The sequence below is a fragment of the Aulonocara stuartgranti genome (genome assembly GCF_965226115.1).
Source record: "Aulonocara stuartgranti genome assembly, chromosome: 16".
In the NCBI taxonomy this organism is placed as follows: domain Eukaryota; kingdom Metazoa; phylum Chordata; class Actinopteri; order Cichliformes; family Cichlidae; genus Aulonocara; species Aulonocara stuartgranti.
Window position 1 is genome coordinate 10,516,760 of NC_138952.1, and position 72,089 is coordinate 10,588,848.

Sequence of the window (72,089 nt, forward strand, 5' to 3'; positions counted from 1 at the left end):
GCTATGTGCGTTGATAGGAGCAGACAAAATCCGCACTACACCTTATCATCCTCGCGGAAACCCGGTGGAAAGGTTTAACCGGATGCTTCTTGATATGTTGGGTACGTTGGAAGAGGAAGACAAATCTCACTGGAGGGACTTTGTTAAACCCTTAGTTCATGCGTATAACTGCACGAGGAACGACACAACTGGTTTCTCTCCTTATGAACTGATGTTTGGCAGACAACCCCGACTACCCATTGATTTAGTCTTAGGTATCCAACCTGAAAATGCCAACCATAAGTCTCATTCAGAGTATGTGAACAACCTTCGTCAACGTCTGGAGGAGAGCTACACCCTAGCTGCAAAAAACTCCCAGAAGATCGGAGAAAGGAATAAAGTTAGGTTTGACAAGAGGATTAGAGTGGCCGAGCTCTGTGCAGGTGACAGGGTTTTGGTTAGAAACATGAGTGTCAGAGGTAAACACAAAATCTCAGACAGGTGGGAACAGAAAGTACATGTTGTGGTTAAACGAATCAATGATGGCCCTGTCTATGTTGTGGAACCCGAGTTGGGAGACGGACCAAAACGCACCTTACACAGGGATCTCCTTCTACCGTGTGGGTTCTTACCTGTGGAAGAAATGGCAGGGAGCAGATCTCATGGGCCCTCTAAAGGGAAGAAACCAAGGAACAAAGCCGAAAGAGAAGTACAATCTTCTGATAACCCTGATGGTCAGGAAGATGAGGTATACAGTGATGAGGACGAAGTGTATCCAGCTTTTGCGGTTCCAGAAATAATAACCAGAGGTCCTTTTATCCAGACTGAAAGGCAGGTTATCACACCTCAGCTGTCCACTGGGGATGTGCATTCTAGGTTGCCCCGTGCAGAGCCACAAGACGAGTCACACGCACGAGAAACACCCAGTCATGTTTCTGAACCTGAGCCTTTGTTACACTCAGAAAGCAATGAGGTGACCACATCTCCCATTCCATCTGATGAAGGTCCAGGTTGGGTTGTTATTGACATTCCTGAACAAACAGAACCTGTTGAAATGAATCAAGAAAGCAGCGACACTGCTGAGCAGAGTTCAGAGCCAGAGACAGTAGAGTTGCGGCGTTCTGGGAGAGAGAGACGCCAACCTCGTAAACTAACTTATGATGAGTTAGGTGAGCCTTTAATTTTGGCTCTCAGTTCCTTTTTGTCAGAGTTTCGCAATTGTAGTCTCTCAGAGCACTTTCCTTCACACACCTGTTAAGTCAAGTGTGCATGCAGAGACTCATGCACTTTAGAGGGGGAGAGTGTAACCCAGATCATTGGTTGAGTATGGGATTTCTGATTATTTGTGGTCGCTGAACGCACCACTGTGCCGTGCGCATAGCCACTCTCTAGTCCAGCTACAGAGTTTTTCCTTCCGTTCGTCCGATGAGGCGCATGCTGCTCTCGTGCCCTCTACGAGCTGGAAATTCGGGAAAAAGTCTTGTAGCGGTTACAAACGTGAAGCGGAGCTGAGTCCGACAGCATTCGCCATTACACGAACTCCTCTGGCTGGTTTGTTTGCCCTTTTGGTGCCCTGGATCCTACTGGATGAACTGCCTTGTGGAAGTCCTCATCTGATGACTCTGCCGAACCGTCCTGGCAAATAGATGGTCGTTGCTGCTTGCTGGATGCTATTATTGGATGCTACACCGTTCCAACAGAGCGGTAGGAACAATTCAAAGGGCCCCAACGATGCGCTTTATTTTTCCCTGAGCTCAGGTGATTTTCTTTTGGCCAAAGGACCTTAAAGGATACATATTTGTTTTTATTTATTTATTTTATTTTTCTTATGACACTGAGTGGAAAGACACTACAAAAAAAGGGGTTTATTATTTAAAATTGTGTCTAATAAATGTGTTTATGTTAAGTAAGTGTGGTGTCCATTGTGTGCTGGAAGCCTTATTGTTCCTGTGGTGGAGCAGCTACTACCAATCTCCTTTACGAAACTAGCTTCTGACAGGATACAGGTATTTGGGATACATTTGATTTCTTGTAACCTATTTTTAGAGAAACTGTGATTCTGGGTTAAACATCGGGGTGAAATTGATGACACTGACACCTAGTGAACTGCCCAAGGTCAACAGTCCTGATTTCCACGCATTAAAGGTTTGGCGTAAGTACAGATTGCGTTACAATAGCATAATAGCATTTTTACTGTAAAGATATACATCAGGAATTAATTATCCTAACAGGACTTACACTATCTTAAACTGATTGCAACTTGGTATACTGAGTCCCACCCAATACTTCCACCAGTTGCATCATCTAGGCCAGGAGTCTCAAACTCCAGTCCTCAAGGGCCGGTGTCCTGGAACTTTTCCATGTGTCCCTGTTGAAGCTCTCCTGAATAAAATTAATAGGTCATTAGCAAGAGTATAGAACTTGACTGCATGCTGAAGTGGCAACCCCTAACCCTACTCAGGTAATTTTAAGTAAATGTAAGTGTTTGGAAAAATGTACTTCTAAAAGTACTTTTATTGCATCATGTTCATTCACTCATGAGCTGCTGTAACATGAATCAAATGGCTGAATTGCCACCTCAGCATGCAGTCAAGTTCTATAGTCTTGCTAATGACCCACTAATTTTATTCAGGTGTGTTGCAACAGAGAAACATGGAAAAGTTGCAGGACACCGGCCCTCGAGGACTGGAGTTTGAGACCCCTGATCTAGGCCTTCCTCACACCAAGACTAACCAAAGAGCCTCTGCCTTGTCAAGTCCGGGAGCAAAGTCAGAATCTTGGCCATTTCTATGGGACCTGTAACACCACAGGTAATGTTGCCAGTCACATGTAGAGTTCAGAACAAACTGACTTTTAGACAGTGGAGGCAGAAGCAATCAGCTGGATATACAGTATACAGTAATGAGGAGCTGAACTAGTGGTTTTGAATCTGTAAAATATCGATTTAAGCTCACTGAAGAGCTGTTTGTGGTGTCCACAAGTGAGCAGATGGCCACTGCCACTTTCTGCTGCTTAAAGCAGGTTTTTCCTTACAATGCTTTCTAAATAAGGCTGTCTTTATTTAATATTGATTTTTTTCCTGTTAGTTTGCTATCATGTTAAAATCACTATGTTCTGATGACGGTATATTGTTAGACAATGGCCACAGGTGTGTGTATTTACATGCACATGCATTGCTTAGACTGGGCATAGTTAAGACTTAATTGATCTTGATGGAGTCAGTGTAACATCCATTATAAAGACAGATCTTAACAAAGACTGATTTAGCAGTTAGGACCAGGCTTAGTAAAGGCCAAATGGTACCAGACAAGCTAATTTAATGAATTTATACAATATTGTGCATGACCACAAAGATTTCCTGTAGTTCAATTGATTTAAAAACTGAGTGTTTTTTATTTTATTTAGTCTTTTTGGACCTTCAGGAAGACTTTATTTCTTTTCTGTGTGCACATCTGCATGTGCTGTCTCTAACCAGCGTTTGCATCCTTGTGTTTATCTTGTTTCAGTGCTCTTGAAACTATTACAGTTTCCCAACACAACATTAACTCTGCAATTGGCCTGTAACTATATTGGTAATTTGCATGACTTGGATAACTGTTTTTGTGTTACACAGCTCATTGGATGTTGTTATTTAGTTGTTTTTTTGTTTTTTTTTTAGGGGGGGGGGGGGGGGGGTAGACGCATGTTCTCAAAAGCACAAACTATCCTGCATCCACTGCTCTTCAGTGTATAATTAGATTGAAATTCTGTTCTCTGATCGTTGACAACACATTATCCTCTATGTCAGTCCCAAAAGCACCATTAGGGCGAGTGGCCCTGCTTCATTTGCTTTTCTTTTTTTCCCCTTCGTCTTTAGCTGTGACCCCAAAGCTGTTTGCTAAGCAGAGGAATCGAGAAAGGATTTACTTAGATGAAATGACAAGCTAATAGTGTTTAATGAGCTGTTTTGGCATGATGTCGTCCTCCCGAGCTTGTTTGCAGAGCAAGGCTATCTGACACTGCCCATCTGCAACCTCCAACTGTGTTTATGTGTACTACTAGTATGCTTATATGGCTGTGTGTGTTTGTGTGTGTGTGTGTTACCGTGATCAGACAGAGACAGGCTGACACAACTAATGGAGAGAGATGTACAGTTGGAGGACCTGGCAGCACACAAGAGGCTTTCAGCTCCTTAGCCTTGATTCAGGAACTCAGGAAGAGTAATGGTCTGCGAAGACCCCGGCTATGCTAAAATCACAGACAGGATAAGAGCTCTAAATGTGTTTCCAAGAGGGAAGACATGATTTGAGTGAGATCTTTATTAAGTAAGATGAGAAAAGACCTCCCACGCACCTAGCCAGCAAGACCGTAGAGGTCTCTAAACTTGGAAACGCATATAAGTACATCAGAAAGATTCCCTTTTTAGCTTTTTAGCTTTAGGGGTGATCATTTTTCATAAAGGCACAACTACTGCGCACTTCCATTTGCATTTTCTATTCTAGACTGACATTTGGATGACAAATCACCAACTTGCTGAACACTTGTCATGAGAGAAAATGAATCATGACTTTTTCACTCAGATGACTAGGGTACATGTCCCATGGGTGGAATTCTTCGTGTTTTTGTTTACATTTTTAGTCACGCTTTAGTTAGATTTAAGCAATGAAAGTACATGAGTAAGTTTCAGAAAAGATTATGATTTGGATTAAATTATCTTTCACATCAACTAAATGTGAGGAAGTTCTCCTCGAGTATCTTGGTTATAGCAGGGTGACGTGTTCTGCACAGATCACACTGCCGCTTCTGTGGAGGTGTCATTTCTCTGGTCTTAGTGATATAGTTATATTTCTCTGTTGTTATAGTTTAAGAGGCAAGACAGAAGCTAGATTTCCATAAAATGTTGTATACTTGATACTCGATCCTATTCTTGTTGCACAAGCTGGTTTCTTTTTACCCTTTTAGGTTTTGACTGAAACACAATGAAAAGTGATGTCTTCTTGCTCTCCCTGCTTAGCTTTGCTTTTAGCAGTAGCGTCACATTTTTAAATTTAAAAAGTTCTGTTACTCTGTAAAGATTGTGGTTTAGCATTTTCAAATGGGTGGATATGACCACTCTTATGTTTGGCAGGGCGTTTCCACTGTGGCATTTCAGGAGTTATAATAACAGGCTTGCTTACCAATTATTCAGTCATGTGTCCTTTTTCATGAAACAAATAATTGCACCTGTCCAAAGCAGTGTGCAATAATTGTCAATTATAGACTTTACCAAAGAAAGCCTTTGTGAATGAAGTTTCTGATCTTTATTTTCTAAAGTGAAAAAGGTTAAATAGTAAATTGAGTGAACAGTAAATGAAACGGAAAGTTTTGGGGTTTATTAGACCGGTTCAGTGGCAAATTTTAATCCTTCAAGTCCACACTGAAAGCATTTTAAAGAAAATATAGAGAATCATTGTACCTTTCATTGTACGAGACCATATTACACAGGATATTGCCATTTCAGGGTGATTTAATGCTTAATCCCGACAATAAAAAATATTTTTAGCAAACTGACTGTCTCATTTATAACAATCATGTGGACATTACTTGCAACATTCATCAGCCACCCTGAAAATGACAGCGCTGCAGTTTTATATTAGCTTATCCACTGGGCTAATTCTGTTTGTCGTGCAATTAAGGAAGTCTGGCAAACGTAAATGTTACAAAAAGCTATGCTCCATACCTGAAATTAATTTCCACAACCACAGTGAACTTTGAATTTTAATAAGCTATTATCTCATAATCTGCATTATAGTTAAATGGTATAACTACTACACACGCACACTCACAAAAAGAAAAGCCTAATGAGGTTTGCATGACTTATTGTCGGTCTTGCAGTCAGCTTCATTTATAGCCATGCTAAACTGATTTGGAAAATATTATTAAACCTACTGAACCATCCTTTCTCTAATAATTAGAGAGCAACCTCAACATTTTTATTACTATATATATACATATACACACACATACACACATTGATGCTTTTTCATTCTGCAACCCAAACTAAACCTTTTGAGCCTCTCTCTCATCTCTGTGCTGCTGCATGCCCAGAATGTTAAACTGCTAAAGAATAGAGCCTATTTCTAAGGCTTCCTTCGCCTTCCCTTGTGTTTAAACTGGAAAATCACCCTACATCCACCTTTGGCTGATGTTAAACTCTGCGTTGAGCAGCAAAAAGGATAAAGCCCAAACAGCTTTGACATCCAGAGGCGATATTGATATATTTCAGACCTTTCTGCTTTTGAAATACTGCGTGACACTTTACTGCATAAATATTGTTTGTTTTCGCATTTCTCTTTCTCCAAAACAGCCCACCAGCCAAAGAGTTTCACTGGTAGTATTGGTGCTGCCGATTTTCACGCCATGGTTGTGCACTTAAGTCTCAACTCTCTGAGAATACCTTAATCTCTGCCACAAGCCGGGGCTGACGAAATAGGTCATATTGTATCGAAACATTAAAATAAAATGTTGTTAATTAACAAAATAATTAAAAATAGAGCATAACAATCATTGTGTGTTTTCAGTCACTGAAACTATTCAGGAGGCTGTTTCAGGTCATTAATCTGACCCTGAAGGTTTTTCTTCTTCTAGTTGTAAAACTTCAAAGGCTGGAATAGTAATAATGTGAATGTTATGCATGTTATTATAACACCAACATTTTATCTGCCATTTCAGGATTCAGTGGAGTAACAGTGTCTCCCTGTGTGCGCTACACTGTTCATTGTTTTTGCCAGTCAGCTGCGTATGTTTGTGCTGGCCGTCCCTTTACTTATAAAGAGACAATAGTGAAGTTGCAGAATGTAGTCCAGAGCGTTCTCTAACAAAGCCAAAAACCAATGTGTGTATGATATTGTGCGCTTCCAAATTTATCATTTTAGCTCAGAGTGAGATTCCCTTCGACTGTTTTGCTGCTTTCATCTGGCCTCTGTTTGAGTGTGTGCATGTCTGCTCTGTACTCCTCAGTGTCATACACACACGAGTAAAATATTTCGAGTTGCCTACAATGGACATGCCAAGTTGCCAACAGTGCACCAAAACATCTTTTATACCACAACTGGGGTATTGTGCTATCCATTTTAGCTGAAAGCAGTTTTTCTTTTCGACAATTTCCTGCATGCACCTGCACTATTATTAGTTGTGTATGAGCTGGGACCTCTTGTCAGCTCTCCATCAATCACTTTTCAAAATAATCACCTATAGACAGCTTCTTTAAAACACGATAACAGCTAAATGGATTCTTTAGTCCATCACTGTCCAATGAATGACATATTACACATAGTTGTAGAATGAGGTTAGCTGCACATGAAATAATTCAATTCAGTTTGACTGGATTTATACAGCTCCAAATCACAAGAACAGTCACCTCAACACACTTCATGTTGTAAAGTAAAGAGAGAAAACCCAGCAACCGTGATTAGCAAGCTCTTGGCAACAGTGGGAAGGAAAAACTCCTTTTTCACGGACCTGCCTTTTAAAAGTGTCGTGGATAAATACAACAAAAGAAGACCCAGGGAAATGGAGTTAATGATAAAAATGATTTAAAAAAATAACGCTAAAAACCCTGAAAACCATGAATTTCACACCTGAGCCTCAACTCTCGCTGCCTGGTACCAAACGATTCATGGATCGGTACGGGGCTGTGACCCGGGGGTTGGGGACCGCTGGTCTAGAGCCATGCTATAACTTTTTTGAAGCTTACTGTTATTACATTATGTGTGCAACAACAAACCTACCCAGATATATTAGATAAGTCTGCAGTTGTTTAACGTATCTCTGCTGCTCTGTCAAAACAGTTGAACTCCACTTTGTGACTGCAGGGGTGGTAAATCCTCATGCGTTAGTACCATGGTATCAGATTACACTCTTGACTTGATGATAGGCCTCTTGTATTCTCTTGCTTTAGTTGAACTAGATTTTGTGTGGTCATGGAGTGTTGATAATTGCGGATAAGGCACAGGTTGGCTGTGTAATTCAAGGGGATGAACATTAATTTACACTGAAAGACACTAGCTGTGATTTGTTCCTCTTATCTATATGGATCTCTGTCTGCATCGTGTGCACTATAACTGGCGCTGCTGCCATCATTATGCTGCTATGGAGACAGGAGGGCGGACAAGGTCTCATCCAAATCCATCAGCAAGTCTGAGTTATTCAGCCCTGCCCTGCTCTGGACAGGCTCAACCGTAGAGTTCGTACCAAGGGAGGGGTGTGGGGGCTGCTAAATCATTCTGCATCAAATGGCAGCTTTAGAAAATCAATGCTTCTCCGTTTTTTTTTTCTTTCTGCAGACAGAAGTGCATGGGGTGAGCAGAGGAGGATGTAGAGTGATGGAGGAATACTGTCTGTCTATAAAGAGAGAATATCATCTTCATGTTAATGAAGATGAAAGGGTCATAGAGGCAGGGGCAGCAAGCAGGAGCCAATTAGAGGTAACCAGACTTCATCAGCAGGGGCTACTATATAGAAATGGTATACAACATTATCGCAAAGGGTGGCCATCACATTGAGTAACACGCTTCATAAAGCAAACCTAGTGCACTTACATGAGTGGGGGTCATGCTGAGCTTAGACTGAACTATGACCTTGAAACACAGGCTGTTGTGTGGCTAAAAAAACCCACCTGGCCTCGTCTAGTAACCAGCTAAATGCATGAAATGGAACCCAGGGAGAGGTTTCCTATTTTCTGACTTCCATTTGTCTATAAAATCCAACAGCAGAAAAAGGATCTCCTGCATAAGGCTGAGCTGAGGAGAGATTCCGAAATGTCTCAGTCCCATGTGCAAAATGAAAACTAAAACATTAAACCAAATGATTAATTTTTCTTGTAATTGTTTGTTAAAGGAATTTTCAATAGTAAAGCGTGGGCCATGCCCCCCCGATTAGAATATTAATGTGGTACATGTGGGCCTTGAGATTTCATTTCTATTAGTACGTTCCTGAAAAAGCCATCTGTTTCAAACCATGTGGTGTTCATTTATCCCACCGGTTTTTGATCCATCACTATTTTGTTGCTCTGGATTGTAGGAATTGTAATTAAGAGAATACCTCATTAGTAGTCAAGAAATTCAGCAGTGAAGCTCAGGTGGTGAAAGAAAAGCTACAGATTGAGAATCAACACCAACAACTGAATCGTCAGAAGAGTAAGAAACTGTTTGGAATAACAAAAATAAGTACACGCAGAAAGCACTCAAGTGAAAATAGGAGCTATTTCTGAGACTTAAAGCATGCGATCAGAAGACATTATACTTGTGTGTTGATTAGAGATGTAATTAAAAGTTTGTGTGAGCTAAAGAAGAAATTCCAAAGTGGTCTGCGGCATTAATAAGTGTTGGGCTGCCTGCATAGCAACAACTTCACTAGCCTCGGCTGTCTCATCCTTGAGGAATAACTGTGTTTTTAAAATTCCCGAATTTTCTTCGTCATCTGAAATACCTCCGCCCCCTATTTCTATTAAACTGACACTAATATTGAGGCGATGCCTTGTAGTGCAATGTGCCTCTTTCTCTACCAGAGGCCAGCTGGAGGATAAGGCAGCAGAGTTCAGTGAGCTGTGAAAAGAACCAATTGTGGTTTAGATTTTTTTTTTAAATTAGTAATAAGGGAAATGGAAAATTCTTCTTCACCTGTATCGTGATATTTTCAGTTAAATCCCATTGATAAGCGTCGACATTAGACACATTGCTGGTGGCGCAATCACCAGCAGCTCAGGGTTTATTTCCTTACCCACACTATGTGGGAGTTGGTCCCCAGAGTGCCATCCATTTAAGTGCATTGGTAGAACTTTAAAAGAAGTGATATAGTGTGAGTTAACACAAGAAACCATGAAACATCTGTCAGCTGTCAGGAATAGCAGGGCCATGGGAGGGGACAGGCAGTTCCCAAAACAACTGAAATGGAAGAGCGCATTTTGTTTTGTAATTGGAGACAGGGTCCTGTCACAGGACAGTGAACTTTTAGAAGAAAAGCATCCCGCTGTCACCTTACGCTTAGGCATCATTATCAGGTGCGCATGAAACAGTTCACCTTGTCGCTCACCTTGCCTGCCATATTATTTGTGCAATTTGCTCTGAAGTCAATCAGTCAATCAAGCTTTGTTTGTACCTTTCACAAAGACCTTTCACAGAGGTTAGTGCGGTTCAAAGTGCTTCACAGGCATAACAAGAAGAAAAAAGAGAAATCATATGCAACAACAAAAAAAACTTTAAATGACCAAAAAAAACCCTCCCAAAATATTAAAATAAAATAAAAAATCATAAAAACTTACCTATAATAACAACTAGTATGTTATAGTGTATTATTTTCTGACATTTAGAAAAAATAACATATATAAGTAATGTGTGTGCTGAACTAAATAACATTTTTAAATAAATAAACACATAAATATATATAATTTATGCATGTGTCTGTTTATTTGGTAAAAGTGGATTGATGGTAAATCAAAGTCAAATCACAGCATGAAAATATTTTAAAATTGTTCACAAAGCTTGGACCCTGAGAAGGGAAGCCGCTGTATTTGTCTGATTTAAATACACAGAAATAACAAAACTGCAAAATAAATCACAGCAAAATGTAATATTTGCTTAAGACCGACCTAACGATTCAACGATTTCATTCCTTATGCCGCAAAATGCGCCATCCATCCCACCATTAACAGTGGAAGTTTCCAGAACTGTGCTGAACAGTGCAATTTTGTGCTGGGTTGATGTCTTCCAAAAAGAGGAGACAAGACAGATGAAGCCCAACTAAAGCCCAACAACCTTTCCAACATTACCTCTTCTCTCAGCCCCTTTGTGTTATTAGTATCACATCGCTCACCTTGTCTGCCATGGCTCAGAAGTAGATTTATATCCTTGGTTTGGCGCTCAGGCCTTCTCAGGTGAGTGAAGGTGGAGACTGTAGTCTTAGTAGTAAGGAAGAGAAATAATAGACCCGAAATGGTTTTCTGCATCAGATCATGAGTGATGGCACTTCCTCACTGGTGAGACAGGTCTCTGTAGTGGCTTTCATACTAACATGCTTTTCTTTTTTTTTTCTCTCTCTTTCTTTGTAAGTTGAAACCTAAGAAAAGTTGAAGACTTAAACAACAAAACTATCATTCTAAATTTATTTTGTGATCTACAGGGGTGCTTCTGTGCAGATCTGTTTAACTGCTTCTTTTAAAAGATGCCAGCTGATCGCTGAGAAACTGAAATGTACAGTGTTTCTGTGCATATTGTCATAAATACAGAAGTAAACAGACATCTTCTGTGCCTTCTGTCCCCCATGGGAGTCATGCACGCTTCATTTTAACAGACGAACCAGATGGATGAACAGTTTTTTTTTTTTTTTTGTTTTGTTTTTTCAGCAAGTACTGAATTTTAAAAATGGAAAATATCACACTGTCTGAAAAGTCAAACTAATGCTACTGTCAGTTTCTCAGTCTGATACCCATATGGAAAATATATATATAAATCTTATAAAGTTTGTATCTGTCTTATATGAAACTTGTATGAAAAGCATACAAAGGTGAAAACAGATATAAGATCCCTTGAAAAATTATATAAATGAAACTTGTATGTTTTGGATACTTACTAAAACAATATATGAAAGTGGCCACTTTCATGAGTAAATCATATAAGCCTTATACCGGTATGCTTCACTACATGAAGTAGGCCACATCTGATGCAAGTCTTTTATACATTTTTTCTATTTCTTTTCCATATGGGTACTTAATCTGTGATTAAACAGTATAACAAATGTGTTAACTTTAGCTACAAAAGAGTTGATTTGTGTAAAAAAACAAAAAAAACAACAACAAAAAAACTAAGTCATTATCATTTTCATCAGGATCAGTTTGTTTCCTGACTGATTCTTTAGACAACTGCAAATGTGAATCCTCTGCAGTAGAGATTTAAGTGTATGTTACAAAAGTATTCATAGTGTTCTTCATGGTATTTTGCTTTCATATACTGAAAGCAAAATACCAGTTATTATAAGCAACAGATCCTTACACACTAAAAGTACTTATAATCGAACAGTACAGAATCTGAATATAATACGGTGCAAAAATAATCTCTCAATCACTGAAAGAAATATTAAAGCAGCTGCACTAAATATTAGATCTCTATCAGGGAAGTCTCTCCTAATCAATGATTACATCATTTCACATGATATACATGTTCTCTTTCTTTCAGAAACTTGGTTAGATGGAAATTCAGAACAAGCTGTATTAATAGAGACTTGCCCAACTGATTATCACTTCATTAGTGAGACCAGAAGGCAATAGGTGAGTTCAGCACCTTTGAATATTTAGCTACTGAAATAAATGAACCAAACAAAGTTTTATTTCTAAACATATATAGACCACCAAAATCTAATACAAACGTTTTTAATGATTTCAATGACCTTTGCTCTGCAATATGTCTAGACTATGACCAGATAGCAATTGTGGGAGATTTTAACATAATAGCGGAACAAAAGCATTAAATGATGTCCTCCATAACTTTGATCTAATCCAGCACATTAGTGAGCCAACGCATAATCGAAGACACACTCCGGACCTACTTATTAGCAAAGATCTAAATATCTCTAACATTGCCGTTACTGATATTGCATTATCTGATCATTTCTGCATTTTATTTGATAGCAACATCTTAGCCAATATACCTAATCAGAGTAAGATCACTGTTAAAAAATGCTTCCTTAAAGAAAACTCAGCTGAATATTTTAAACTGATGTACACTTCCACCTTGTTTAAATCACCAACATCCACCAACACACATTCAGTAAACAAACTGACAGATGATTTTCTATCCAAAATCTTAGACATGATGGATAAGATTGCACCATTCAAGGTTAAAACTGTCTCTAGTAAAAAGAAGTCTCTGTGGAGAAGTGATCCACTGGTATGTAATGAAAAAAGAGAGTGCTGGCGTGCTGAGAGAAAATGGCGGAAAACTCGACTCCAGGTTCACTGCGAGATATATAAAGAGAGGCTGAATAAGTATCAACTAGCCCTGAAGGATGCAAGGGAGTCATTTTTCTCTGAGATTATTCATAGAAACAACAATAATGCTAGGACATTATTTGCTACAGTGGAGAGATTAACTACTCCTCCAGTGGCAATAGCCCCTGAACTAAGCTCCACCAGGGCCTGCAATGAATTTGCCAGCTTCTTTATTGAAAAGATCTTGAAAATCAGAAGATCGATTGGCACATTAGTTTCAACCCCCAATACCGACGTTAAGCCCAATTAGCACTTATGCAAAGAAAATGACTCACTTTCAAACAATAAATCAATCAAGCCTCGATAAAATTATTGAGAATCTAAGCTCTGTCATATTACAGACAGGTTTTCTTAAAAAGGTCCTCAGGGAGGATCTGATCCAAATAGTTAACGCATCCCTCCTATCAGGTGTCTTTCCCAAAGCCTTAAAAACAGCAGTTATCAAACCAATATTAAAGAAAAAGAACGTAGACAGCACATTAGTGCAAAACTACAGACCAATCTCTAATCTTCCATTTATCGGTAAAATTATTGAAAAAGCTGTTTTCCAGCAGTTAAACAGCTTTCTCATAATGAACAACCGCTTTGATATTTATCAGTCTGGTTTTCGTAGGCACCACAGCACCGAGACAGCCCTTGTCAAAGTGTTTAATGATATCCGTATGACCGTGGGAAATCCACAGTATTGGTACTCCTGGACCTTAGTGCGGCGTTTGACACCGTTGATCATGATATATTACTGGAACGTCTAGAGAGCTGGGCCGGACTCTCTGGTACAGCACTCGACTGGTTCAAGTCCTACCTTAAGAACAGGAACTTCTATGTGTCAATTAGCCAATTTTCATCACAAAATCTAGAAATCACATGCGGGGTCCCCCAGGGTTCCATCCTAGGGCCCCTCTTATTTAGCATTTACATGCTCCTGTTAAGCCAGATTATAACCATCAATAATATTAACTACCACAATTATGACGATACTCAACTTTATATCTCAGTGTCACCAGGTGATATTGAACCTATCCAAATTAATAATTGGATGTCTCATAATTTCCTTCAGCTGAACAATAACAAAACTGAAGTACTTATCTTTGGACCCAAAAAAGATCTATTAAATATCAGTAATCAGCTCAAACTGGTCCAACTAGAAACTATCGATCAGGCCAGAAATTTAGGTGTAATAATGGACTCAGACCTGAACCTCCAGGGCCCGTTAAACGTTATGACAAAGTCAGCCTTCTATCACCTGAGGAACATTTCTAGGATTAAAGGACTGATGACACAAGGAGACCTAGAAAAACTCATCCATGCATGTATCTCTAGCCGCCTTGATTACTGTAACAGTATCTTCACGGGTTTACCCAAAAAATCTATTAGACAAGTGCAGCTGATTCAGAACGCTGCTGCTCGTGTTCTCACTAGAACCAAGAAAATAGAGCACATTACTCCAGTTCTAAAGTCATTACACTGGCTCCCTGTAGCTCAGAGAATAGACTTTAAAGTGCTTTTTGTATCTTTAATCACTAATGTTTTATTATCGGCTCCGTCTCTGATTATAAGTTGTATTGTTGTTTATAATTTGAATGGGTTAGCACCAGAGTACATTAGGGATCTGCTATCATGGTACAAACCATCTAGATCAGTCAGGTCCTCCAGCTCTCGTTTATTGACCGTCCCTAGAACCAGAACTAAACATGGAGAAGCAGCTTTTAGTTTCTATGCTCCTCACATCTGGAACACACTATTGGGAGAATGCAAAGCTGCAGAGACACTGAACTCTTAAGTCTAAAATTAAAACTTACTTATTTAGACTTGCTTATGAGTAACTGATCCTATTATGGCTCTCTACCTGTTTGTTTTATTTTTTTCATATAAATTATTGTCTTGATTACTGTTTTATTGTAAATGCTTTCTTGTAAATGTTTTCTTGTATTTTACTTTTATAGTGTTTTATGTTTTATTTTTTGTGTTTTATTTTAATCATGTAAAGCACCTTGAATTGCCTTGTGCTGAAAGTGTGCTAAACAAATAAAATTGCCTTGCCTTGCCTTCTTGTCCAGTCACCTGCCTAACAGCCCATTCCAGCACTTGACTGTACTTACCTCAACAAGATTAGTTTGTTTTGTCTCTAAATTTTGTAGTAAATTAGCAGCAATGTGTAAACTTCAGTGAAGCTCTCAAGCGGCTAAATAACAAAAGTGAGTGGACCGCTGAGTGCTGTAAGCATATGGGCGACTGTTTTACAGCAGGCTTTTTGGGCTTTGCAACACAGAAATTGCTGTAGGTGACCTATCTGAACTAAGTCTCAAAGGCCATTATTGTACAGTAAGAGAGATAGCTAACAAGCATGTGGTTAGAGCAAAAACGAAGGTCCCCCCTGGTGTGAGGTGCAGACAAAGTGTCAGTTCGGGTCACAATCTGTCTTTTTATAAATATATCTGGACACAAACTTGCAACTTTCATGTAGCAGAATTTTAAAATATGAAAAAAAAAACACCCAAAACATTCTCAAGTGGGAACAAGCCTTTAAAAATAGAGTTGGACATTGGCTGTTTCCAGCTATAAATCATACACTGATGAGCCAAAACATAATGACCTCAACTGCTTAATATTTGATGGCAAAACAACAAATTACTGAGGCACGGGCTCTACAACACCTCTTAAGGTGCCCTGATTGATCTGGCATGAAGATGTTTGCAGCAGTTCCTTTAAGTTCAGTAGTGCATAAAACCTTACAACATGTCTCCCTGGATGACTATAAGGAGGACTCACCAGTGCTGACTGGAAGCATCCCACAAGCCCTGCCATTTTTGGAGATGCACTGACCCAGTCTTCAGTCGAGAACAAATAGCTGTTGTCAAAGTTGCACAGGTCTGTTAGTTACACATTTTTCCACCTGTTTTCAACATAACTTTGAAAACTCCAAATCTAAAATATCCCCAAACTTTGAATGCTCAATTGTTACAAAACAATTGGTGTCATTGAAGACCCGACAGCAGGGATGGACTGGCCATCTGGAGTAATAAGATTTCCTCTCTATTGTTTAAAGCAATCCCCTCTCATCTAATAACACTCACTGTTTTAATCATCATTTTCAATAGTGGAGTATATATATCAGATATGTGAGGTGAACAAATGAGAGATGTGATTAAAATGTCCAATTCTGCAGTAGACATGGTGCTAACCCCCAGTTTCTTTGTTGGGAATAGCACTATTTAGTGAAGTAATAACATTTATAAGTAGCCACATTTATATAAGAGAATTGAATGAAAGCTATAGCTTAACCACATACATTGTATTTGACTAGACGTCCTGAAATAACTCTAATGATTGGTGTTTAGGCAAACGTTAATGGATTGTTAAAAAAATTCCACTCCTTTCTGTTTCTGCTCTTTTCTCTTTAATGATAGCTTGGCTTTGCACAGGGAGCCTCTAATTGCATTGAACAGTAATGACGGTAGCCACTTACGAAACCCTCCACTAAAGTTCAAGTAGCCTGAGACTTTTTCTAGTCCCAACAACCCTGACAGAGCGAAACATTTTTTCTCTCGGCTACAGCTGTGTTTTGATCTTGCAAACAGCAAAGTGTGTCAAAGAATCAGCCGGGGTGATTGTACAAATTAAATAAATAAATAAATAAAATAATTTAACATCAGAAATTCAAGACTTGTTAGCTTAAAAAACCCAAACCAAACAAAACCCAGAATGTTTCTTTCTATAATTTAAAGTACATGAGGTGGACCAATAGGACAGTTTAATTTGGGGTGTTATATGCTATCATTTTCTGCAAAGCAAATTTACCTACGGGTGTAAAATAATGTAACCTTGAACCTTGTTATATTACACATGTTTACAGAGCTGCTTACATAGATTAGCTTACATGTGAACAGTGCATTTATCTACATTTTGATGCAAATTTGACAGCCGATATCACACATAGAATAACAAAAACTTGATTGAGCTGATGTTAAAGTTTCCCATAAGTTCCAGCTTCGGCGCTCCAAAAAAAGCAAGCAACAGAATTTGCTAAATTATTCTCCCTGCAGTCATTATTATGAGAACATTATTATAGCCAAATTCACCCCAAACCTTAACCTCTGTCACTTTGACATGTGTTTACACAAGTCAAATGTGAGGAAGTAAAGTGGGCCAGGAATCCGCCTGTCAACATGCACCTCCCGTGATTAAAGCCTTATTTACAGTCATCTCCCACAGCTCTTGATTGATGGTAGCCATCTCATTAACGACAAAGCAGTCCAAGGCCTCCTAACATGTCCAATAGACACATTTTCCCTCACTCAGGCAGTTGCACTGCAATTAGAAGTCCCCTAGAAGCCAACTGTACTCCAGAAAAAGAGAAATGGCTAGCTCTTTTGCAGCTTTCATATTGTTTCAGAGGGCAGTGAAGAAAATGTAAAGAAGCGAGTGGGAATGAGGCATAGAATTGAGGTTGGAAATAAGGTGGTGGTATCATGTGAATGATTTATTAATGTAGCTGGACACTTAATAATTACTTAACACACACACGCATAGATCACCTTTACAGTATTTCTGTCAGGCAAAGGCGCAAGAATGGAAATGATATGTGATTGATGCCAGGAAGCATAGGCACAGCCCAGGGGGAAAGCAGTGCAAGGTCTTACTTATAAAAACATCAATCAAGGAGCACGGTCTGTGAAGCCATGGGCTGTGAAACACCAGAGGTCCCCCACCCCCACTCTTCACACTGTGAACAAGACTTGCCTCAAAGGGAAGTAGGATTCCTTTGCTCGGTTAATGAAGACATTGACGCCATGCGTGGCTGCTACATAGAAAGGAAACATATCACAGTGAGGATGACTGCAGTGTTGCACGTTGCACAAACCACAACTCAGTGTTGATGGTTTACCGCCCCTCCAAAGAAGCACACACCACGCCATGAAATGGGCCGTATTATAGCCACAGTGCTATTTCTAAAATTGAAGATTAATGCTAGTATATGACAAAACATGTGCAAGCTGAAATAAAGTAATAATGTAGTGTCCATTGGTGTCCTCACTTCTTCTTCTCCGCTGCACCAAAACACACTTTATCACAAACGTAGGAGGGGTGACAGTTCATTATGTTGTTTTCAAATAGGACCAGATTACAGTAAACCAACCTGCTATGGAAACCTGAACCCCACTGCAGGGATAAGATTAAATTTTATTCAGGTAGCATATATGCATAGTTAATTTACAAAAGGCAGGTCCACAAGGTAATTACTTTAAAAAGCTTTTAATGTTCAACTCTTAGATATGGGGAAGTGAAAGGGCATCTTTATGGCTCTGTTGTCAATTCTTTTAGCTATAAATACAAAAAACCCATCCTCATTGTTGTGTAGAAGTGGGAGGTTTTTTTTTGTTTGTTTGTTTTTTTTTTTAAATGACATCAGAAACAGCAGTATGCGACATTACGTGATGGCAGAGCTTCAGTTCATCCTTTGTCATTTTTTTTTTTTTTTTTTTTTTTTTTAATAAATAGGACAGGGGGAATGAATGAGAGAAAGAGGGGGAGAGAAAGAAAGAAAACCAAAGGGGAGAAGAGACGGTGAGAAGGGGGGGGAAGAGAGAGAAAAAAAAAAAAGAACTCCTGGGTCACCTGTATGGAGAAAAAAAAACAAACAAACAAAAAAAACAAACAGAGACAGCAAACAACAAAGAGCAACATAATAATAGAGAAAACAAAGCACCATCACAATAAACTAGCTAGTCATAGATATCAATATTTACTAAATAATAAACGATATTGTGCAGCACGCAAGATAGACAGCGCACAGTGTGCTTTGAGGCAGCAGCCAAGAAAGCTTTAGTCCGCGTCTGTGAATACCCATGTGTGCATACCTGTGTGGATCAGCATGCTCGCATTCCAAAGGTTTCTCCATGTAATGATCTGCTAGGGAGTGTGGGGGGGCCACAGCCCCGTCCTCCAGGGTGTGAAGCGGGTATGGAGGAGATCAAAACTCCAGACATCCAGAGGCCCCCAGAACACAAGAGACCATGGAAGACCAACAGAGGGGCAGCCGCGCCACTGTTCCAGTAAGAGCTGAGGAGAGTCCCAGATGAGGGCTTGCCCAGCAGCCACGGAGCAGAAGTCAGGGGGAGTTGCAGTGACACGCCCGTGAGCTCCGCCGGCCCCCAGCTGTGCCTGAGTGACCGAGCCCCAGGCCGAGAGGCCGGGGGCACCCCACCTCCAAAGGGGCCCGAGCGAGCCCCAGGCCCCGACAAGCGGCCGCCAAGGAGTGAGCCGGTGTGTACCCGGACGCCCACCCCCAGACACAAAGAACCACCAACACACCGACACCTGAGGGAGTCCGCCACCGGCAGGGGAAGTGGTGGTGGGTGGAGATAGGCCTCCAAACCTTGGAGGGCCTGAGGTGTCCCCAGAGAGGTGGCGTCTGATACCCAACCTGACATATAGACACAGACATACAGGCACACACAGACACAAACATCCATTCCCACCCTCATGCTCTCATATGCACTCACTCCACACTCAACCAACGTGGAGACAGACATAAAGAGACGCTGTACACACAATCACACTCCCCAAGCGTACTCTACAAACCGGGTCTAGGTACCCTTGCCCCTGGAGGGGGGAATTGCACCCAGACCCAGGTGGTGTTACCCTTTTCCCTGCGGTGGGGAGAGGCAGACCACCCCGACTCCGCAGCAGCAGGGAAGCCCCACACCCCAGACCGCAGTCGGACGGCCAACTCCTCCTACTAGCCCCCCCGCTCCAGCAGGCCGCAGAGAATGGGGGTGGGAGAAGACTCCAAACCTCCCTCCACCCGCTCATTGTAGTGTTGATGCATATGTGTTCTAAGGTGCAATTAAAACCCAGGAGGGCATGGAGCTACCTGCCAAGGAGCAGCAGGTAAGCGCATAGTCCCTCCTGCTAGCCCTCAATGACTAAGTGTATTTAAAATTGAGAGGTGGGCAACGACGTCAGGGGTGAGGTATACACCCTGATGGTGATTTGGACTCCGTGATTGTGCCCACCCCCAAGATCCTATATGTATGTGTAATGAGAGTGTGAATAATGTGAATGTCTAAGTTGTGGGATAAAATTGAGGCAGAGGCAGCCAGAAGGGGACAGGGGGGGGGGGGGTAGCCTCCTCTGCACCCTGGTGACATACCCCCACTCCAAGGCCCTGCATGTGTGGGTGGTTGTGGAGGAGCGGGAAGAGGGAGGCAGCTGGAGATGGGGAGGGAAGGAAGGGAGGGGCAGGTAACCCCTCCCTGGGGCCAGCTCCCCCGCTGACCCCAGTAGGCACTCCCACCCTCCGCGACCCGCCAGGGAAGGGGGGCCCAGGCCCATCAGACCGGGGCCCAGTGCAGTAGCGCCCCCCGGCTCCACAGAGCCCTGGACAGTCCACCCAACCCCACCACAGAGAAAACTGCACCCACCCCACCATCCACACATCTTCCAGACTACATAAGACGGTAAACGCCCAGGCTGAGATCTTCCTCCACCTCTCCTGTATCTCCCCCTCCTGCAGAGAGTTCCTGAAGAGAAGAAAGCTCCTGCAAGATGTGTCCTCACTTCTTCTTCTCCGCTGCACCAAAACACACTTTATCACAAACGTAGGAGGGGTGACAGTTCATTATGTTGTTTTCAAATAGGACCAGATTACAGTAAACCAACCTGCTATGGAAACCTGAACCCCACTGCAGGGATAAGATTAAATTTTATTCAGGTAGCATATATGCATAGTTAATTTACAAAAGGCAGGTCCACAAGGTAATTACTTTAAAAAGCTTTTAATGTTCAACTCTTAGATATGGGGAAGTGAAAGGGCATCTTTATGGCTCTGTTGTCAATTCTTTTAGCTATAAATACAAAAAACCCATCCTCATTGTTGTGTAGAAGTGGGAGGTTTTTTAACACTAGCAAAGAGGGATGTTATAAAATGCATCAATAGATTGTCTCGAGTCAGATATGATGCGAAGATATGAAGTTGTTGAAGAAACAAACAGCCTTTGTTGCATCACTGTTACCAACTTATAAAGGCCTTAAACCTTACTGGAAAATCTATTTTACACAAGTATTTCAGAATACTTTACTGTACTTCATAATCCAGTCAGGTATCTTTTCCGACTGTGTAGACACCTCAGGTTTTGAGAGACCTTAACAAACTGTACATAAAATATTAATTTGTTTTTGAAGATATTGGATTTTGTGCTGCAGCCTAGCTAAAAGAACTGAGGGGAGCTCATTTCATTAAGTTTCTTCCACGATATGGAAAAGTATGGAAAAGGTCATGTCTGGACAAAAACACGAGCACTCGGAGAGCACAACCCCTTAAAACGTTGATGTTTTATGCTGATGTCGGCATTGCAATATGTTAATCTTTTTGTGTAAAAATACAATTTTAAAGAGAGAGAAAAAAAGAGTGACAAAAACATATTAATGTCACTGTTGTAACCATAACTGTTTATCTTCTGTTTCTCTCTTTTCCCCTTTGTCTTCTGTACTTCCCATTTTTTACATATGGATAATTTTCATTATGCTGGCTTGACTTGCCGCTGCCTTCATTTGTGTCTCTTCGTCACACTTGAGAACCTACCAGCCAAGTTATGAGAAAGATATAGAACGGTGTGAAGCTGTCCCTATATGCAACCTTAAGAGCAAGCACTATGAAAATAAACTGTCTTACGTAGGGGGCTGTGGCATATATAGTTCATGTCACTTGATAAAACACCTCTGTAGGATACACCTGTGCTTTCTCAAGCTCTGCTAGTCCAGAAGCCTCCTCTGTCCTCGACTTCATCAAGGTGGATTTTCTGCTACAGTCACACTCTGGAAAACAGAGATTAGAGGCTGCAGGGATCCAGTCTGCAACCGCTTGCTGTCAACAGCTCCCTTCAGAGCGTCACAATGGCAATAATTTAGCAATGCAACTGAGTTAGTCTGCTTTCAGTTTGAGATTGAATAAGCTCAAGGTGGCAAGTACATACAATGTGTTTGTGATAATATGGTGATTAAATGTGATAAATGAGAAATCTGTCTATATACCTTTGTGAACGTTCATACTAAGTGTTGCATCCACATTCACATGAATTTGAGATCCACATTGTGCACAAATGTTTTGAGGCACAGCGATTTAACTACAAAATGACACAAGCGTTTGGTAACCTTGTTTTTTTTTTTTTTTTAAATAGACCAGAATAAAATTAGTTGGCAGCCAGTTCAGCTGAGTCACTTTTTGCAAAGAGATTTGTTGCAGACGAGTTGCTCTTATCAACAAAGATTAGAATGTGTTCAAAGTCTGTCTCCTTTGTTGTCCGCAAAACTTTGCCAGTGAATCTGAGTCAGACTGCAACTGTTTGGAGACAAGTTGTCTCCCACCAGGTGACTTGCACAATCATCCTGTGACTGGAACATTGAGGATGTTGCATGCTCAGTGTCTGACTGACCAGTTAGGCCCTCCAACTACTTACAATTTGTCGCTAAATGTGAAAAAAAAAATGCTATACTCAGCCAATCACTAATTTGTTTTCTTTTTTCTTCTAGTTGCAAGGAGGTTGATGTCCTATTCTATTGCGGCTGACCTCTAAGAAGAAGGACGCGCTTTCATGTAGATATGTGTGGGTATCACGTCTGTGTAATGGAAATAGAAGTAAGAGAAAGTGTCATTTATATAACAAAGATCTCCTCTGTGTCAGTTCACCTATCCCTATTCGTTACCACTTCCTGTGGTATTTTTATTTGCCATCTTCTAATTGTTCCTGCCCCTTATTATTTTTACCAGTTCCCAGTTGCTCTGGTGTAATTAGCTTTTTGTTTCTCTAGTTGTCCTTTTTCCTGTTCACCATATCGCCCTCTCTTCCTACTTGTGCCTGCCTTGCTCGCTGAGTTTTGCTCTGCCCCAGCTGCCTTATAGTAGGACCAAATCCAGACATCGGCAACCAAATTAGCTTAAAAGAAAATATAGGGGAAACCTAAAAAAGTAAGACACTGCTGTAATCCCATTACATTTGTCTGTAATATACAAAAGTAAGTACATTCATCTCATTCACTCACTGATAAAATATTTATGTTATTTCTTAAGTCTGTACTGAAAAAATGACAGAGTGGGCTACAACTGTGCAGGTGTGTGTGGAGATATGTACATTACTTAGAATTTATGGCGTAAAGGACAAAAATGTGTGAGAAGCATACAGACAGTTGCCAGGCCAGACACAATTATATTCACCACATCGCTCTCCAAGCCCCTGGAAAGGCAGCGTACTCACACAACGCTTTTAGCTAAACGTCTCCAGAGTGACTAAATAGTAGCATCATTTAGTTAACTTCCACTTAAGGGAGAGATGTTCCTTTTTCATGGGTTGCTCACAATTTATCCAACTTGAAGAAAATGTTGTGCTATAAAAGTTTAGGTTCATTGCTTTGTATAATTTAGACCAAAGCTGCCTCGAACATTAGTTTTCCATATTTGTCTCGTGTTTTTATGTACCGGGTGCTTTTTTTGTGCTAGCTTGCTTCTGCACTTCCTTCACTTGCATGTCTTAATCATGCTTTAACGCCTACCAGTGAGGATGCGAGAAAGAGATACAAGGGCTGAAGCTGCCAATTATCCCGATATACGACCCCACAAGCAGTTTATTCACAGTGCGAATAAACTGTGTTACATGTGGAAGTGCAGCATACGCAGTTCATGCAACTAGATAAAAGATTTCAGCTTAGGATATACCTATGTTCCCTAACTCTTAGCTCCTCCAGAAGCACTCTCCTTATCTCCTCCAAGGTGGATTTAAGAGATTGGAAGAGCCTTCATGAGAGTGTGTGTGGGTGGGGGCATGGTTTCCACGTTATGGAAGAAAAGGTAGCACCAGGAAGCAAAATATAACATGCTTCCTGTTTTTATTTTGATTTTATAGTTTCAGTCCTCCAGAATTTATTTGGCAGCATAAATACCTAAATAGTTAAAATGTAACATACAGGCATTTTAAAATGTGAAATTAAAATGTAAAAGGTGTTATTCTGGTTTTATTTCCACCAAACAGTACAGCACCTACAGTAAGTTGTCTCTTCTATGCAGATGTTGATCAGTGTGGAGATGTGAGTCAGGAAAATCTGAAATTTTGAAGTGAAAACTGTGCAGCTATACCCTGTATCATGGTTTGTCATTTCAAAGCAGAACTAATATGAGTGGTGCCTGAAGTCATGGAACCTTAGTGTTGTACTTTGGTAGAATTATTTACGGGCCAGTCATTATTTTTACCTTCAGAAAGGTCATTTGTCAAGCCTCTTTTAATTGGGTTATTTTTCATGGAACAAACACAACTGTCTGGAGAGTATTTCATTTAAAATGTTGATAAGCAGCCGATTGTTCCTGTGCCTGTCATCTGCATGATGATGTTGTAGCGCCAGGGCAGTGGTGAACTGAAGGGCTAGAAGTGTGCTGCGTTGCAACATAAAAATTAGCATATTTTTTTTATTACTACGGCAGAGAAAAGAAATTCGCGTTAGAGCCGCATTACGGAGCGCATTTCTTTATAAATATGTCCACTTAACACAGAGCATAAATTAACCAGTGTTTTTCCATTTGCGAGAGCATTTGTGGAATTAATGGTTTGTTTTTTCCTTTTTCTTTTCTGACCATTTCATTATTTCCTTGAAGGAAATGTGAAAGCACTTAGGTTTTCCCCTGCTACCTATTTGCATTGCATTATGGTGCAGGTGCAGTGGCTAGGGAAAGGGTCTGGAACCATGCTAATGAACAACCTTGTTTTAATTAACTTCAAGTTAAAATGGCGTGAAATTGAAAATGATTATTGCCAAAGTAAACATCCCTAATTAGGATATAAGGGGTGTAAGTAAATTATTTGATAACTATTGTTTATGTGGAGCTTTGCATCACCTGGTTTGGGTTAGAAATTAATCTCCAAAGCACAAACCGAATGCACGATGGCAGACAATCTAATTCTCTGTAAGTGGAAGAAATTATCATTAGGGCTATTCAATAATTTATAGCTCTTTTACTGTTTAGGTTACTAATACATATTTTACTTCTTGTAATTGTTACAGGTTGAGGCAGACCTGTCATGGTCCTGGGTCGTGCGACCCAGTGTTTTGTGTTTAGTCTATTTTGATGTTTATTGATTGTTTAGGTTCTTTAAGGTAGTCCAGTCCTTTTGTAGTTATGTTACCCTTGTATCAAGCCTCCCTTGCCCTTCGTGTGTTTATGTCTGTGTGTCTTGTATTGTCAAGTTCATGCTGTCTGTCACCTCCCCCTGTACTACGTCTCCCCGGTTCATGTCCCATGTTTCCTGTTTTACTTTGAAGGCCTGCATTCACTGTCAGTGTATTCAGTTTCACTCCTCCTGTCCTGTCGTTAAGTTCATGTATATCAGCTGCGTTCCCATGTGTGGCCACTTCCCCTGATCATCCCTCATGTGTATTTAGTCTCTGTGTTTCTTACAGTCTGTGTCGCGTCGTCTGTGTTCCCACCCTCCATGTTTCCATGCCCGGTCTGTTGTATTCTAAGTCATAGCCTTACCTTAGTTCATTCCCAGTTTAGGTTTCTGTTTAGTTATTGCTTTTGTGCTGCCCTTATTCTTGTTTGTTTCTCTTGCGTTACCAGCCACAATAAAAGGCTCGCTTTTGTTTAAAGTTTACTCCCGTGTCACTCGTGTCTGCACCTGAGTCCTCCACGCACTCTCCACACGGTCTGTCACAGCGGACCCTGACAAGACCCAGCAAACAGGTTCGTGTAAGTGGCCTATTTGCTGTTGGCACAAGTAAATGAGATAAAAATAATCAGTAAAAGTCAATTAAATAGAATTCTTCATTCATTTTTTATTGTCACCCTGTCAGTGCTTCTACATAACTGTGACGGATCACAGGAAAGGGCTTCCGTAAATTCAAGTTAACAACTAAATAATACTTAAAATACTGAGATTTTTTCAAAGTTAATTGTGATTTAGATTTAAAAAAAAAAGTCTCACCGTCTCGTACTTGTCATATTTCAGTCAGTGCAGTGCTGCAGAACAGATTGAAAGGCTGGCACTGACGGGAGGGAATGTGCCACTGGGTGATGAATGAGCCTGTCAGATTAGAGACAATTTGATCATGTCTATTGACTCCAAGTTTAATTTCACTGATCGCATCATGACCAGCGATGCATGTACAGACATATGCTCACTCATTACAGCTTGGACTGGCTCCTCTCCTTGCTTACTTAAGATTTCTCTCTGACCTGTAGTCTGCTCGGATGAAAGCAAGTGTAAATTTTGACACCTGTATCTGCATTTAAGATTCATCCATTTGGGAAATTTTTTCAGTAGCTAAGTCCTTGTGATTTTTAATACTGCTTCCACTGGCCAGTGACTTTAATCCTGTGCACATAACCCTCAAAACAGTCCAAGCACATCCTCTGCTGTTAGAAGTTTGAAATCATGACTCATTCTCTGCTTAATCCAGAGAAGAAATATGTGAAGTAATTTCATTAAAAGCAGATAGTTTGCATTAGCTCATAGCAAAATAATTGTAAAAATAATTGTCCCTGTCAATTAAATTAATAGAACTTCAGTTTGAAATCCCTCTGTAGACCTTGATTCAATACAACAAGGCTTTCAACTGTGTAACGTTTAATTAATTCAGATTGTAGAAAACGAAAAAAGGGAAATATATTGGCACCTAAACCAAAGTATTATATCCAAACCCATTTCTAAGTGACTTTGGCAGCAATAAACTTTCAGGGAGTGGTTATAATGTGCTGAATTACCCCAAACAGATAACACATGGAGCACCAACAAACCAAACCCGTAACCAACCTGTTCTCATAGATATACAGTACATGAAAAAAAGACTACAGCCTTCAAAGGGCAACTTATGTGGTGGTGGCATGTAATATTGGGAAATTACAATCTAATCGACAAAGATTTCGACAATGTAAAATTTGCATTTTAGTAGGTTTAGTCATCTTTATATATTTTACTTATTTTAATTGGAGTCCATGATTGTGTCAAAGATTGAGTTCTGTCAGTAATCTAATAGCGGCAGTGTTGTGTGTGTGAATGAATATTGAAGCAATGAACCTGGATTTACCCAGATTTGACTGAGCAGTAATTAAATCCCACACCTGAGCCAACAACAATTTCCCCAAATTCATGTTATTAAGTGTAATTAAAGATAAGCGAATCAATAAAAAAGCATTAAAACCAGCTTTTTTCCACCGTTTCACCAAACTCAAGTGGTGCTGGCAGGCTAGCCTGTGGCCATCCTTCCTACTTGTTCATGTTAATGGTGCAGGTGGCCTTTTATCCACTTTGGATCACCTTTGTGTTCAGAAATTCTCTTTATTTTTGAGCCTTTGAATCTTCTGTAATAAGTGGTAGTTTAAAAAAACTGCCCTGCTGAGTTGTACATTTCCAACGAAAATTAGCTTCCTAACAATGAATAACCTGAATGTGCTTTCAGAGATTAGGGTGGCTTCACTTTCGCTATATTTGGTTGTTTTCCTGTTTTTACTGAGATTACCTCAGCGGTGCACTTTGTCTTTTAAATGCATGTTTAGGATCAGGTATTGGAGGGATTCTTATCTGTTCGTTCATGCTGAAATTACTTTTACAGATCAATACTAATTCACCCACAGCGATTTGAATCTTTGTTCACTTTAATATGAACTGATTACCTTTGTGATTTGGGGGTTTCTAATATTAACACAAAGAGCAATTTAAAGTGACAAAACAGTGACACTTTTTATATTGATTAATGTAAAGATAACCCATAAATTCATCAATAATAAATGACCTGTTGCTGTCTAATTATTTGGATTGTCCAGAACAGGAGTTGTCAAAATTTCAATCACTTTATGTAAGTCTGAGGACCACACATGAGTAATACACAAAAAACCACACACTCTTAAGTGTTTATGTTGGTTATTTTTATTCCTCTGGTCCACTAAGTAAGTGGGATGAGTTGAAATTGAAGACAAATGCTGTGGATAAAGGAAATGTGCCATAGTACAATGTTTTCTTGTTGTGCTCAAGTTACTAAAGCCTGCCGTTGGACCACAGGACACACTTTGAGAACCTCAGGTCTAGAAATTGAAAATGAAATAAAATCACAAAATATTAGAAGCAACACCTAGGCACGAGGTAAAGTGCTGTGAAAGGTTTTTATCTGTGATAGCTTATCACGCTGTGATCAACCAGTTGTTAAAAGCACTAAAACTTTATTTTCTATAGAGTACCCTGATTTAAGCTGATAATGACGGTGGATGATTACCGGTGTATCAGAGCAAACTTCAGACATGAGGCTTTGAATCCCAAGAATTGAGTGAACTGGTAGCTTTAACATTTGTAGTTTTCTGAGATATATAAGCCTATATTAAGATTAAACGATTTTTTTTCATTGTTTTGATGTACACACAGGTATTTTGGCATTGTGTGTCTGTCTAACCTATTTCTTTGTCTAAGCGTGTATTTTTAATAATTTTACTCAATGGTTGGAATCTTTGCATTGCTTTGCTATGTGTCATTGAAGATGATTTTCAAACTATTATAATGCCCGTCTTTAAAAACACTAATAACTGTGTTTGTGTTGAAATGTTTTTTTCAAGGTCTAGAATGAGTGGAATTGCATGACAGAAAGAAGGCCAAACATGTTTTGTTTTTCTCCTATCAGCTCAAATATTTGAGTGTACTGTTGCTGCATCGAGGCTGCATTAAAATGCAGGCTTCACGGACAGGCTTCAAAATAGAGAACGCTTAAAATACAACAGAAGTGAAAATTATCTTTGCAAGTCTGAATTAGACTCATATTTGTATAAACATTTTTGCCAGAAATGTGCTGCATGCTGTTTGTGCTCTTTGCTCAGTTGTTGACCAGACAACTTGCCTGAATTATGGTATTACAAATGCTTTCTGCAGTGCAGATGCGATTTGTCAACACAAGATGCACATCCTTTTTGGCTCATTGCAAATTAGTGACTTCCTCTTCTAAGAGCAGGTTGCAGTTGACTGTTTGTACACTCTCTGGTCCTCAAAAAGTAAGCACATTGCAATTCCCAGCTGCCAGGGGAATGCGGCAATCACAGCCAAGGCAATGGAAACATGCCACTGGGAGCATCCCCCCCCCAAAAAAATATATAGTGTGCTCTCAAATTCGGAATAGCCGTGTGTGATTTGTGAAAATACAGCTCAGGGACAGTCACATTTTATTAACATCATGCAAAGCAGTTAAGTCATTTTAGAGCTGCTGTCTGTAGTGCTGTATGATGAAATAGTCTTTTTCATCTGTTAATTTGGCTTTTTCCACAGTTGCTAACAAATGCAAACAGCAGAAACTGCAAGAGATGTCTATAAAGACTTCTTTGGGTAAAAGAAAAACCAACCCTAAACACACCATGTTCTTTTTAAGGCTATACCAACGATCCCTGTAACCCACTTTCATAAAACCCTTTGAATAGTCAAACCCTACATCAAGATTGGGGTTATCTCTCTTTTAGATACTTTTCTTGAATAGCGTAGACATGTGTGCTCCTGAGTATCCAAACCTTTTTTTTTTTTTTTAAAGGAAAAAAAACGGAATTATTGGCTTTAATACATCAAAAAATGCTGCATTTAAAATAAAACAAGAGATAACTGGAAGAGGCCATATAAGCATGTATATTTATTTGTCCTCACAGAGTCTAAGAAGAGCTAAATTTTACATTTACAAAGTCTCACCACGTTACCCTAAGCAGCAGTGATGGAAGAGTGTGTAAATGCTGTCATTGCAGTAATTGCTAATCAGCAGTCCTCTCATTAATGACACAAATTTGGCAAAACAACTGTCATTCACTAAAAACATAATGAATTTTCTTCCTGATGTTCAAAGTCTCATTTGAAATGTAGTCAGTGCAAACACTTGTGCTGCAAACATTTCGTACATCATCATTTATCATGGAAATATGTTGTGATATGAAAATTGCTCTGGGCCCATTATTGTCTTATAATTATGAATGCACTAAGTTATCTGCGCTGGGAGAAACTCTGTCTGCAGTAGCAAAGTACTCGATGAGCAGTAGTGAAATTTGAAAATGTGACATAAATGGCTGCAAATCAACATGTTTCAATAGAAGCAACTTTTACCTTTCAGACGAATGGTCTCTGTTTATAGTTTGCGTCACATGTTTTCAAGTTCACTACCTCTTGTCGAGCAGTGGGCAAGCATATGCATACAAGTCAGCATTTTCCACTCAAACTACGTGTGATGGCAATACCCTGCAAGAAGCAAAGGGTATTGCCAAGGAGATTTTTAGGTGCTGCACTGCAGTGCATACATTTTTGTGCCTATTCGTCTGACAGCAACCACTCGCCAACTAAATCGTGGGGGCGATCGTGGCTCAAGAGTTGGGAGTTCGCCTTGTAATCGGAAGGTTGCCGGTTCGAGCCCCGGCTTGGACAGTCTCGGTCGTTGTGTCCTTGGGCAAGACACTTCACCCGTTGCCTACTGGTGGAGGTCAGAGGGCCCGGTGGCGCCAGTGTCCGGTGGCGCCTCGCCTCTGTCAGTGCGCCCCAGGGTGGCTGTGGCTACAATGTAGCTTGCCATCACCTGTGTGTGAATGGGTGGATGACTGGTTGTGTAAAGCGCTTTGGGGTCCTTAGGGACTAGTAAAGTGCTATACAAATACAGGCCATTTACCATTTAAATGGGGAATACACATTGTCCTCTAGAGACAAACATAAGAGTTACAGTAGTTAAAACATAAAGTTGAGAGTCATACATGGAGATATGTTATGTACTTTCTGCAATAAAACAAACTAAGGTTTCTGTTTCCTGTATTTAAAGACTCCTGAGGTGATTATTAGCCGATACCAGCCTGATGTAAAGCATGTCCTGTTTCGGCCACAGGAAGCAGATTTTTAGGTGCATACATTTTTGTGTCTATTCATCTGACAGCAAACTCCAGCAACCTGTGGATGCCAGTGGGACACTAACCAGTCTCTATCTTCTGTGTGAGTTTCTGTGATCCTTTTTCCTTGGAAGCTTCACCCTTCTATTTAAACATATCAGTGTGCTTTGGTCGTCTCTCATTTATCTTCTTGTAGCATCTTGTTGTGTAGAAACATATTTTGCTAGTTATGTCACATTTTCTTTGGCACTAAGCTGTGTTGCTCTTGGTAGATTACGATCGTCACTATTTAAGAACACCGGCTGCATCTTAGTGTATAATTTAGCACATTGTTAGTAGATCACTTGTAAAGCTTTACACCCCTAGTGGTGTATTTTTGTGATTGGCCTGCATATTAAAGCTAGCTATGAATATGTTAATCACATGGTGTTTTGATGATGGTAGGGTAGAGCGCCATTTATTTGGGTTGAGATATGTTGACTGGATATAATTCAGGTTCATTTTCATCAAGCAATTCACTGACCCTCTTGTGCACAGTGGATGGGGGCATTGTCATCATAGAGGAGACCTGTCAGGTTTACAATGGATAAAGGTCATCACTCAGAGCAACTTTGTATGGCTTTACAGTGACCCTTCCTTAAAGGGGAGAAGGGGGCCTAAACCATGCCAGTAAAAATGATTGGTTTTCCTTTAATTTGTCACATTGGTCTAAGTCTAGACTGATGGGTTTTCTTTTAAGATGTGCAGGACTTCAGGAGGTTAACCTCAGAACTTAGTTCATTTTTGCACCGCAATCCTGTTTTATAATCAGCTAATGTTTTCAGGGCTCAGCTCCACAAAGGCCAGATCTCTGTGGAAAATGTTCCAATTTAAACTAAAGAACAGAGCACTGGCAAGAGCAGAGAGGAAAGCCATTCCAGCGTGCTTTAAATTGTGACAGAGGAAGACTCTTAATGTTGAGTTTCTTCACAGTGTCACAGAAAGCACTCTTGAAATTTAGGAACTGGTGATCAAAAGCATGAGCTTCAAATTAAATGGTACACTTACTTTTAAGTATTTGATGTACCTTCATTTTATGGACGTTTGGGGATAATGATACAGGGACATCCTTACTCCCTTACAACTGTAAACCGGCAGAAGTGCCAAATTCATACCGATGGAATCAGTGGTACAAGGTGTAATTTCTCCACAACCTGCACTGTATTGACGAAGTGGAATAAAGTCTAATTTACTAGATGGGTTTTTTCTTAAGTTGTTCCTTCTTTAGTTATCTGACACTCCCCTTTTACTCCAAGAATAATATGACAATGTTGTATATATTTCGAATGCTTAAACTATCCTTCTTTAAATCGTGTGCCAGTAGGTAAGCTCGGAGAGGATGAAGAGCTTTGTTGTCAAAACACAAACATGCAACTAGAATGAAATGCTTATTTTATGTAAAATATGGCCACCTTTTGAGTACAAGTGTTTGGGTTTGAGAGGATTTCTTTCCTTAAAATCAAAGAAGTGAACTTGATCTGATCAAACTGAATTTTACAGAAGATTTGCTGCTACATATCAAAGGGCTTTGCCTGTCATGGGTTTCTTTAAGTCAAATAAAAGACAAATTTGGTGGTTGAGTGTCACTTTAAACAGTTTCTAATTAAGCATCAAACCATCCAATCTCAATAGTATTTTTATATATCACTGTGCAGCATCATGTTACCAAAAAGTCCATGTGATGAATGAATGAAGCACTTTTAGCACTCATCGGGCGGCCTTGTTTGTAGTGCAGAATACAACCTTAGGCACTGTTATGTGTCTAAATATTACAACGGTGACTGAAGTGTCTATGCCGAGTGTAATTTAGTGGAGCTGTAATAACACCCTGTTGTGTGACATTTCAAAATGGAAAAAGGGGGGACGGAAAGAATTAAACAAAGAACACTGAAAATTGATTAATCTTGAAAATAAATTAATTACAAGATCAATTTATTTTCAAGATTAATGAGATTATTTCAGTTATGACTCAAAATGTTTAATTTACTGAATGCCAGCTTGCACGTTTAAGTTGTGCGCAATAACACTGTGAACTGTTGTTGGTCTCCACAGCTGTCACAGTTCTCTTCCATCACCATATCCACAACTTAGTTACTCCGATGCCGTCCAAACGGAGTTATGTGGTTAAGATTTATTTAAGGAACTTTCAAGTAATTCTTGAATGCTCACTAAGGTGAATGCAAACTGCATATGCAAGCAAGAATGAAACATTTTTGATTGTATGACAGCTGCTTTCTCTCTTTTACTGTTTTTGTTCACTGTCACGAAGCATTATTCAGTAGTATATGCAGAGAAATATTACACACAGCTACACTCATGCTCGATACTTTCAATCTGCCTCCATTTACAGGATGAAGGAGAAAAAAAGTAAAGAAACAAAAACAATGGTGTCTAAAGAGGAGGCTAGAAAAGACACATATCTCCAGAAACTGTAACAGAACCTGCTGTAACAGAACAGCAGCACCTAATCTATCACACCGACATGAGATTCACTACTTTTGCTGACAAAAAAATCCATATCATCCAGCACCCATATGATTGAAATTAGACTGTAAGTGATATCATCTAGCAAGGATGGAAGTAACCTAATGAATGATTCAATAAGATACTCCTGTATGTCTGTCTTTTTATGCTAAGTATTGAAAACTGATCTGTGTTCTTTTAATTGTCTGGAATTTTGCTAAAACTATTTATTCCTTAAACCTTGCAGTGTCATGTCTAGCAGCGGATGCTTATCAAGAAAGATAACCTAAGTTTATATACAGATGTGTTGCATCACTGTGAATGAGAACTATTGTATTTATGGCACCATGTTTAACCAGAGGAAGCAGATTCCTAACCCCTTTAAAAGTCATGGTAGACTACCTGTTTCTCCAACTTAACAACATCAGCAATCTGTTACCTCTAGATAAGAAATAAAAAAGATCAGTTACTGCATATTTAAATGGAAACTGAAAAATGTCATCCAGTCAGAATACAGTCAGTGCAGCCATCTAGACAAAACTGGACAGCACACAGAAAAAGCTTTCCATTTGAAAAATCACAATGTAATATTAAGTATGGCAATTCTCATTTGACATGAAGGAAAAAAGCAATAACTTGGCCTCCACCACTACCACCACCACCTACTAAAGTCTGAGTATCGTATCCATCATTTCAGATCTCCCGTCGTAAAATGGCATCGTTAAAATAGTGGCTATCACACAGAAAGCGTCGTGCAGCTTATCCTCCTTTGATTTTTCATCATAATAACATTTTGACACCCCCACACTGCAAACCGATTAGTGCAGTACAATAGCAGCTGCCAAAGTGTTCAAATCAATGATTTCAGACACACAGTGTGGAAACAAATCAATTATTGTTTAAACACAAGGCTGTGATGTCCACTAATCAATAGATGAGAAGTGTTAAAATCGAAGATGCTCTGTGCAATTCTGAGGCTTTTTTTCCCCCCTTTTCTTATTTTGGATTGCAAAAATAATACAGACCTAGTAACAATCACCGATGCTAATAGACTGCTGTCATTAAATAATACATTGTGGACTTCAGAAATCAAAATTATTTACTGAAAGGGAAAATCAGGCAGTGCTGTTGCTGTTAAATGTACACATTTCACAGTACCCCGTTTGTCTTCTTGTGTCTGTGCAGTCATTATTGTTTTCACTCCACTGAATAAACTATTATAATTGTTATCTTTCCAAGATGTGCTGCAGTACTGTGCTGCTATCCTTTTGCCAGTGATAAATAACTTCTGTCATAATGGATCCAGAACTGTGTGCAAGATATTAACATGCCTTTGTTATCTCTGTCAGCAAATCTAAAGCTGTTATTTATATTATATAACTACATAAACATTCTTATGCTTTTGTGCTGGAGTAAGTGGAGTTGACTCGGCGTTTAAATACTTTCAGAAGTTTATACAGTCACTGGCCACTTCATTGGGTACACCAGATACACTCTGTTACTGATGGGTTGGACGTCTTTTGTCTTTAGAAGTGCCGTAGATTCAACAATGTGCTCTAAACATTCCTCAGATTTTGGTGCATATACAGCTCCCCTGTGTTGTCTCCTTGTGTCTTCACAGGTTCTTTCCATGTATGCTCGCTTCCTCCCACAGTCATGAAAGACTTGTCTGTCTTTCTGTATTAGCTCTGTGATAGGCAGGTGACCTTTCTAGGCTAAGACACGCTCTTAGTTGTCATTGCCTCCATAAATTGGAAAAGCAGTCAATAGCACTAATAGATGAGTGGTACAAAAATATGTCTGTACAAACTATGCATTTGTACATGTGATGTGTTTCAGAAGAGAAATGTCTTGATTTAAATCTGTTAGGATGCCTGGGTCGTTGACCCAGGGTTTTTGAGTGTATGATATTATTCATATTTTCTAGTTTTTTGGTTTCTTTGAGTTCTGTCTCATGGTTTATGTCTCTGTCTTCTTTAAGTTGCTCTGTCTCCCCTATCACCTGCATCCCCTTGTCTAGTTCGCGTCTATGTGTATCCTTAGTTCCTATATCCCCGTGTCCACTCAGTGTTTGTCTGCCCTGGTCCCACGTCTCTGTTCCCTCTGTAGTGCCTACATGTGAGGCTGTGTCTTTGTTCAGTCTGTGTTATGTGTTTCCTGTTTTACTTTGAAGGTCTCTGTCTTTTCTCAGTGTGTTCAATTTACGCTTCTTTGGTCTCGTCAGTTCTGATTTGTCCCAGCTGTGTTTCCCTCCTGTTACTCATTCCCTGATTGCTCCCTCTGTGTATTTAAGCCCTGTGTTTCTCTGTGTCCGTGTCGCGATCTACCGTTTATTTTGCTGTGTGTTTTGTCTGTCCACCGGTGTAAGTTTATTTTGAGTTTTTCCAAGTTATGTCATGTTGCGTTCAGAATTAAAGCCTTTTTTGAGTTCACGTCTGTTTCGGAGTCTGCACCTTGGGTCCTATTGGCCTGCACACAGCCCCGCCTAACAAAATCTAATCATTTATATTTTAAAAAGTCAGTATGCCAATATTATCACAATTGACTGTCCACTGAAACAATAGCAATATCTGTCTAATTATTTAACTTTTAAGTAGACATCACCTCAACTACTATAAGCTGAAATAAGGTAATCAACTGGAGATGTTCTGAATGATTGTGGCATTAGAGTAGTCATGGTTATTTTGTTTTTTACCAAATTAAATTAAATTCTGCATTAACATACATTTTTAAAGCCTACACTGTGGGTACTACTTACTGCTTACTGATATTGCAAAGCTTTGCTTAGCATTCCTCGTGTACTGAAAAAGTAAGGCAGAAAATGACCTTTTCTTGTTTTGCGTGCTTTAACTGATGTAATGCAAGAGAAAAAAGGCAGCGAGCACACAAGTTTACAGCTCACACGGGAAGGTCATTTAAAAGTAACTCTATGTCAATATGCTCAAGAAGTTATATGTATAGAAATACCTAACCATCTAGTAAATCTGAATTTCTTCTATTTATTTTTGGCCCAAGAAATAAAAAAACTCTGTCATATTCCTTTAATTTTTATTTTTTTTTTATGCTTTATCATTTCGGTCAAAAAGAGCTGAAAAAAATCAAGTTCACGGGCTGAAGATTTCGTTTGCAATTGTTAGTTTGGCTGCAAGTAAACCCTTAAATTGTTGGAATATTCAAAACGTTTCCTTCAAAACAGTGAAATGATCCAAAATTTGGACTGCCACACTCTGGATTTCTGGATTATGTCTGTAATTTGGAATATGAAGATACGACGTGATGAACTGCTCTTTCACAGTCATTACTCCACCGTCATGCTGTCACTCAAATAAATTGCGACAGAATTATCCATGATTGCATTTGAAATGCAAAACGAGGCAAACATTTTAAGGCCGTTGAGCTGCCAGCAGTTGCAAGGTAATGCAAACCTTAACACAAAGGTCCTATTTGATATTTCTAAATGTGCACCTGTATTAATAGGAGAGCGCGCAGCAGGCTGTCATCTCCTGTATTCTGCTCCTACTATTAGAACGCATCCAGCAATTTCATTAATTACTTCTTTAAGTCACAAGGCTTAAGCAGGGGGTCCAGTCTTCATATCTGATGACTTGCATGAAATGAAAGCAGCCACTCTGGTGATTTTTTTTCCCTCTTCCTCTTCAGTTTGAGTCATTTCGTGCTGTGTTTTTTCTCGACTGCAGCCAGGCTGTGCATTATGTTATTCATCAGAAGCCTCCTACCTGTGATGTCTAGTTCCAAGCAGAACAGCAGGTGATGCAGTTGACACCCTGAAAACTCAGTTGAATCATGCAGTGGAGCAGCTGCCCTTCAGCAATTATGCTTATGAACCTATAAATCACAGCTTAATAGGAACGAGAGCGAACTGAAGCTAAAAGACAAGTGGTACCTCCGTGGAATTGTCGTCTCAAGTCCATTGCTAGTTAATTTATTAAAAAGAATTCCTCACAGATATCATAGTCAGACTCGTAAAGCACAGATGAAGTAGATGTAGTAGCCCTCATAAAAGATAACTTGTAGTGGTTGGCCTATTTTCATAGTAAAATGCGTGAAATTGTAGGTGTTACACAAAACCTGTACTTTTGGATCTATCATTTCAAAGCAACGTTAAAAAAGTCCTTGTTTTTCTTTCTTTTTTGTTTAAATCAACACACTTGCCCACCAACAACTTTACTTCAGGTCTTTATCTGGGTTGCAGCACACTTAAAAATTAAGTGAGCATTATATGGTGGCATTAATTATATAGTAATTTACAGCTGCAGCACTTAGACTTTGTACCATGGGTCTTCTTGTAGGAAATATTTATTATCTTCATAGGATTTATAACATTGTTAAAATACTTAATCTGAGATTGTTGTTAAAACTAGTCATGCCTATGTAATTGGGTGGAATGATGGTGCAAAGGTTAGCACTGGCGCCTTGTCTCGGTTGGAATCTAGAGACTCTGTGGGTTTTCCACATTCTTCCTGTGCCTGTTCGGGTGTCCTTCAGGAGACCTGCATATTAGTGTGATTGCTGTCTCCAACTTGGTTATGGACGTGAGTGTGGCTAGTTAGGGATAAAATGCATGGAGGGATGACTCGCGATATTATTAGACAATGCAAGTCTGTCTTAAACATATGAAGAATTACCAATGTCTCTAAAAACGATCAAAACAAAGGTGCATACTGTTACACACAAAGCTCTGCCTTGCAGAAGTTTTGCACCTCTCGGTAAATGTTTGGTGGTTATTTTTTATAGTATTTTTTTTTAACATGTTGGAGATCTCTCTGTCTCTGTTTTGCTTTCTTTGTGGTTCCATCTGTTTGAAGTGGAAACAGATGGAAAAAAAAAGCTCTGGCCTGTTAACTTATATCTGTTCAAAGTTTTACAACTTAAGATATAAAATTACTTTGATTGTATGCACTAAATCTTGTTCTGTACAGTCATACGGCTAGGAAAAAGGCAAGTTGAGGGAATCTAAAGGAAGTTTATTGTAGATTTGCAAACAAGTAAATTGACAGACTTGAAAAGAAGATATCAGCAGTTACTGGTTTGATGTTCTGGGATTCTTGTGTCCTACTTTGGAACTGGACCTTTATTGGCACTTGTTGATTTAAAGTAATACGGAGGTGTTTTAAAATCCCTTACCACACTCATAGGCATCTTTTTCTTGAGGGCCTTGAAGAGTTCTTTAAATTTTTTGCATATATTTCACATATTTCAGTGCCAACGAGAACCCCACACTAAACGTTAGAGGTTTAAATGTGACAAATCTCTCCTGACACCCCTTAAAGGGAACTAACTGGCTCATAATGAGGAGTGGGAAAATCCTTACTTGGAACACTTTTTAAAAAATCTTTATTTTCTTTTTATCTTGCTTTTAAACTGAAACCATAAACTGTCTGTGGGCACAGTTTCAAACAGAATCAACTATTTGTTTGAATACAGCAAAATAAATAAAACTAAGTAAAAAAAATACAGAACAGGAGCTGCTCGGCCATGGAAAACGATGGCATGAAGCTTCCAGCACAGAGCTTTTGTGCTGATGTTAATGTCAGAAGAGATTTGGAGCTTTTGTACACTATGCACCTCAGCTGTAACTTTATGTGGTGTGACACTTACGGGCTAACTTGCTGTGGTTCCTAAAAGCTCCCACTTTGCAAAAATACCACTAATACCTCAGCTGATCATGGTATACCTCGGAAGTTCACTTTCCATGAACTGACTTGTTGCACCAGCGGCATCCTGTTACAGTACCACACTCAAATTCAGTGAGCTTTTTACAACGACCCATTCTTTCGCAACTAGATATATAAAGACAGACTACATTACTAGGTGTTTGGTTTTATATCCTTGTGGCAGTGAGACCGAAAGCCCCTGTATTCACAGATTAAAAAGTGAGGCTCAATACCTTTGTCCATGTAGTGTATATCAATTACTTATGTTATATTTAGAGAACTTAAAGTCCAGCTTTAATTTACTTGCAGTAATTTTAATCACAAATCACATCTACGAAACATTTTGTTGAGATGGTGAGAAGTAGGTGGAGGTATGAGGAAGATGGTGATGATGCCAACAGTGCTCCCAGGGGCTCTTGGCTTGCTGTGGAAGCCCTACGAGTGGAGGTAAGGATAAACAAAGGTTAATCCTCTTAGACAGGCCGAGGAGAACAGCTAGGTGTGACAGCCCTCCTGTTCATTCACCAATGCGTTTGCTACCTAGAGGCAAAATCTTGCCTGTCTCGTCATAAAGGCTACTTGCTTAAACCTGGATAGACACTTGCTGCCCTGGAGTGAATGGAAATGCAGTGTTGAATTTTGCTGTGGAATTCAAACATTATTCCTGCCTCTATCATAAAGTCACCCATGAATGTAGCACAGTTAAACTGGTAAAATCACATCTATGTGATCGATGTATATGTTTAAAATGTAAAAGAAAATAAATCTTTTTAAATCCAGTATTTAGTTTTTGTTCTGCTTTTTCTGAAACATTTGATTGTGACCGCTTTCTGGATGCGCTGGCTGAGAGATACGATCATACGTGTGTTCCCAAGCAACTGAGCATAAACATGTAAAATCAAAGACACCAATGACGCACTCAATGGCGGGGGGTGGTGTTCGTGAGTCATATCATAGTTTCCTGGCTTGTATTAAACATGAAAAGGAAGGTGACCATAACAAATACATCAGAGGAAATGGAAAAACCAACAGCAAGCTTTGGGGTGAAGAAGAAGAAGAAAAAAAAAATCTGCAGAGGGTCAACGAGCCAAAGAAGAAAGGGCAACAAACAGAGGACCGAGAAAAGAGTATAAATGAATCCAAAAATAGCATCACTGTTAAGGAGAGTTGGTTCTTTTCAATTTGTGTATGGACGCTTTTTCTAAAGCATTAAAGAAGAAGTAAGAACAGCTAAGAAGGATCAGAAACAAATTGTTCCTTTAATCATGTTTGAGCGATCAGCTTCTAAACCTGGTGACTAATAAAGTATTCTGATTCTGATTCTAAAGTCAGATTTTGAGTCACATCACCAGGAGTGATCTCTGCATTGATGGTGATGTGCAGCACCAGAGCAGTAAACTGAATGCACAAGCAAAAAATTCTGACCCATGAATTCTGCATGTGTGCAGATGATGGTGAAATAGTTCTTTTTAGAGCCTACTGTACTCCTCTGTATACAGTACTTATATTACAGCAAAAATAAATAAATAAACGGATCTCACTAAAATGTGTTTTAACTATTCATGTTCCTAAATTTTATGCATGAATTTATTTGCTCATTGACTGATTCTGAAAATGTCTTGATGCATGCTCAAATCATCATTTGCGCAATAATGATCAAGGAACTGACCTCACAGCCCATTGTTCATTCAGTGGGCTTTCAGTCATTGTGTAATGTATTGTTTATAAGATCGGGGAAACTTGCAGTCAGCTGAGACTGAAGAAGTCACTTTGATGAGTGACAAAACGTTTCTCCCACTGAAAACGTTACGTCCAGATGAAGAGATTCAACCTTTGGGGATTCTGAAAACGTGGTCACAATGGCCTGAACTGAACTTGCTCTGAATCAGATATTAGTCTCGCTTTTGGAATTTGTTTTATCCTTGTGCTGCTTTTACTCTCTTTCTTTTATATGAAGATGGACCGTGATATCTGAAATAAAGTTTCCAAAGAGACTCAGACTAGTCCGATGCTGATTTGACATGGAGGTGTGGTGTATTTGCTGGTTAGCATTGATGTGACGATTTTGTCTTTGAAGCATGAACAATATATTGACAGGTTTCCACTAGCACGTGGAGTCATTGTGCACACAGATGGCAGAAATAGTTCTGTGTACTGAAGGGATTTTTTTAAAGTGTACTTTAAAAAAGTACACTCTATGGGACAGAATCCATGTGTCTATCCACTATCTGTAAATCACACACAGTGCTTAAATGTTATCTTTTGTGTGTGTGATTGTCTCTACATTCTCATTTATTCCTGGAACTGTGCTAGCACATTAATCCTCTATCTGAAATCTGTCAATCTAAGTCAAGTCATGAGAAAACCTCGCTATCGATCGATCGCTTTAGTTCAGCACGACTGCCACAAGTAACTAATAAGTAATGATAATCATCAAAATATATTCCTGTAGCAAATTGGTAATGGGCATCAGAGAAATTGTTGCAGAGAAATTTAATCTAAATGTAAAGAACCTTGGAGCCAAACCCCTAAAAGGAGTGTTTAGGGGCATCAGGGTAATAGGGCCACTCCTCTCATTCAACCCTCCAGGGTGGCAGGGGCAGGTCAAGGGCTCTGATTGTCAGTGTTTATTAATGGGCCCTGCAGAAGGGAGTGACAGCAGGGTGATCTCTGTGATGATGATGTCTTATTGCTTTCCATGAGCACCTCAGGTACATACATATTTATGATGTGCTGCCACCTAAACGCCAGCTAGAAATATCTGTTTAACACCCGGCCTATTCAGGTGCTTACCAAAGTATAGCCGGAACAAAACAATCCATTGGCACTAATAGTGCCTGTGCCTCGGTAACTTTAACAAACCACAGAATGACTTTGCCCTTTCGTTTATATCTAAGGTAGCACAGAAATGCAATACTTCATCATCATCATGGTGCAGTTTGGAAAGAAAAGTTGAAAAACTGCTTTATGTTACAAAACGAGAAAAACTCGTCAGCACTTTGTATTAATCAGATGGCTTTTTGACCACCAATTGAATTAATTTGAACTAATTTGTATGACAGATTGATTTGTGACACTACACATGTATGTATTAAATATTAACAGTTAGCACTTCCCCAGGGACAGATGCGATTTTAAAGGGCAGCTCATACGCAGTCATTTAGTTGATTAATATGGCCTACTCATTTACAGCATACAGATTTGTTTTACTTACTTATTCATGTCTTCACAGAGTGCTACTCTCCTTGATCTTATGCCCGTACTTCATTGTTATTCATTCAGAGCGGCACATTCAATAGTTCGGTGCTATTTACTGTCCGGACGGTGACATTCATTTTCATCCCAAATCAGTGGAATAATAGTGTAATCAAAGTACTTCTTTACAAGAAAGACACAAAGATGAAGCAAGACAAAAGTGAATCTAAGAGGACAATAACTTTCTGGGTTTGCACAACATATAACTGGAAGAAAGACAGTGTATTAGTGAGTACAACATGCATGTTTTGCTGCATGATTCAGAAGGATTCTTGTTTTTGAGGCCCTCTGCTATATCGGGGGAAAAAGCTTGCATTTACTTTTCGTGCATGACCCTGAAGCTGAAAGAAGTAGTTCATTTGATTAATCAGCAACAATTTTGGTTCTTGAATATTTGCATCTATAAACTGAAGCATCCAACCACTATGTGTTAAGACATCACATTGAAAGCTTGGAAACTGGAATGAGCATTTTTTTTTTTGGCGTCTTTAATAGGCCAAACAATTACCTAATTGAGAACATAATCATTGTACTAAGCCATAATGAAAATAGTAATTACTTGCAGCCTAAAATGTGTTTCAGACAAGAAGTGTGCCACTATAATTTTCTCTTTCAACTTACTGTCTACGCCAGAAGTGTAGAACGAGTATCTGACCAATCTTAAAATATAATCTAGACCTGACAAACTGACAGAGCTGGAAGAGACGTTTCTACAGCAGCCTGACAAACATCAGCTGTAATTTGATGGTGCTAATTAGATCAGCTCTCCTGCAAAGCACTGAGATCAGCTGGCTGTCACTGTTATCATATTCATGCTGACTGGTCAGAATATATTGGTATTTATTTTTGTGATGGATAACAATATGAAAACAGAAGTTGTGGATGTTCTAGGTACCTGCAAAACTCTTCATCCTGGTTTGTTTTAGGTTTAAGCACAAGTTTACTTGATTTTTTTTATCATTTAAAGTTTGCAATTTGCAAGACTGCAAACTTAAATATACGAGTTTAAGTTAGACTACAAATGAAAAAGACGACAAAGGTCAGGGTAGAATAGCTTCACATACAAGTAGAAAAAAAGGAGCCTGGCATTAAAGATGCCATGATCTGTTTTGAGTCTGGCTAATAGTACAATCTTGATAATTACTGGGAAAAAAATACCAAAGTAATGATGAAAAATGTTTATAGTAATCGAGTCTGTCCTATTTTGGTCAGCCCTCATCTGCAGCCTAGTCAGTCTCTCAGGCTGCTGCAACAGGATTACATAACTGACATATGTAAGGCCAAAACAGGGAAAACACATACATTCCTGGAAAAATACAAAAAAGCAACTGCAAGCAGAGTCAGAGAACAGTCATGGCTCAAGAAATGAAAATCACAGAGAGCAGCAGCATCATCTTTAATTATAAATCAGTAAATCTAAGGCTTGCCTACCCACAAGGTCCTTCAACTAAATATTCATAGCAGTCATTTGTTCAGTAAGCATGTTTGTTGTATTTGTACTGCAATGATCCATTTAAGCACTTTTGAAGACAAGAGCGCTTTCAATGCCTCTCCAGCCATCCAAGAGACAGGGAGAGTGGAGGTGACCTTAAAAATTAAAAGCCACATTTTTTTTACATTTTGTCTAAAAAGCTGCTTGGTTTTCAGGTAAGATGGAGTTAAACTGTGCCACTGTATAGAGTTACACTATTGCTACAGTTGTTGGCTACTAATCCAGAAGCATGAGCCTGTTATAGGAATTCGTCCTAAAGCTATTTTTTTTTTGTTAATCATATGTTGTTGTTGTTTTTAAATTGTGATCTATGTCACATAACCATTGTAAGGTCACCTGTATTTGGAGCCGAGCATCTCTTGACCATTTAAAAGCGTTGTAGCTCTTGCGTTGTAGCTCTTGCGTTGAGCTGCAGATGACTGACCGTGCTGACTGTGGAGAAAATAACATTTTTTCGATGCTATCTTTAAACAAGACCTTCATTTTTTCTTTAAAAATCTTTTGATATTATTTTTTCGTATTTTTTACGCCCACTGTTTCAGTTAGCAGTTGATGTAGATAACTCTCAGGTCAAATTGTTGTTGAAGTGAGTTCAGATTCAGAGAGGTGTCTGTGCCATGATGGCCCACATATCATTTGGCATGAGATTGCGTACGCTGGCGTGATGTTTGTAGCACAAAATCAAATGGGCTTTATCTTTCCTACCTCTCCTTTTAAACCAACAGAAAAATATCTCTTCTCTGCAAATAAGTTGTAGGTTTTATCTAGTGTGCTGTGCGCTGTGATTTGTGATGACAGGAGTTGAATATTATGCTGACACTGTATGGCACTGTAAATCCACCGCCTCATCTCTGCTCCTGCTGTCAAATGTATTCTGAAGTTGTATTTCAGCCATGTCCCCTCAGCACTGGGCTCACTGAATAGAGAAATAATGAGTGCTGTCTAGAGACAATGTCACTATTATTTTAGATCTCCCAAATCTCTCTCTCTCTCTCTGTCCATGTCCATTTTCTTGGAGGCTTCTCTTGCACCTCGTGTCTTCCCCACATCCTCACTACATCTTTGGCTCTGTCCCCGCAAAGTAAAGTCATACCACCCACTCCGAGTTGATTTACTTGTCTCCCCTCCCGTTTTGTAAGCTGCACTGTTAAGAGGCTGTCATTAGTGAATATGTGTGAAATGTGTAAAGGCGGTGTGCAAGAGGGGTTGCAGTCAGTCCATGTGATTAGAAACTAGCTGGCTTAATGACAAAGCTAAGAACATGCCTCAAAGACTGGATGCATCATGCCATCTGTTTGGGTGTCGTCCACACGTCTTTGCCACTGTCACACAGGATGTCGCATATTGAAGAAATCACAGTCAAATTAAAAAATAAATAAAGGATACTGCATGTGTAGGGCAGGGTGATACATTAGATTTTTGATACACATATACTGATATGTTTGAAAATCATATAAAGGATCAGATTATATTGTTTAAAACTGCATAGTTTCATGTGATGATGTGTTGCAACGGCAAATCCAAAAAGTTGGTAGACTGTGTAACAGTAAAAACACAATGCAATGATTAGAAAATCTCATAAAAAGATATTTTATTCACACTAGAACACAGATTAAAGCGACAATTTGCTATTTGGTGAAAAACATGAGCTGATTTTGATTTTGATGGGAACAACATGTCTGAAAAAAATTAATGTGACATTTAGTATCCCCATACATCGGTATCTTTCAGAGGACAAATGCAATATGATATTTCATATCTTTAAACGGTACTTTTTATACAGTGACAATAGACCCACACTTGTAAAAATCCTAGAATTTTTTTTTCAAGTTTTAAGTCTTTTTCTGAATTAATTAAGTTGACCTTGAAGATCGTGGTGGATGTATGCCAAATTTTAATGGATTGTTAATGTGACCCCACTCTACACCCTTACAAAGTCGAGCTATCGTGTTTAGAAATAGAAAGACATTTATGGAAGAGGTAGTAATGAAGTACAAACAGAGTATGGGGAAAAAGAAAAGTAATAATCCAAAGAACAGGGGAAGCGAGGCAAAACTGGAGATCACAGAGTATGTAACCGGTGAACAGAACAGATATTTTGACAAAAGCAAGACAGGACTATTTATACACTCGGGGCTGACTGGACAGCAGATGGTTATACTACAAAGACAGATTAATGGGTTAGCGACCTACGTTGACCTTAAAGCCAGAGTTTTGTGTGTCACAAAGGTGACTCAGTTTGCTACGCTTAACCACCTTAGGTCAAGTCAGGTTAAAAACAGGATTTGGGCTTATCCAAGTCCTGGATCTCAGGACATCTGAACACAGATACTAGGATCTGTTTTTAAATAGCATATAAAGTCTTTTCATGATCGACATCAGTAATAAATACGGATTCTTAGATGCAAATCCCTTGATTGTTTTTTTTTTTTAAATCTCCGCTATAAACAGCTTTACAGAAATGTTATTGTTCTATAACTATTAATACGTGATAATAAAACAGGACATGATTTTTATGTTTATTGTTAGGATGCCTGGGTCGTTGACCCAGGGTATTTGAGTTTATTATATTATTTATACTTTTTAGTCTTTGGTTTTTTTGAGTTCTGTCTTATGGTTTATGTCTCTGTCTTCTTTAGTTGCTCTGTCTCCCCTATCACCTGTATCCCCTTGTCTAGTTCGCGTCTCTGTGTATCCTTAGTTCCTATATCCCCGTGTTCAGTCAGTGTTTGTGTCTGCCCTGGTCCCACGTCTCTGTTCCCTCTGTAGTGTCTGCATGTGAGTCTGTGTTATGTGTTTCCTGTTTTACTTTGAAGGTCTCTGTCTTATCTCAGTGTGTTCAGTTTACGCTTCCTTTTGTCTCGTCAGTTCTGATTTGCCCCAGCTGTGTTTCCCTCCTGTTATTCATTCCCTGATTGCTCCTTCTGTGTATTTAAGCCCTGTGTTTCTCTGTGTCTGTGTCGCGATCTACCGTTTACCTTGCTATGTGTTCTGTCATTCCTCCAGTTTAAGTTTATTTTGAGTTTTTTCACTTATGATATATTTTGAGTATCACATTAAAGCCATTTTGAGTTCACGACTGTCTCCGGAGTCTGCACCTTGGGTCCTATTCCTGTCTGCACACAGCCACACCTAACAGTTTATGCTTCGATTATATAAATTATATTACGATCTTACATGCATCTAAATATTAATTTAATGTAACCGTAATTGCAATCTGTCAGATTCTTCTCTGCCTTAATGATAGACATGTGATATTCATACCTTTGTTAACACAATCAGCATTTTTGCAAGCTGTTCTTTCTAGTATCAAGTGGGCTAAACTTTATTAATATTGGTAGCTTTCTTCCAGTATAACACAGCTATTGTTGCTCTTAGGCTATGCTGTATCTATTTATTCTTGGTGTGTCAACTATGCTGTGAATTTCTAAGCTGTGGGGCTAATAATGATCTTATCTCCTTCTCCTGCTATATTCACACATAGCACTAATTTCTCTGCAGTGTCCATGTTGCTTTTCAGGCTGTATTAAATTTAACTTCTTTCTTTTTTTCACTCTGCTGCTGAAGTAAACTTATCCATGGTTGTGATTGGTCAGATGTTACCAACACCACTTTACATGAGAACACACTCGTAGCTAGAGTGGGAAAACCTTGGTTATATTATCGAGTATATAACCACTGACGTGTGACCACTTAGCCTGATTACTGATCTTAGCGCAAGTGAGGACAGATAAAGGAAACATCTCCTGAGCGTTTTGGATTTGATTCATAGTACAGGGCCCATGTGCTTTTGTGAAGGTTTTATTTTGCAAGTGGTTATTATGATGCTATTCACATACCCTTGCTGCTTCCCATGGCCATTCACAGTATTCAAGCAAAAAACACTATGTTGAAAAAAAAAAAAGAAGCTGTGTATACCTCAAACTGCAAACAAGGTCAGTTTGTAGTGTTTCTATTATGAATCTTTAATTCCTGAACATTTCATGTTTGTAAAACTTTCCCAGCACTTTGATAATAGATTCCAGTTTAAAGTTTGAGTGGAAACATTAAGGCAGGGCCATCGGGGAAAACACTAATGCCTGTTGTGCAGTGGGCCACGCAATGTGGATGCAAACCCAGAGGCTAGATTTTTTTTTTTTTGGCTCTTGTGCCAGGTTTACAATTTGATATTGAAGTGAGTGGGCACCATATACGAGTGCAATATCCAGCTCTGCTTAACATATCCTTATTGGAGAGATTGGGTTTTTGCGAAGACTTGTGGGAGCTGACCAGTCAGGGCTGACTGGGCTTTCTGCACAGCTGGAATTTAAGGCAAGAGAGAGAGAGAATAAACAGCACACTCTCAGAAACTGTAAGAGTTTTTGCTGAAATAGACAGTGAAAAATTATGTTTAATTAACATCTAAGTTAAATATTTTCTGGGAACATTTTCTAACATTTTTACTAACATTTTCCCATTACTTTCTTTTTTGTCAAACCTTCCATGCTCCAGGGTAAACGTTGTTTAAAAGGATAATATTGTTGATAATATTGTTTTGTTTTTAAAAAAAATATTGGTCAATATCAATGCTGCAAAGGCCGTGATAAGCTCCAATACTTTTGCTACGGCTCATCCAGATCTGCAAAGGTTTCTATCAAACTGCCATGAACTGTTTAAAAAGTATATGCTGAGTAGTAAATGGCCTGTATTTGTATAACGCTTTACTAGTCCCTAAGGACCCCAAAGCACTTTACACTACATTCATTCACCCATTCACACACACATTCACACACTGGTGATGGCAAGCTACATTGTAGCCACAGCCACCCTGAGGCGCACTGACAGAGGCGAGGCTGCTGGACACTGGTGCCACCGGGCCCTCTGACCACCACCAGTAGGCGACGGGTGAAGTGTCTTGCACAAGGACACAACGGCTGAGACTGTCAGAGCCGGCGCTCGAACCGGCGACCTTCCAATTACAAGATGAACTGCGAACTCTTGAGCCACGATGGCCCCGATAGTACCGCAATACCACTTTGATTTCATCCATAAACCCTTTTAAATATACTATTTTTTATTGTGTGATTATGACTCCATCTATAGAGATTGTGTGAGTTTCCTGATATGTGTATGAATATGGGAATTATCTCTTGAAACTGCATTTGCATGTTAAAAGAAAAAAATATCAGGTCATATTTTTTATATGTCTTGCTGTTGGCTTAATAGCAAAGCAGAAATGAGAAAGAATTGAAAAAAGTAGCTCAAAGGCCACAACACAACTACCCAGCTGCCACCCCTTCCCCACAGTGTCTCTGTGTTAGAATGCAATTTGTTAAATACGTTAACACTTCACTGAAGGATCCGATGAGGGAATTCATCATTCTGCCAGATGCTGAAGGAGCACCTGATTACTTCTCTGTGACTTGGAAAGGAGATATTATTTAGTCATGCATCCAGAAAATACTGTCAAATATTCTTCCACATGAGTACCATTTATCTTTCTCTTGTATTTGTTCTATAATTTTTGATGACCGTAGTTTTCAAGCATCTGTTCTACAAAATATTACTATCACATTTTGAACACGTTTGCTCGCAGTCTGAAGTAAGTAAAACAGCACATTTTAATCCCAAAATTCTCCCCGACCGTGTGTTGCTGTGAGCTGCGTGTTGCTGCCTCAAATGTTTTACTTGGCAGTGACGAAACATTTGCAGTCACTGAAATATCAGCTTTAACTCGTTATCCTTTCTGCTAAAAAAGAAGATTAATAAACATTGATAAAAGAAGATGTTGGTGTAGTTCTCTGTGCTTTTCTTTCAATTCAAATTACTATGCAAGCGCAATTTAGCTCTCACGTGTGTACAAGTGTCATGGTTATGATTAGGTTTATGAAATCAAGTGCATAAGCCCCTTTTCAGCTTTTTATGCTTGGAGCATTACTCTAATAGAACCTAAAAAAGCTGTTGTATCTTATCCTTTTTTATTACTTATTTATTTTTAATGCTGAAGCTCACCTTCACAGCTATACAGTATTCAAATCTACAATATATTTATTTGATATTTTGTTATCATTATCATAACTTACAAGAATAAAATGCAGATAGGAGTTACATAAAGATTTTTTTCTTTAAAGAGTGAAAATCTGTGAAAAATACAAATTTGTTCATATATGATAAGCTGGAAAAAATGATCTGCATTGACAAATAAAAGGAAGGTATCTGCCCAGGAAACCATAAGATATTTGGAAAAGAATAAAATTGGCTTTTTAGAAGAAGAACCTCATGCTACCTGTGAAATATGACAATGGAATTCTTTGAGCGTCTTTCAGTGATTGTTTGGACTATAAATTCTGTGTCATATTCGATAATTATTTTTAAGATACACACTTAAGGTTTGAATTCAGTGGCTTCAGTCATTCCGATCAGGCTTATAAAAATCAAGCATCTATGCATACAGACTGCTTCGACAAACATTTGCGAAAAAATGGGTCGATCTCAGGAGGTCAGTGAACTCCTGCGTGGTACCGTGATGGGATACCACCTGATCTGGTGGCCTGGCTAAGCCCCTTAGGTCCAGTGAAAAAAACTCTTAAAGCTTTACCATACCAAGACATTTAGGACAATCTGATGCTTCCAACTTTGTGAGAACTGTTTGAGAAAGGCCCCTTCCTATTTTAACATAACTCTGCACAAATGCACAAAGCGAGGGCCCATAAAGACATGGATAAGCTAGTGCGGTTTGGAAGAACTTAACTGGCCTGCACAGAGTCCTGGTTTTAACCTGACAGAACATCTCTGGGAGGAACTAGAGCCGAGACTGTGAGCCAGGCCTTCTAGTCCAACATCAGGGTCTTATCCTGAGCTTCTGGAAGAATGCTGTGAAATGACCATAAACACACTCTTAAACCTTGTGGAAAGCCTTCCAACACAGTTGAAGCTACTGTAGCCGCAAAGGATTGGCTGACATCATATTAAACCCAAATGATTAAGAATGCAATCTGAAGAGTAGCATCTGAAGACAGACAAGGAATACTTTTGGAAGTACAGAGTAATTTGCAACCATCTCTCCAAAGGTTTCAGTTAAACAACAAGTGGACCTTTTTACACAGTAATGAGCCTAAGTACACAAGCAAATGCACCAAAAAGGATTAAAGAGAAGAAAATGGTCAAGTCAAAGGGGACGTTTGATTCCCACTTGTGGGGGAATTTGAAACATACAAGAAAACACTGAAGGAATTCCACACAGAAAAGTGGTCAAAAAATTTCAACAAGCCAATGTGAACAATTTCTACGAAAAGCTTTTTCTCCTATAAGTGTTACATCTATTGATATATTGACAATGTATTGAAAATTGTTGAAAAGGCATTTTTTTATACATTAAACACTTTCTAACAAGAATAAAGGTTTGGTTGACTAAATGTGTCAAAGTTAACAATTTCCACTTACTTTGTTCACATGACTACACATGCTAATGGAAGGAAAACATGGAAATACCTCCTTTAACCTCTACTGCAGAGGAGAGGTTAAAGGAGGTAGCATGGATCGTGTCAAGTCTATTGCTACAGTCATTTAAATTTATTTAATAAAGGTTATAAAGGATTTAGAAGGTGGAGGAAACCAAAGATCAGATGTGCTGTGGGGAAAGGAATAACTTAGGAAGTTGGATAATAATTTGTATTGTGAGCTCCAGTAAATGTGTTTTCTTTGCATACAAGCTGTAATCAGCTGACCTGTGCCTCTGCTGCTGCTCTGAGATTTACTGTCTCTGTGGATTATCCAGCTGAATTTAGCTAAACATACGCAGATGCTACTTGAGCCATCATGGCTGATTTAGAAAGTCTAAGCAGTGCAATTTGGAATGCTGTTCGGGATCATTCAGGCCCACTTTAATCCCTGGTTATAAATAAATCGCTATAATGTTGAATTTAACTATATAAATTGCAGGTTTTAGTTGTAAACATCACTGTTGCCTGTTTATAACCGGTCGACAATAAACACAGCTTCTAGTAAAAATGCAGTTCCTCAAGTGGCCACTTCAGACTGGCTCTAACAGCTAATTCATCCCCACAGTCACAAACATACAGCTACTAAGTATATTCTTCAAATTTGTTAGGCAGTAATTAGTCAGTAGCAAAACTATAGTCTATAGTTGTGCTTTTTTCAATGGACTGGCTCTTATATAGTGCTAGTGGAGCACTCAAAGATGCCTCATGCTTATCCCATTCATCCATTCACCCAAGCTGCAGTGCTTTCTGTCTAACATTCACAGACATATTCTGATGGATGCATCACAGAACACTTGTGGTTCAGTCTCCAGACAGGGATTGAACCACTAACTTTCCAATTTGTGGATGGCCCGCTCTACCTCCCAAGCTACACCCTGTAAGCATTCTAGCTATGGTCGGTCATGGCGCCAAACCCCCCCCCCCCAAAAAAAACGCAGTGGCCAAAATGCTAACAGTGACATTTCATAGATGGCTTAAAAAAATAGAAGACGTCGCAGTGACTATGTCAATATTTCATATGCAGTCTATTGTGTTAGATATGCAGAAATGCATAACTACTTCAGTCTCTGTTGACACACTGTAAACACGCTCAGTGTCACACTTGAACTCTTTTATGTGTCTGTCTCATTATTTGGGTAGATTTTATAACTGAAAGCATAAAAACGCTACAGAAAACAACTGATATGCGATCTTTTTTTGTAGGTTGATCTACATTCAGAATCAACATGTAATAATTTTGCATCATAAAACACACCCTCAGACACACAGCACAGTTCACGATACACTGTATTAAAGTGACTTTGAGTGATATCATTCACAGGCACAAACAAAGGTAATTTAGTTCCTGCGTTATTTTGCTTGTTTTAGTGTAACCCAAGGCTATTTAGACTGGATCTATCCAAGTCCCCTAACTTAATCTGCCATTTATAGGCTGACATGTAGGGAGGGGGCGAGGACAGGCATTGTGCTTTGTGATTGGACCAAAAAGTAACCAAGGAAACCATACTGCTTTAAGTGTTGTAAATTGGTTAAAATTAGTTTATCTGTAATGCGAGTTGCAAGATGGTTGAAGTAAACATGATCAATCAGGACTTGTGTCACAACTCAAACTGTCGAGACGCTAAGCTGTTGTTCCTCCAGTTGCTGAGGTAGGTGTGTGTTTTGAGAACATTTTAAGTACCTAGAACGCGCCTCTGACTCCTGTATGGAAATTTGGAACATAATTAAAGAAAGCATTTCAAAGGTAGCCTCATAAATAATGCAAATTCTTTGTTAAATGTCCCTGACAGCCAATGCTGGCGCAGCAGAACGTGAACCTCGAGAAAGGCTGAGCTGGTCTATCTGGTCATCAGGTGCCTCCCTCGGAGTGCTATAAATTGACAGAAATGGGAGACAGCCAGAATAGATGAGATAGCTTTAAATGAACACCCCCTATTAATAAAATTCTTAATGTGACACTATGAGGCTCTAAATTGGTACATAAATAGTACAACACAAAACATATGGGGCTTCGTCAGAATCCTGTACAGTGGTTTTGTTTACCTGAACCAAATCCAAGCTGTAGTTTGTTGCATCAAGTCAAATTAATGATGGTTTTAAGTATAACACTTCTTTCTGTGTGTTTTTATATATTAGAATTAAATACATTGTGTCTAAATGAACACCACTAGCATTCAGATGGCTCCGATTTGTATTTTCATTTTTCTTTTCTGAGCTTCCTTTTTTCCCGCCTCTAAAAGCATGTTTGAAGTGGTGTTTCACTCATAAAATGCACATTGTTAAGAGGCCCACTTACTGATTGCATAATTACCTTGTGCCTTTCTCAATCAGAGACAGAGACGGTGAGCACAAGTTGAATGAAAGGAGACAGCAAGGATTTTACTGTACTGTCATTAACATAAATCTTCCTTAATGTACTAGCATGGTATCTGCGCAATGTAAGGAAGGTAATTAGTTATTCTTCCTGCCTCCATTAAAACTTGGGTGTAACATATAAATTTGGTTGTGCTTTTTTAGTTTCACAGAAGCAAAATTACACGAAGAGATCATATATCGCTCTTGTTTGCCTTTTCAGTCAGTGACTGCTTAATTTTCATATGCATTGCTGACACTGTACAAGCAAACTTAAGTCTGATTGCCTGCACAGAACAAACTGTATCCTGATTGGCTTCAGCTTGATTGGCTGAATGATTAAAAAAAAGAAAAAAAAAATACACTCAGAGAATCACATTAATTATAAACTTTTGATTAATATGAACTTCGTTAATCAAGAAAACAATTCAGTGGTGTATTTCTCAAATTATTTTATTGCCCAGCTTTATCCATTCATCTTATTTTTCATGGGCTCACTGCTGAAACACACACACACGAAGCGCACACACTGCTTTGCTCTACCCAAATTTAACTAGTAGCTCAAGTTAGGAAGACCACTTAAAGCCTGATATTTTAACCAGAGTGTGGCTCAGCCTTTCCGAGTGTTGGTTTAGCCCAAAGGTCCGTGACAGATGTGGGTGATGTCTCTGCCCCAGATCTCGAGGACTTTGTCCCCTTTGATATTCCTTGACTCCGGGGCTTGAATAAGCATGTTGAGAGAGAGAGAGAAGTCAAGGTCACTCCCACTCTGACGCCGCAGCCTCATGAATATTATGATTAATCACAGTCTTTTGGCTCAAATTAATAACAAACAAAATTGCTGTGCACAGCCCATAGATTCAAGGCTAGCTTTTGAGGAACTGTTTATGTTGCCCTCCCCAGTAACTCCCAATCCCTTTTTAACAGACGCCTACCCAGCACTTCCCGATCACACTTCCTATTCAAAGCAAAATAAATAAATAAGAATGCACAAACTGTAATTGTAGTACTTCCCTTTGGTTGGGAACAATGTTAAATCTGCCACAACCAGTGAGATCTTAAAAGCTTTAAATATCTTGGAGTTAGCTGGAAATAAACAAATCCCTTCTACGTCAGCTTCCTTCTACTCTTCCAGTCAAATGGTTCGACATCCCTCTTGTGTAGTCCTTTCTCACTGGTCGCTGGCGTCTTTTTTTTCCACGTGCACGCAATGGAAAATAAAAAATCTGCAGCCTGATTGTTTGTACTGAAAAGTGTCATTTTGAGGTTTTAGTCATTTAAAAGCATCACAAATAGCACACAAACAAATAATTACACAAAGCATTTGGTTAAAAAGGTTTTCTGTCTTTTGCTGTTGGTAATAAATAAATACAATAAATGACAATGCACCCTTCAATTATATATTATTATATATTATTCACAAGCCTGCTATTTGTTGTTGGAAGCCTCAGCGATTATTTGAAGATATGTGGGCCATAATTTTATTATTTTTTCTATAATTTGATTTGATTCACTACATGATGTGATGTCTGATGAAAATGCACAAATGGTCACTGGATGTCAGTTTTTACTTAGACTGCTTAGACGTCATCTAACATGCATGTATGACTGTGAAACAGAAGACTCGTGTTATTTCTGTTTATCTCAGTGTTAAAAGACAAAATAAATGAATAAATAAAGCTGAATCAAATCTTAAAAGCGACTTCTGCAGCTTATGCATGTGAGCTCGTTGCTGTTTCTATTTGAAGGTAACATGTTGTTATGTCATCATTATGTGGCCCCCTGTGCCGTGGCAGGCCATCCCTTTTTACCTGTCACTGCATTACTGGGGTGGAAACAGGTGTCTCATTTGATGTTATTATTTTTTATTTATTTAGTTATTTTTTGCCTTGATACTGCACATGGCCCTCTCACGGATTGAGTCGGTCCTCCCACAAGTGTTCTCTCCTGAGTGGGTGACAGCGCCGGGCATGTCAAAAAGCTTGATGGGCAGCAGACAAACACACATACAGGAGATGACATTTACTCAGAAGGTCACCGTCAGAAATCGTGCAGATACTTCACATAGAGGCTGTCACCATATATATTTAATCTTTTTTATTCTTAGTCACGTCCTTCATTTGTGTTCATTTTAAATGCTTTGTGTAGTTGTCACAGTTTGATATGTATTTCTTTTATGTCTAACACACTAAAATTATGCTTCCCAAGTCTTGCTTGAATGCAGACATTTAACTCTAATCTAAGATTGTTTTTACGCCTTTCCCATAGCGCGGCAGAAGAAAATGGAATAGTTTGAAAAAAACGAAAAAAAACCAAAACAACTTTATCACAAATGCTGACCTTTAATTACAAAACCTTTGCAGTGGGAGACCTCAGCTTTCACTGAAGTTGACATTTATAAATACCGAAATGCCCCAGTGAATTGCTTTTTGTTGAAGTCAGAGTATTGTTGAGGCAGATAGCATCAGTCCATTCGTCAAATACTGTAACTGCCGGTTCAAGGTGCTGGCAGGGTGTGTGCAGAGGACAATGTATAGCTGATCTGAACTGTCCACGTATGTAGAGGACAGACCTGTTAGCAAAGGGCCTCTCCTATCAGTCGCGGTAGCGATGAAAAGTGGAGATAACGGCGGTACTCTACCCTGCTACTGTGGTTGTGTGCCCAGGACAAGAAATCAATACAGCTGATTTCAGAGACTGTTTTACAGTCAGGGCAGCTCTCAGCTTAAATGTTTGTTTTATTCAATGACACTTCTCTGCAAACCATTACCCACAGGGAGCAGAGAACAAACGTGAAACAAATAAACTGGCGACCCATCTCAGCATTGTTTGCACTTACAAATGGAAACTGGATAGTGTGGAAATTTTCTTTACCCAATGTCAAGGCAAAATCTATCACAGCTAAGATCCAAGCCATTACATTACAGCCTCTGAGGAAATATTACTTGTCGGACTGGCTTGTTTTATCCCCGATCTTTCTGTCCACCCATCATCGCAGGGATATGGCGGCATTGTGGGGACATGCGCCTTCCAACACCTCTATCCTGGTGAAAGAGGATTTCCTGTCTGATACGTACCAAAGGTTATCTGGATCGCAGTCATGTTTCTGTATAACATGCACTGCCAAGCAAAAACAGGAAAGCATTTCTCCCCCCAAAACTCATTTCAGCTTTGCTTTTCATTATGACCACCACGAACATGCTGCACTTATGTGACCATAATTCTCTTTTCAGTGAGCACAACAAAACTCTGATGCATTTTGGTCTGAAATGAAAAAGAAACCTCTTGGTGATTCCAAGAAACCTTTAGGGTACCCTTTTAGCCACCCCTGCACAGCAAACACAGTATAGAGGAACATTAGCTGGAAAAAAAAAGATAATAATTGCAAGCCTGCACAAACCGTCAGATTACTGCTTTCTTGCAACACACTACTTTCACAGATTTACTTCAGTGAAAGTGGAACAGGGATAAATACAAATTTGAATAGGATAATGTTTCCCTCTAAATACCAGTCTTATATTTTGCAGGACATCTGTGTGCTTTTGCACTTATACATATTATTTTGGGGAATTATTTGCTGCATTTCTAAAGAAAAAGCTTTTGCTTCTAACAGTAGGCCTCAGTTGACAATTCAGTGTAAAAGAGGAAGAAAAAGAAAGAAAGAAAGGAGCGAATGGTGCCTGAGGCTGAGTAGAGCAGACAAGCAACAGCTTCACATCACTCACCTGGATTCAAAAAGGACAGAAATAGCACTAAAAGCACCCACTCTCACTTTGTAACTGTTCTTTTGTTTCCCTGTCTCTCGCGTTAGGCTACCTTCATGGCAGCCGAGCACCCTGTGTCTCATTTCCCAAAAGGCTATTCACCATCACATTATAGCCAGGGGTCATTTAAACTTTGAGGTACTCAGTGGAAATTTACAAAAAATGTAATCTTGCAGGTTAGCGGTTCAGTGAATTTATTACATATGTTCATTATAATCCTGAGAAAAACAAGGTCTGATTTTATTTTAATATCCTTTTGCACCTTCTATTCCTTTCTTTTTCTAATGTTTTTTTAAATATAAAAGCCAAGAGTGTATAGAAAATATGCCATGCCTGCTCAGTGATTCAGACTTGTTATACCTTTTTTATTTTAATCTGATGTGTGTTTATTTAATCTGGGTGTGTGCATAACTGATACCCCCAAATTGCCATTTAAGGCTTCACTTTTCTCTATTTTTATTCACAAAATAAATGAGGACTAAAGAGAAACATTTTAAACTTCCCAGCTTCAAGCACTGTTGTTGAAAATCATCTGGGAAAAACACTGCAAATTAATTGTGTCAGATGTTGTATTCATAGTCCCAATAGTGACCTTGAAACAGAAAATATTACTGATGCTGCCATAAATGCTTCTCCAGGCCTAGCAATTCTTATTCTTATCTAATAATATAAGGCCTGGATGGCTTGTACCAACATCTATATACCATAATCCTGCAGATGGCCACAAGACACCTCTTGGGACACGATGATAATCCCTTTCCAAGTCTACAAAAGCTTTAGAGTGAATGGGCCAACTCCTCTTGTAACCTCTGCGAGGGGAAAGAGCAAGTCAACTGTTTTGCAGCCACTCCACAGTCTACATTTTTATTCTTGGATCTAACACCGAGCAGTTCATTGGATGACGTTTCTTGCCGAAGAGGACCATTTGAAGCCAAGGTCGACCTGTTTTGTTGCGCAGCTCCCACAAGTCTCTATGAAAACTCACAAAACCAACACACGTGTGGAGTCAGCGCACCTGTTTGTTGCTGTCTGAGCCTTCCACTTGGCTAACATCGTACTCCAGTGGCATTCGAATGTCTTTTCCTGCCAGACGTGCAACTACAGGTTGACTGCTTCGTGTTACTCATTTGATCTGGATGTGTCTGCTGTTATGGGCACCAGGCAGTGTCTGGCATGTTGTGGCTTCTTGAGTGAGCTTTATGAGTAAGAACTTTATGCAAAAGACTAGAACTACTAAAGGCAAAATACCCACTATCTACAAGTCTTGCAGTGATATGAAATCTGAAAAAAACATAAAAGGTAAATTAAAGTAAAAAATATCATCTGTACACATTGCTCGCTGCGATATTTCTCTACCAAGTTTCAAGTTTCCCTGATTTGATCTGGATTCTGTGCTGCATCTTTTGCATTTCTAAAACCTGAAAAATAATCAGCCTTCTGACACATAAGAATTCAACCAACATAGTCAAATATCTGGTAATAACTTTGTTTTCATTCAGCCCCATACCTTCATCCGCTGAGACCTGAGTTTTTGTCAGGTAAGGACGATTATGAGCTGTTGAGAGCTTGGTGTTCTGTTAGTAGTGCAGCCAAGGCAATCACTTGTTGTGACAGGGACAAGGAAGCTCCCTCTTCTCGCAGGAGGCTGATTGATTGGGCAGTCAGGGAGAGGGAAATGTCCTTCACAATGGGCAATGAAGGACAGCAGGCCCAGGATACTCACTCTCCTCCAAAAACTTTACGTTTTACTGAACTAATTCTCACTGTTGACATCAAAGAACTACAGCTGATGTAGGAATGAACTCTACTGGAAATGCCTCTGTCAAACAAGATGGATGCAAGTGGTCCAAAATCATAAAGTTGTGCTTCCTGCTTTGACTGCGCTCTTTTCATATTCATCAGTACTGCCCAAAAGTAAGGCCTTAGCATTGAAGTGTCAATCAGAGAGGGAGCTCCAGAGCACCATTCACTGGATCAGCAAGATTATGTCAGTTCATATATCTTCTCCTTTTTATAATTTGTCATCTTCCCATTTAGCAAAATGCATCGCTTTATAGATTACAGCACTGCCCTTATTTCCATGAGAAGGAGATGAAAGTCAAACAGAAATTTATATTCCACAAGGAAAATACATTTGGAATTACTTCAGGTAATCATGACAGTGCCATTATTAATAAACACTATTAATAATACTACATATCCCATCTTTGGGGGTTATTGCAGTGCCACTGGTGCTGTTTGCTAACCTGACTGATGCAAAGCCCCACATCAACTCAGAATACCCGTGTAAGTGGTTTTTACACTACATGCCCTGATTAATTATAAAATTGGAAGTACATTACTTTTCATATTGGCTGTGTGGTATTACAGTATATTGTCCTGGTTTGTTTCAAGACGGTGACCACGTCTGCAATCCTCGGTTTTTTTGGTCCAGTACAGTTACTGCCTTTTAAGGGAAGGACAGCAAACACCGTGACATGGAAAGACGATGTGACACTTTATGTGATGCATTTAGTGCTATTACTCATTTTAAAAGGATAATCTCCGGCTGTGAGCATAGTTACAGCTGCTGTTGCAGCTGTGACAGATGAAACTGTGGCTGGAAGAGTTTAGTGTTCGAATTTCTCCTGCTGCTGTGCTTCAGCCATGTTGCTAAGGAAATGTCCACACTATTTGAACTTGCGGTGCTTCTGTGACAGATGTTTTCCTGAATACAACGCTCAGCCACCACACCCACCTCTGTCCCTTTTAAAAAACATGTCACAGCCATAATCGTTACAAGCACCGCATGGCAGTGGCCACAATCACTGACAGCTGTGTCATCCCATGTTTCCAGTCTGCATATGCAGTGGTCAGTGAGTATCTGTAACAGCTCCTCTTCTTTTTGAATGCAGTGGTACAGACGTGCGCCCAAGCATGCAACCACAGCTGAGCGTACACTGGCTGTAGTTTATAATGTTACATGGTACTATAGTACAGCTCAGCCTTTCTCTGTTGATCAAAGTGCAAAAGTGTTGTGAGCTAACACAAATCTTAGCGCTTATCTCACTGTGATCTGTAGGGGGCTCCATACAGTCATCCATTATGACCATTAGGAATTGTGTTGCTTTTCTGAAAGCTCCAGGAAGAAATCTGCTATACTGTCGCGTAAATCTTTGCTACCATTACAGGATCTCTTCAAATCTGCTCAAAATGTTTTCATTTTTCTTCTTAGTGAAGATCGATATTTTTAAACATCACCAATGAGCAAAATACATGCGGCGTGGCATGTGTTAAACATTCAATTCTACCTCCTCTTTACATTCATCAGTTTCAGGGAAGACCTTGTTAAATATTTGCACTGTGCACGGGCATACAGAACCAAGGCGCCGCAGCCATTACCAATGAGGTACACGCCGCTTTTAAATGTTAATTGGAATTTCTCACAAGTTCTCATCACACTTATTCTAAATGATGGGCTGTGAGCGCCACAGAAAGGGTTCCTATTTATCCCGAGAGATTTCAAAGGGTGATGTACACATTTGTGGCGTGAAAAAAACAAACAGGTGCTTTATTTTTGTGTTGTTGTTGTTGGGGGGGGTTGCTATTCTTTTGTGTATAAGATGGAGCTTGGCGAGAATAGATTGTTTTTGAGAAAAATCTTTATTCCACTCAGTGGAGTGTAAGTGGATTTACTACTGATTTTGTTTGGTTAACCATCACTTTGTCACAGGTTTGCTTATGGCTTCGACATAGTTCTTTAAAAATAAACAATAAATTCAGTGTAGCTTTGGCCAACATTTTTTGCAGAGGACTTCAAGAAGTAGAGTAAAAGTCCTCATTCATGTCTCTGATTTACCATTAAATATTAATTATTTTTATTATTGTTATCACCATCCATCCACTTTCAAGGTCACGGTGGGGCTGGAGTCTATCCCAGCTATCACTAGACAGGTCACCTGTCTACCACAGGGTCAACGCCCAGGTGCAGGCAACCATCCGTGCTTCTGTTCACACTATTTACATGCATGCATATTTTTGCCTGAAATGCCTATCCCTAGTTTAAAGTCCAAAGACTGGATTGGTCATGTTTGCTAATCTTCACATTAATTACAAACCTACATAAAATAATCGAATGAAGCAGTTTATAAACACGCTTGCAGAGCCATCTAATTCTAATATGTTGGATATTAATCTGGATCACCACCAAACTCTCCAGCAGCATAAATACTCAAAAACATTTCCTCAAAGTACGTCATCAGAAATGTACAGTACACAGTGTAGACCTGAATCAAAGTCTAGAATCCAAATAAACAGTGTTGTGGAAATGGAACCCATATGCCTTTAAAACCATACCATTCTGATGTAGTCCTTTTTTGTGGGTCAGGCATTCAGGTTATGTGTTGCATCAGTCACCCCTATATCCATTACGGTATAGCTGTTAGAACAGTATGACCTCTCCCCTGGCTCTGTTAGTGCTGTCATTAACAATATAGGTACCCTGATTATTTCCTCCAACCCACAGCACTGTGTATCACAACCAAAACCATGTTTGTGGTCACTTCATGTCTTACATACATTCATGCTTCTAGTGCACTGAATTAAATGCATTATTTGCTAATTTATAATAAAAGTGAATAACAAAAAAAATTTACTCAAAATGTAGATTTTCTCACAATACTATATCCACTATTTGACGGTTGTCTTACATTTCCTGACCAAGTAAACTATGTGCAACATTATTGAACAGTATGACTGAAATTTCAGTTTTCAGCTATCAAGTAACTTAAGCACATGGATGGTCAGACCAGGAAAATAATCTGTGTGCAAATCCTTCCGAGGGTTGCCTCGTATCAAAGTCTTTGCAGAGAAGGAGATTACTCTGCCAGCCACCAGAGAATGAGGCCATGCACCCTCGTCATACAGCATGTAGTGTAATACCAACCGGGACAAAGTTAATACCCACCTCATGTTCAATTTTAATATGCTGTCCGTAGTGATAATTTGGCCGTATGCAGTTTATTTTGTGGATACTGCTTTGCACTTTGTGTATTTAGTTCTCTCAAATCACATTTCACAAAGACTTTCAAAAGGAAGTTCAAGTTTTGAGTATAAGAGGACTTTTCAGCAAGGTGAGGTGCCGAATACAGTTTGCTTGTGTGACACTTAGCAAAACCAGTTTGCATCATCTCCAAGAGTCATATATAAGCTCTGAAGGAGCTGGCTGAAAATCCATTGCCTGGGGGAGATCACCACAGCATCACCAAAGTCGGCAGCACAGAAACTGTCATACACTGACACCTCCTGTGATCTTACAGATATGGAGTGAAGACAGCTTTGATTGGACGTAGTGCCTACCAGGTAGTACAGTCAAACGTTCAGAGCATGCATATTTATAGGGCGCATATTCACATGCTTCGTATCAGGGTGTGGAGCGCACAGTAAGAATAATGAGGTTCATTACAGGAATCCACCCACTTCTCACTGCATGTATTGACCATGTCAGTACGCACTTTTTAAATCTTTAATAAGTAATTAGCCTGGCTGAAGTGGTGGAGTTGAAAATGCCTGAAATGGCAAACTACCAGCATCTTGCTGATGCCTTGTTGCCTTGGAAACATTGGATTGGAAGCGCCAAGCAGATAATGTTGGAAGGAGCATCAGCTCAGTGAGGAGAGCAGAAAAAAGTTAATTGGTTTTGAGATTCAACCATAGCTGACCAATAGCAGCTTTTGTAAACATAGCACGGAAACAGAAATATTGAAAAAAAAAAAGTTTTATAACCTGAACTCACTGGAAATGCGGATTGGGTAATGCCACAAACAGGAATATGCTGCCCTAGCCTGTGAAGGCTATTTGGACTGGGAGCTTAAGCTTGACACAATGTGCCTATACAATGGGTAGATCTGAGGTCTTGGGGATCTGCGGAGGGAAGCGCAGCCATAACAGAAATCCCCACTACAAAGAGAAGAGGTGAAAAGGTAGTTATTTAACCAGATGCCCCACTCAGCAGAGAGAGGATTAAAATGCACTACTGCTTATCTGGCATAAAGACTTTGACTTTAAAACTGCAAGTTCCCTCAAAAACATGGTGTGAAGGTCAGCCTTTTATTAGATGCCTTTTGTGTGCTAATGAGAATGCAGAGGGATTTATGTGTCATTCCTCTGTTCTTCTACCCACTTCAAGCTTTAATGTAGAAAAGAAAGAATTACAAGGCTATGAACAAGTGCTTTTTTGTTTTCAGATATTTTGTAAAGTGGCTACTGATTGCACAGGAAAACATGCTGAAAGCCTGGATAACTGTCCAAGGTTCAAGTGAGCAGTTAAAAGCGTGCTATATAAATGTTCCAACTCCAACAAAGAAAAAAATCAGATACCTTGTTTTTAAAATCATATTTGTTTTATTTTTTTGTTTCACTCAGTCTGAAACAAAAAAACCACACCAAATTGATTTTCAGCTGTATTTATCGAAGGGCCGATGCTGCTTGGATTTTACCTTGAACAGTGGTTTACACTTGCATCTGATTGCAGTGATTTTACATCTTTGACCCAAATATATCGATTTAAATGTATAAATGTAATACCTAATCATTAAAATATTACTAATTTTACTTTTTATCGCTGTGGCGTCGAGAAAAGTATCATCTACACTTTCTATATTTTGTTTCGACATCCACGACGATTACACTTTTAGTAAAATATTGGCTTGACACTTAGAGTCCCAGAGAGCAGCCATTTGGCCTTTCTACCTTTTAAAACCCGCCTTCCCGCTTTTAGCTAGGCTTTAGCTTCAGCCAACTGGAAGCTAAATTGGCTAGTCATCAATTCATATGTAAATTAGGTTGTTACCTGAGAATTCTGGAGGGGAGTGGGGGTGTGTGAATGATTGCTGATTTCTAACTGCCTCTTTGTTTGTCTGGGGGGGGGCTGCTAAAAGCTGTGAACTTCCTTTTGTGTTCGTCTTGATGCATTCTCAATCATCCAGGAAAATAAATCTCCAAAAGTCACCAACTTGGAGTGGTTAGTTTCCTGAGCCACAAGGAAACCTGTGTTTCAGTTTGCCATCTTAGGGAGAAATCAACACACATGGGTGTATTTCCTTGTTGCTGAGATTTATTGATAAAAACAGTACAAAAAACCAACCATTTGTACACATATTTACAAATAATAATAAAAAGTGAGTGAGTACATTTCAACATTTTCAGCAATCACTCACAATCCTGGCACTACCATGGTATCTGTAGTCTGCATTTACCACATGTGTATCTGTAGCAGTGAACACATCGCACAGTGGCATGATTGTTCTTGCATTTGTGTTTGACCTCACACATGGCTCTTTTTCCAGGGCAAGGTGTGGAGGGTTGTGTCCGAAGCACCTGTTCTTTTCTTGCCTTCTTCCCAGCTACATGAGAGTGAGCCAACTCTCTTGCAAGCTCCACCAGGAAGTCCACCCGTCTTTCCTTCGTCCCGGTGCATGCTAAGAATATAGACTGTCTTGGCCGCATACGCGTCAGCGTGGCAGCAGAGGTTGAAAACACCTAAGAAATAAGATAAATTGTTATTTCCATAGCCCTTTTACACACAATGAAACACATAAACATAGAACCACAAAAGACCTGCAACATACCTGAGTGGTGAATTCACTGCGATCTGTCTGTCTAGCGGATTGAGGAATTTCCCTGCGAATCTTGTTGACTGTGCCGAGGATGGTGGTTTTCCGTCTAAGATGTTTTTGTGCAAGTGAAAGCGATGTGAAGAAATTGTCCGTGTTAACATTTCTGCCCTTGTCTAGGAATGGTTCCATCAGCCTCATCACTACATTTTCAGACAGTCTCTCCCCACTGGGACGATTGGGGTCCTTGCCAAGATATGGGAAGACATTGCAAATGTACTAGGATTTTAGGCCACCCAAAACTTGATCCCAAACTTGTCAGGTTTACTTGCAATATACTGCAGGGTTAGGGTTATACTGTGGGTTTCCCAGGTTTGCTGACCAGCAGTCATGTAGTGATGGAACCCTAGTAAACCCCCGCAAGATGACAATTGCATCCACCTCAACACAAAAGGAAGTTCACAGCTTTTAGCAGCTCCCCACCCCCACACACAAACAAAGAGGCAGTTGGCAGTTAGAAATCAACAATCATTCACACACCCCCACTTCTCAGGTAACGACCTAATTTACATATGAATTGAGGCTAAAAGACTAGCCAATTTAGCTTCCACTTGGCTGACAGAGGGTTAGAAAAGCCTGGGACTACCAGCATGAACCTTGACCTTTTTCTTTACCAAACTTTAACCAAAGTGCTTTTTGACTTCTGTCATACAGTTATTCTAGAAATTATTTGGATATTCTTTTTTGTGTGTGAAAAAATTAACCAGTAACAAGCACAATGTATAGCCTCAGCAGGTAAGAAGGTGGGGTAGTCTGTTCACATGGAAAAATGGAGCTATATTGATTAGTCGATTAATTAAAACACAACGATTTATGAAGTCGCCTCAGGAAAACTGTGATGGACATTTTCACTCAGTCTTGTCGATGTCTTATGAACCAAACGATCATCTGGAAAAAGAAAAGATGAATCAATAACGAAAATAATTTTCAGTTGCTAATACAGCTCATGCTTTGAACTAATAAAGCTACTTAAACCCTGGTTCAGATGCATGGATTGCTGCCTTTGAATTTCCTATGCTTTGTCCTACATACTGTATATCCCATAAAAATGAGGTGGTGCTCGCAAAGCAAATGAATTAAATTACTTTGTTTTACTTTGCACTCCGATGGCGGTGTAAATTAACAACGAAATCGGCAACAAAAGCCTCCACTAATGGTGACACTACTTATCAAGTACCTGCTGAACACAATCACTTCTTCGCCACTGAAGCGGTATGTTTTACACACCCCCTGTGGTGCTTGTTTTACAAAATTTAGTAGTTTGATGTGAACAAACAGAAAACAAATGCAAATTTTTGCTTTCTAATTAGCAATATATATGAATTCTCACTGAGACTGATGCAAAGCAACCTTTCCTCCTCTCTACTAGCAGCATGCTGTTCTCCAACAGAGAGTCTCGCATCAGCAGCAGAGGGAGGAGGACAGAGGACAGGAGGGTGCCACCAACTGTTAGCCTGTCATTTTTAAATAGAATTTTTCAAAATCATCGACTGGGGCTTTGTGCACTCCTAAACTTTCCCATTGTTGCGACGGTTCACGGGATGAGAGGAACCAAATGGAGCACACCGGAGGCAGAGTAAAATCCAAATGTTTAATCACCAAGCAATGGTCATACACAAGCAATCAGTCAGTGTGGCTGAACAATCCCCGCAAGGGGCAGACAAAAAGGTTAAGTGCCAAAAAAAAGGCTAAAGTAAAAAAAAAAAAATACTACAAACACAAAGCCATAAAATACATCAGGAAAAATAGGAGAACACGAGGAATAACAGCTTGAAAACAGAGCACGTATTTATACTCAGGTTGAAGGCTGAGTACAAATATGATCTGCCAAGTGCAATTTGAAAAATGGCTACAAAAGTATACTGCTTAATTTAACATATATGGTATAGAAACAACTCGGGAAGGAAGAAACTTACAGTTATAGTGACAGAAATAGATGACAAACAGGGACTATAAAAAAAAGGAAATAACTGAGCTGATGAAATGGTAGCGGTGTTGATTACAAATGTTTTTATCCTTAAAGATGGCACTCCTGAAAATAAACCACCAAGAGGCGATAGAGATAGATGGGCGTTACCTTTCTCTTAGAGCGAGCAACAAGCTAAACACACATAGCTCATTTTGGTTGTACTGCAGAGCTGCCTTAAGGGGTGCACATTTAGGAACTGAGTAAACATCTGATCACTTATTTTACACCGTTTAAATATAGATTTAGATTTTACAAATCCATAACGCTCTACAGAATCTGTTTTTCACCTTTTTTCTTCTTGCTGTAACACGGTATAGCCATTATTGGATCCAGTGAGAACCAGTGAGAACAATGCAATAAAAAAAGCAGCCTTCTGCCTTTATAGCCCCGAGCTCTCAGGTCGTTGAAGGTAGCAAGCTCTTCTTGTTGGAGTTAAGTTTGACAGTCAGCCATCTCACGTATCACCTACATTAGATATTCTGACAGGATATCTTATTATATCTTGTCATAATTTCAAGCGGTTGGGATAATGGTACTTTAATTAGTTAATCTAACAATCCTGTCACAGCCATACAACATGCATCAGGTCTAGCAGTATTCCAAATTACTCACCAAAATGCGAGCAACCACTATTACAATAATTTATTAACTGGTGCCAATTCATTTTCCAGTGCAATAGCCTGAACAATGTTTGTTCCTTATGCTTTATTATGCACTAAGTAGCTGTGATCCTCAGATTCTCCTTAATGTCCCCTTTTATATGAGATGAAGTTGGTTAATAAAACTTTTGTGCTTCTTTTTTGTGTGGCTTCCTCTGACTGGAATGAATTGCCTTCAGATATCACCTCCTAGTTATCATTGTACATTTTTTAAAAAGGTTTTGTTTTGTTTTTTTATTCAATAACAAATTGCTTTTGTTATTAGTAAAAGCAACATTGTTGCTATTGCTTTTTATTCACTATTTAATTGTTCTGTGTATTTACAGTTTTGTCTCTGTAATGCTGTTTTTGGTATGTGATTTGTCTTTGTGTCTAAAGTTACTTTGTTTTTTATTATTTATATCATTATTTATATTGTTTTTTAAATGTTATTGTTTATTTTTCATTTGTGAATATTAGTTTGGACCTGCTTTAAATGCATGAGGATGGTCTTTAAGCAATTTATTCAGCTATAATTGTATTTTTTTTAATAATGGCATATTTTAGAGCTAAAGCATTTGCAGTCACTGAACCCAGTAAAACTCTGTCCACATATAAGGCCATTCATTGGCTCCTGTTTGCCCCGTAGATGACGTTACAGGCTACGCTTGTGTGTATGTACTGTACAGTAACTCTCATATTTTAGCCAACAATATCCTTTGCTTCTTCTGATTTTCTCACCTCAAAGTGAAGATCAATTTATCCTGCTCTCTGTTGCATTACGTCACTAACACTTATTTTGCCTGTAGCTTCATCTCCACAAGACACTGAATTTCATTGACATTTCATATTTTCTGGGTGCTGCTTGTCACCTCTTGTGGGTACTGTATTTAACATAGCGTAAGAAAAAGGGCAGGGCCAGAGTAAAACACAGAAAATGTAACCAATAATCAGAGTATGTGCGGGAGTTGCATTTCATTAGATGTTGATTATTGCCTCATAAGCATTTTCCTATAAATATATGATTTTTTTTATTCTTTTCAGCTTCTTAGGACACTTCAAAGCCATCAAGTCCTTGGAGTGACATTAGTATTCTGCTCACATGTACAATTGCCTGTAAGCAATGGACTTTGGATTAGAGGAGAGGTTTATGCTGAAGGTATGGCCATAGAGAACATTAATCTTTTATTTTCTGTCAATAATGTGACACGGTAATGATGAGGGAACGATTAAGCTACAGTGAACACAACATGTTACACAGCGTGTAATGGTCCAACCTTTATATATAAGACCACATTATGTTATGTGTGTGTGCATGTTAGTATAATTTACAGACAACTGGACAACAGGCTTAAGGCTCATGCATTGTTTTGTTAGGGGCCTACAGAAAGCTCTAAATGCAAGGTTCAAATAATATAATGTTCGAATATATTTGATGTCCAAAAGGTTGTATCCTTCATGTAGAGGGGGGATGCTGCAAAGCACAATGAAGGAATTCAGGCTTTGAACATTGTGATGATATGTTGGACACATATGTCACACAAAACTATAAAACAAGACGTTCTTCATTAACAGGAAAGCTTATTCTAAAGCCGAGCACTTCAGCACACAGAGTGCAAAGGGAAGGAGCTCTTGCCCCAATGCCAGTGATGGCATAATTCTCTGAATGAAAATCGGTGGAGTCTTGGCACAAGGCGGCCTTTTGTTCAAGTGTAATGTAAGCCCTTGAGCATAATCAGAGTCCTGTGGAACATTTCTTGCAGAGGACTGTGCTGAGTGGAAATCCACTTAATGTCTTCTTGTTTGCTGCTAAATAGCAGATTAACCCCAGAGGCTTCAACTACCCCACAGCTGGTGCACAGTATTGGAAGAAGGTGTCTAGGGACCCCTCTATCTTTAATCTTGGGGGGTTTTTTTTGTTTTTTTTTGGGGGGGGTGGAATCTGAATTGCAAGAAGGAGATTTTTTGTCACAAAAGGTCAACAAATTTCAGGTTATCAGAGGAAAACAGACAAAATGGGAAGAGGATCAAAAGAAAGAGGGTTTATACTAATGATGAGGTTAATTTTTATCAGAGAATTTGGATTTTTTTACAGCTTCACACTGACTAAGAGCTTCAGTGTTTAATTAAATCAGATCCCAGTCTCTCAAATGCATAGTTTGACAATTTTAGGACTTACATGTTTTTCTGTTTTCAAGTATTAGGTAGCACTAAATGCTCTGTTTTACAGATAGTTTCCCTTTTCTAATCTTTGTGCCAAACCAATCCACACAACTGGATTGGTGTCTCTCAAAATGTGCAGGTTTTTTCTAGCTAGCAGTAACTTGCTTACAATTATAAATATACACATTTTACTAATCAGTCCATACGTCCATTATATTCCTCTTATCTGAAGTCGGGTCATACATCGCTTCCAAGTTTCTCCTGCAGGATCCCAAAATGTTCTCAGACCAGGTGAGCTACATAATGTCTGCTGTGAGTTCTGGGTCTACCTCCTCGTCTTCTCCTAGTTTTCCATGTCTGGGAAAGCCTACAAAGGGAGGTATTCTAGCCAGATCCCTGAACCACCAGAGCTGGCTCCTTTTGAGGTGATGGAACAAGGGATCTAGTTTGATATCATTCAGGATGTCTGAGCTCCTACTTCTATGGCGTAGCTTAGCCACCTCAAGTAAAAAGCATAGATGCTATTCTGAGGCCCCTCAAACCAACACCTTCCTCACCCTGACAATGCTTTGAGATGTTGGAAAAGAAGATCACAGACAGGATTGTAAATAAGGGGCAAGCCTGGTGCAGCCCATTCTCCTACAGTACAACATACAGTACAACATATTGTGAATTTGTGTTATTGCTGTTGATAACATTGATCCCCCCCCATTACAAAGCTGACATCTTTAAAAAATGCCCCCCCAAAACCTACCTGTTGTTGCCTGAAAGCTTAATTTAGATTCATTTTAATCAGTACACTGGCTGCTGTCAATGTCAGCTTCTAGGCAAGGTACTTATTTAGAAACATGTTTACAGTAGTTTAATTTAAGAGTTTGTGCATGTACTTTTTATACAGTTCAGTTGTAACTGCCTTAGGTTATTGAAGAGTTTGCCTCGACACGCTGACAGAGACTGTAAACATTGTTGGGGTAATTGTCTGAATAAGACAGGGTTCAACTTTGATATGCTTTTTAATGTCAATTTATTTCCACCTGCTTTTCTTTTTTTTAAACAACATGATTTTTCATGTGTCATTTTCTTGATACGTCTTCCTTTTTCTGGTGCTTTTTACTAGACGTTTTCTGCCTAGAATGAGTCCTGCAATGTGTCTTATGAGAGCACAAACTATACGGGGGGAGTATTAGAGGCCCTCTGCGTTTGGGAAGAAAATTGGCAATTTGTCAGTCACATTCGAGCCATTCTCCCATTACTTGTACAGACCCATTACAAGCTACAAGTGCAGTAACGCCTCGTGATCTATGACAGTTAGATAGCAACCAATGAGACATGTGAAACGTGTGCAGGCGTGTTAGCTTTATGCTTATGTATATGTTCCCACTGTGGGTTTTAAAGCTTTGTTTATTTTCCTTCTTTAAGGTTCAGTTTGTAGAGTGTTTTCCTGCTTAAACCCCCAAAGACTTAAATTCTTAATGTCTGAGATTTTTTTCCCCCCCTATACAGCGTGGCCCTACCTCCTGAGATTATAAAGCCAATGACATATTCAAAACCGCAGAACTCATTCCTTCTGCTCAACAGTTTCCATCCCCTTTCAAGTCCTTGCCACAGAAGGGGAGCTCATGCAGAAAGGATTTGCCCTATCCAAGTATTGTACCTGCTGTAAATGATAGATTTAGAGAGAGGGAGAAAAACTGCACAAAAAATAAAATAAAATAATAATCTCTTTGACGCAGGACACGACAAGTGAACAGACATAAAAAAGAAACCAAGCACACAGAAAATTGGATTTTCAAGAGTGCCTTGTCTCGCAAAAAATGACCAGTCAGAGGGTGTTAGTGAGGCACACTGGCTTTCATTAGTGTAGTCATTTGGCATCACTGAACCATGAAGATGGTTAAGTGATATTATGTTAACCTCCTGTTTTACATCTAGAGTTGAGATTAAATGTAATTAGGTGGCTTTTGTACTTCCCACATAGTCTTCTGGGTAATTGATGACTGACTGACTGAAGTCCTTTAGTGACCGTCTGTGCTTTTGTTCTGATCACAGTCCTGCTGTATGCCGTTTTCACAATGATTGGCCGAGACCACAGACATCAGCTAGTTGGCTACGGCTTTGACTTTCACTGTGGCCACATCAAAAGCAAAATGGTGTGCCCTGTTTAGCAATTTCTGCTATCTACGCCTTATTTTTAGCCCAGGGTTGGCTGAAAAGATGTGAATAATGTTGAATTTCTCTAATATGCTGAAAACTCTCAAACACATACAGAGAAAAGTGCAGCCAAACACTGAAGCATTGTCCCTA

General features: G+C 39.3%; 1 long non-coding RNA gene across 1 annotated transcript; it reads left to right on the forward strand.

The window, feature by feature from the left end:
- The first annotated feature begins 6,940 nt into the window (after positions 1–6,940).
- On the forward strand, positions 6,941–35,381 carry LOC309690914. The gene is made up of 3 exons (XR_014271831.1): positions 6,941–8,423; positions 22,511–22,584; positions 33,232–35,381. It is a non-coding gene; the product is annotated as an uncharacterized lncRNA (long non-coding RNA).
- Positions 35,382–72,089: the final 36,708 nt, after the last annotated feature.